The following is a 68,535-nucleotide window of genomic DNA, read 5'->3' as shown; positions in this document are numbered from 1 at the left end:
TTCGGTGCCATCTCCAGTGATTGTGAGGGGATTTGTACCTTCCCCGATGGAGCGCTGAATGGTAACTCTAGTAGATTGCTCGTGTCATTGAGTTACCTCACTTGTGGGTAGGTTCTTGCGGTGTCCAATTGTGTGGATGAGGTTCATGCAAAACCTCTTAGCCGCTGAACCACCAAGTGTTGGTCGACACAATGGGGACGTAGCGTGTTGGCAAGCACGTGAACCTCAGGAGAAAATTGGTTGTCTCTTGCCCTTTTGTATTCTCTCGGTGATTGATAAAGTATTCATCTTGTGATTGGTTCACTTCTCTATGCGGCGGTATAATCACCTCACTTACTCATTTATATTCCCGCAAACTAGCTATATCAAGCTCTTTAGTGTAGCTAGAATTGAGAGCTTGCTTTTTTGGATTAAGTTCATCTAGTGGAGCTCTTTAGTGTAGCATTTGTGAGAGCTCTTAGTAAGCAGTGGCCTAGTGGATTGTGTGCCTAGTGATCATAACAACTAGAATTAATGGATAGGTGGCTTGCAACCCTTGTAGAGCTAGAGCAAGTTTGCATTTCGCTATTTGTTGTACTAGTCAAATTGCTCTAGTTGATTTGTAGATTTTAAATAGGCTATTCACCCCCTCTAGCCTTATTAGGACCTTTCAGAGAGGTCCTTCTACGGTGTCCTGGCTCGTGCAACCGCCACCCATCGTCTCGCATTGAACCCTAGGTGAGCGTCGACCTAATAGATAGGTTAGCGTGGGTCCCGTGTGGTCGGCGTAAGCGCCAGTGCCACCGCTCGCCGCACCAGCACGCGTGGAAATGGTCGAGGACCTTGTCGTTGTAAAGGGGAGAAAATTTCGAGGGTTTCGTTGCAAAGTCATTGTCTATAGAAATAGCAATATGGACTATGGGTTATTTTGCTCATAGTCCAGGGCTGTTTTTGCAAGAATGCTAGTGCGCGCGGGCTTCCTTGTCGCGAGTCGCCTCGCGCTATAGGGTGGCCTCGCGTGGGCCATGCATGTGGGCCGCTGTGTGCTCACGCGCGTGCGCGCTGTGTCGCGTGTGGGCCGCGTTGGGCCAAAATCAGTTTAGATTTTTCGTGGAGAATAGAAATAGCTTTTTATTTGAATTATGAGCTGAACTTTGGTAATTAATATAAAATCATGTTGGTATCCAAAAATTGTGAAACAAATTTTGTTAAGTTCCTAAAATTGTGTTCTATCTAGTAGTGTATTTAGTTCTTATATGTGCTTGTTGATACTAGGAGCTATTAAATCATTGAGAGTGCTTAATATTATTAGGTTAAATATTATAGGATTTTTTTGTGGCAAAAGGTGATAGCTGCAGCTTTGAAAATTTTACAGTAACTTCGTGATATTATTATGTGCTCACTGTAATTTTGTAGCTTTAGAATAGACTTAACATAAGGTAATTAAATGCTCTTTATTTCAAATATACATTAAATCATTAGTGGAAATAAAGATATATCCTCATTTGTAAAGCTAGGTGTTTGTTAGTTGAACCCAACACTTTACTTGATGAAGATGATAGTTAGCTTAGTATCTTAGTCATTAGAGCTAGCTTAGTAGTTTACCATGTGTATTCTTATTTTAGGAGTGTTGTTGCTAAAATACTAAGTGTTGCATCATCATCGCATGCATGTAGAGAACGAGTTGGCAGAGATCATGACCATCGGAGACCACGAGTTCGAGGAGGTGATCGAGGAGTACGAGGAGGAGATCCTCATGTAGGAGAAGGTCCCAGAGCCACCACTAACTGACTGAGCTGACACCCCGCCTACCCAAGGAAAGTCCCGGTGCATAACCCTTATTTTGAATAATCACTGGATATGTATATGTGATGTGCATTTATGTTATAGGATTTATATTGAAACTACATGCATAAATAACCTACCTATGAGTCCTACTAGCATAGGTCGAGTAGCTGCTATGCTTAGGCTATCGGTAGCATGAGTAACCTATCGTTACTCACAATAGGTGATTACTATTATCACTCTCATGACAATGGTGAAAAGAAATAGAGACCGAGCAGGGATATGGTATGGGTATTGGTGGGTGTAAGAGGTTGTGTCACACGACCAACGAGACATAGCTTGGTTACACTATTTTCCCTGTCCATGTCAGTTAAGGACCGGCCATTGCATTAGATTCTAGTCAGGTCACAGACTTATTATCCTGAGCACATACTTGCTGATGGGAGCAGGAAGGCTCGTTGCTCTCTTGTCATGGGTTCTGGCTCTTTTTAGATCGACTGATTGGAGACAGGGATGGTGGAGGTCTAAGCACCACACTAAGTCCGAGACTCAGGTGTGGGGGCTTGGAGTCCAAGTTTGGATGGGGACCTAAACCCCTTGATAGGAGAGTGGTGGGTTGGTCCTATTTGTGCCTGGGTACAAGCGGGGCGTGTGTTTTGAGGTACCCAGCTAGGCTACATTGGTTCATGAATCGCCGTGCAATACGGTATGACTTGTCTACGATCTAGCACCATAGTAAGAACTAGAAGATGAAAGGGAATGAATGGATCTGATTGCTCAACTCTTGCTTGAAAGTAGAACATGTGCTTACATAGAATGGTTAGCTAACAAACTAATCATGACTACTAATAAAATATATACATAAGGATTCACTACTAGTAATGTTTTTTGCAAAAAGGAAGCCTAGCAAACCATAAGGCCTATCATATCCTTTAGAGTCGAGAAGTTATTCCCACGAGTTGGGTAAGTCTTGCGAGTACATTGTGTACTTAAGGTTTATTTACCCCTGTTGCAGGTGCAGCTTGAGGAGTAGCTGTTGTGTGGAGGATTCTTCTGGTGGGCACAGATAGATCCTTGTATCTTATCGCTAGATGTTTATTTTAATTCCGCTGTTTAAATTCCGCACTCTGAACTTGGTGTTGTAATAATGTATTTTTGAGAACTCTTGTTGTATGAAATGGACTAAATATTGTAAACTCATTCTCATTATTGGATCCTAGAGAAAAAACATGGATTATTCTAGTTCTCCCTTGGGGTGTGCTCGACGGAACCATCCGATGTAGCCAGTTGTCGGGGTGCTTAGTGTCTGGTAGAAGAGGAGCGCCTCTGGAAGCATGCTATTTTGGGCCCATTGGTGGTATCAGAGCCAATAATAAGTTTATGAGTTTCATAACTCTTTTCAAAACCTAAAATTTAACCAACAAAAGTTTTGTGAAAAGTAGGATGTGATAAAATTATATAAATAAGTATAAGCCCTAGCAATATGGTCTATCTAGGTTAGCGGCACTGGTTTTATCTAATCAATTTTCTATAGGTACACTAACTTACACTGCGTAAGAATCATTTAGCAAGCAAAAAGTGAGTGTGCGATGTGCTAAAAAAATTTGCGAATGACGCTATATTCTAGCTTGAGTGAACGTTTAGGTCGATGCATGCACCATGAAAAGAGAATCTTGCTTAAACTAAATCCCCACACATATAATTTTGGTTAGTGAATTAATCTAATAACTAAAAAGAATGCTTCATCTAAAAGCCTTATCATTTCTCTAATCTCTTGTTCCTAATCTAGAGGGTTGTTCCTAATGGTTGGTTCTTATTTGCTTATAGATGAACCTAAGGTTTGGTCGGGGGAGTACCAGCGCTGGGGCAGACCAGGGTGAAAACGGTCGCGGTGAGGATAATGGCCACACCTAAAGATGACAACGGGGACCCGATCTCTGATTCCCTGTGGGGAATTCTTCCATTAGGGGATGGGGATGGAGGAAAATTAATCCCCACGGGGATGAATTTGGTAGGAAAGTTGTCCCCGTCGGGGATAGCTAGGATGGGGATGGTTTGCTGATCCCCAACCCTAATCCCCACCGCCCTGCCCCACGAAGAAGGCACCAAATGGTCAGGTCATCACTCGCCAGGCCCATGTAAAACGCCCAATAAGTCATGGAGTATATAATGCACCATTCCAACCCTAATTCATTCTTCAATCCCTATCTGGCCAACCCTGTCCTCCAGCCATTGCACCGCCCCCTGTCTCGCTCAACATCTGGCACTCTCGCTCTCGCACGCTAGTGGTCACGGAGGCCACACCTAGCTGCTCGCCCATCAATACCATGCCTCAATCCTTCCTCCTCCTCCCCTCCTTTTTATCCCCAGCTTCCCTCGTTCATGTCGCCTTGTGGCCACCACCACCACCATCCCTCACTGCCCTCAGATTCCACCGCGTCGACGCCAAGCTTTCCCCGCCACTCCTCGTGGCATCCCACAGTCGTCTCGATGGCTTCTGCGGTTATGGTGACTCCGGCGGCAGCGATGGAGGAAGTGGAGGTGATGGCGGGAGAGGAATGGATTCTCCTAACCCCGGCGACAGGTGGGGGCGGCGGCGGCTCTAGGCCCTCCACCTGGAGTTCCTCCTCCTGTTCCTGCTCCTCCAGTCCTGCGCTGCATCCACACTCGCTGAGGCCCTCGGCAACTCTGGAGATGACACGGGGGGGGGGGTGTGGGAGGTGAGGGGCGGCACACGCACTTGCCTCATGCCGAACCTAGCCTAGACCTCCTATTTTGGCAGCAAAGGAGCTATGAGTTGTAAAACGAAAAGATCTCATTTCATATTGATTCAAGATGCATCTGTGGTGAACATTTCTTCTTCTAGATTGTTGATTTGAGGAATTCTTTTCCAAGCTTATATCGCAGGGATGAGGACCCCGTCAGGGATGCATTCCCCACTCGATTTCAGCGATGGGGACAGAATGTCCCCCGTGAGCTTTTGCGTTGATGGGGACGGGAGGACGATCCTCGACTGGGAATTCCCTGTTGCCATCGTGAGCCACACCAATAGGGACAGCCACGAGGCCCCACTTCTAGCTCGTCCTCCTCTGCCACCACCACCTCCGATGACCCATGCGGAGATGATGGCGAAGATGCTGGCTGCTCAGCGTGAGGCTATTGGTGGCTTCGCCCGTGGGGGCCATGGTGGCAATGGCGGGAATGGGGGTGGTGCCCGCGGTCCTAAGGGGCTGATGAGGACATCACTTCTTCAGAGGTACCTGCTGATCCTCCAACCGTCATGCAAGGTCCAATGACCTGGGCTCGAAAGCGACTCAATTTAGAGGTGAGCTCGTTCTTAAGCGATACTTTTCATACTTTTGAGAATAGACTACTACCTAATGATGTTATCTTGCTTAGGAACATTAGAGAGGGTCATGAAGGACTTATAGGAAGTGGTGGAGGTGATGATGACCAGCAAGGACGTCCAACACAAGCCGGAGGCCTAGTCCAACAAGAATTCGAGTTTGCCTCGGCCTCTAGGACCAGTCTGCCTTAAACTGGTCACCCAGGACGCATCCGGACTCCATTTTCGATGATCCACATATGGATGGAAAACAAATTTGATAAGGAAGCCAATCCAAGTGGTTTCACGTCGTTCGGAATCAACAAGAATCATCAAAATAAGTCAGCGTCCAGAATCTGCCAGGGTGCTGCGACACCGTCTTTTGGTCCGTTGGACCATGTATCGAGTTTGGGCCCATTAGGGGCGTGTCTAGGGGTCTTGCATGACCCTAGAGTCTTCATAAACAGCCGCCGCCCCTCCATTAGAGTTTGTGTTTTGCTTAGATTAATCTATTGAGAACAGTTTCGCCGTTCATCGGTTTGTGAGACCCCAACTTCGTGAGTTTAATCATTCATCTGCAATTTGGTTGCGTTCTTTCTTGTTCTTGCTTGTGTTCTTCGTTGTGCAGGCAGGGATTAGCCTTCTTAGCGAGGTCAACTTGGTCCATGACTTGGTTGATAACCAGAGGAGCTATGGTGCTAAGATTGCAGGGTTTGATCTTTCAATCTGAAGCCGGATCGGTGTGTCACTCTCTGCCATAACGATAGTTACCATCACCTGATGGAAGATCGGGATCCCCGTCTCCATTAAGTGGTAATCAGAGCTAAGGTATACCGTCAGGTTCACTTTTATTCCCTAGTTTGAATGTTTCGCATTCGTCCCATAGTCCAGTGCCATACTCGTTTTTCCTGTCCTAGAACCTTCCGTGCCATAGCCTTTGCATATTTCAGTTTCAGAGTCCATCGTGTTGAGTTTGTGTCCTGGTCAAGGTCTTGTTGCTGGTTAGGTCATGTTAGAGTCCAGTTCGTGTGTTTTCCCCATTGTTTCCATCAAATCTTGGCTGTTGTGACTAATTTTGCACACATTGTTCCCGTTTTGTCCTCTAATTCGAAGCCAATTCTAAAAACTGGTCCAGTTTTCGCATACAAACTCTATTTTTGACATTCCATATATGCAAATCGATCAGAAAAAAATTTCGGATCTGTCCATCCCCTGCTTTATCGGGGTTTAGAATTTTAAGATTGGTCAAAAAGTGGTCACAAGATCCTCGTTTCTTGGTCACAAGGTTTTTGTCGATTTTGATCCAATTTTTTGAAAATTCCACAGGCCACGTCTTACACTTGTTTGAGCTCATATTTTCTATAGTTACTTCTTTTGTGCTCCTAAGTAAAGTAAAAATATAAAAAAAAATAAAAAAGTTGAAATTTCCCAAAAAACAACGACGGCCCAAAAAATAGAAAAAAAGAGAGGGGCAAAAGAGGAACAATATCTAGAGGAGCACATAGAGAAGACCAAAGTGAGTTGTGTTAGCGTGTGCTGTCTGGTTCCTTGTTTGTGTTGCTGTTTCCATCCACCATACTTGTTTTTCTCATATCTATCACCTTGCTATCCACCATACTTTTGTCACACACCTAGTACTTGCAACACTTTAGACCAACAACGAAAACAAGTACTTTGGACTATAATTCAACATTACTTTCTGTTACTGACTTGTGTGCCAGATATACATATTACTCTTTGTTTGCCTTTCAAGCTCCACAAACTCTTCAAATTAGTATAGACAAAGGGCCTTGCAATCTCGGTACCACTGCCTCACAGGTATCACGAACTAGCCGTCGGTTGTACCGCCCACTGCTTGTGTTGGTTAGAACTTTGTAAGAGCTTGGTAAGATGCTTCCACTTGCTATGAAAAGTGACACCACTGCAACCATGTAGTCATTTGGTAGGGATAACTTTCACCTATTTGTTCCTATTTTTGTGTTTTCAATGGCAGGAGGTGAATAGACTGGAGATAACAATCCTAAGGGTTTCAACGAGTGTGTCAGTCAAGAGCAACTACAAGCTGTTGTAGAGGATGCCCAAAAAAGGATGAATCAGGCCGTCAGGAAGGCCGTCACTAATGCACTCATTGAGCTCAACATTGGCAATAGCATGGAGAGATTGGACAAGTGAATTTCCATGCTAACCGACAAGGTTACTGAGTTGGAAACCTTTGTGGCGGGCAACAATGACGTCTCCGACAGCAACACCGATGGTCAAGACATGGTGTATGATGCCAACGGGAACATAGGTCAAGCAACTGTCCGACAAGAGAGATTACAACAATGTCTTCGCCGCAACACAACAGGTATGGGTGGTGTCCACCACCACCACCGTCAAGGTAATAATCACCGTGTGCTCGATGATCCTTTTGCTAAAATTAAGTTCACAATACCATCTTTTTCGGGTCATTATGATGCTGAGGGATATCTTGATTGGGAGATAACGGTAGAACAAAAGTTTAGTGCCCACCTTGTACCTGAGCAGCATAGAGTTAGACAAGCTACTAGTGAGTTTAAGGATTTTGCCATTATTTGGTGGAATGGGCTAGCTGCATAGGATGCTTTACCTGGTACATGGGAAGAACTTAAGGTAGCTATGCGTGATCGTTTTGTTCCTCCTTCTTATCATAGAGATTTGCGTAAGAAATTGATGCGTTTAGAACAAGGAGATAAATCTGTACATGATTACTATGGTGAGCTCTAAAAGGGATTGATGCGCTGTAGTGTTGTGGAGGGAAACAAAGATGCCATTTGTCATTTTTATTCGAGTTTGAGGTGTGGGATTCAGGACATTGTTGATTATAAAGAATTTAACACTGTTAACCAGTTGTTTCAGTTTGCTGTGCTTGCAGAAAAGGAATTGCAGGGGCGTGAACAGCAGGGCAAGAGCAAGGTCAGCACCAGCACATACATGCCACGCTTGGCACCATCTTCGGGGCTGACCAAGCCAACCACTTTTCGGACGCCTCCACCAGCGAGCAAGCGACCAGCAACCTCTAGAGTTTTCGCTACACCTAAGGCACCTCCCGTAAGACCTTCAGATTCAGGTAAAAATTCTTTGCAGGTGCCTACCAAGAGTTCCTCATCCATTGCATCGACAGGACACACTTTGGGTATTCAGTGCCACCACTGCCATGGCATTGGCCATGTGTGGAAGGATTGTCCAATTCAGCGGGCATATATTGCTATAGAAGATGGTTAATCAGCACCTCTGACATTGAGGATGAAGAAGACCAAGATGCAGATGAGGAGGACGGCGAAGTCCTTGGTGACGAGGCCACGACGTCCTATAGGAGCATCATTGTACAGTGGGTGCTCAGCTCACAAGTCTAGCAACCTGAGAAGCTACAACGCCATAACTTGTTCTAGATTTTCTTCGTCATCAGCGACCATTGAGCACGTGTCATTATTGATGGAGGTAGCTACAACAATTTGGTGAGTTCTGATTTGGTCAAGAAGCTTGGCTTGACCACATGCCCACACTCACGTCCATACCATATTCAGTGGCTAAATGATTCTGGTAAAGCAAAGGTAACACAAACTTGCAGAGTTTCATTTTCCATTGGTTCTTATGCTGATTCTGTTTATTGTGATGTGGTACCTATGCAAGCTTGTTCACTCTTATTGGGTCATCCTTGGGAACATGATAATGATGCTACACGGCATGGTAGAAGTAATAAATACACTTTTGTGCATAAAGGAAAGAAAATTACTTTGGTACCTTTGACCCCTGCTCAAATTGTACAAGCTGATAGAGAACGCGCTGCTAGTTTCAATGATGTTTAATCTGAAAATTAGCAAGTTGCTAACTCTATTTTCCCACCTAAAAAGGATAAGTCTATATCTATTTCTAAGGTTGAGGGGATTAAATTGAAGGGTGGTGTTATGCTTGCAACAAAATGTGACTTTGCTGAAATTTCTGATGATGATATTTGCTATGCTTTGGTATGCAAACGAGCTATGTTTTCGCTTGATGATATTGTTAGCTCGGTACCTCCTGCTGTCACTAACCTTTTGCAGGAGTATGAGGACATTTTTCCAGCTGAGATACCCCTGGGGCTGCCACCTATGAGAGGGATAGAGCATCAAATCGATTTGATTCCGGGAGCAACCTTGCCCAACCGTGCTGCTTATCGAACCAATCCTGCGGAGACTAAGGAAATTCAGCGACAAGTCCAAGACCTTTTGGACCGCGGGTATGTACGTGAAAGTCTTAGTCCTTGTGCCGTTCTTGTACTTTTGGTTCCTAAGAAAGATGGAAGTTGGCGTATGTGTGTTGATTGTAGAGCCATCAATAATATTACTATTCGGTATCATCATCCTATTCCTAGGCTAGACGACATGTTTGATGAGTTGTGTGGTTCTATAATTTTCACTAAGATTGACTTGCGAAGTGGCTACCACCAAATTAGAATGAAACTTGGAGATGAATGGAAAACTGCATTTAAAACCAAATTTGGGTTGTATGAGTGGTTAGTAATGCCTTTTGGTTTGACAAATGCACCTAGCACTTTCATGCGCTTAATGAATGAGGTTTTAAGAGCTTTTATTGGACATTTTGTGGTAGTTTACTTTAATGATATATTGATTTACAATAAGTCTTTTGATGAACATGTGGATCACTTACGTGCTGTTCTTAATGCTTTACGTGATGCATGTTTATTTGGTAACCTTGAGAAGTGCATCTTTTGCATGGATTGAGTTTCTTTTCTTGGCTATGTTGTAACTCCACAGGAAATTGAGGTAGATGAGATGAAAATTGAAGCCATAAAGAGCTGGTCGGTTCCCTAAACCGTCACACAGGTGAGGAGTTTTCTTGGTCTTGCAGGATTCTACCGCCGCTTCGTCAAAGATTTCAGCACCATTGCTGCCTCATTGCATGAGTTGACGAAGAAAGGAGTGGTGTTTCATTGGGGAGAGGCACAAGAGGAGTCCTTTGACACTTTGAAGGACAAGCTTACACATGCACCATTGCTGCAACTTCCAAATTTTGGTAAGACTTTTGAGCTAGAATATGATGCTAGTGGAGTTAGCATTGGTGGTATTTTGATGCAAGATGGTAAACCAGTTGCTTACTTTAGTGAAAAATTGCATGGTCCTGTTCTTAATTATTCCACGTATGATAAAGAATTATATGCACTTGTTCGTTCTTTGGAGACGTGGCATCATTATTTGTGGCCTAAAGAATTTGTTATTCATTCTGATCATGAATGGCTTAAGTATCTTCGCTCTCAAAATAATCTAAATCGTAGGCACGCTAAATGGGTTGAATTTAATGAATCTTTTCCTTATATTATCAAACACAAGAAAGGGAAGGATAATGTGATTGCTGATGCTTTGTCTAGAAGATATACATTGCTGTCCCAACATGATTGCCGGATTTTTGGTCTTCAATCCATTAACGAACAATATGCGCTTGATCATGATTTTAAGGATGTGTTGCTTAATTGTAGAGAGGGATGCACATGGAATAAGTTTATGATCAGCGATGGGTTTCTGTTTAGAGCTAACCGCCTATGCATTCTAGTTGGTTCCGTTCGTCTTTTGTTGTTGCAGGAGGCACATGGAGGCAGATTGATGGGACATTTTGGTGCCAAGAAGATGGAGGAGGTGCTGTCCACACACTTCTTTTGGCCAAGGATGAGGCGAGATGTAGAGCAGTATGTGGCTCGGTGTGCCACATGTCAAAAAGCTAAGTCGCGGTTGAACCCACATGGTTTGTATATGCCTCTTTCTGTTCCTTCTACTCCTTGGGCAGATATATCTATGGATTTTGTGTTGGGATTGCCAAGGACTAAGAGGGGGAGGGATAGTATTTTTGTGGTGGTTGATCATTTTTCTAAGATGGCACATTTTATTCCTTGTCATAAGAGCGATGATGTTGTTCATATTGCTGACCTTTTCTTTCAAGAAATCGTTCGCTTGCATGGTATGCCTTCTACTATTGTTTCAGATCACGATGCAAAATTCTTGAGTCATTTTTGGCGCACGTTGTGGAATAAATTGGGGACCAAGGTGCTGTTTTCTACAACATGTCATCCCCAAACTGATGGGCAAACTGAGGTTGTGAATCGAACATTGTCCACCATGTTGAGAGCCATTTTGAAGCGCAATTTGAAGATGTGGGAAGAGTGTTTGCCGCATGTGGAGTTTGCATACAACAGAGCGGAACATTCCACCACCAAGGTAAGTCCTTTTCAGGTAGTGTATGGTTTTAACCCCCATGCTCCTATTGATCTTTTGCCTTTGCCTACCACTGAGAGAATACATAGTGATGCTAGAGAGCGTGCTGATTTTATTCGTAAGTTGCATGAAACAACTAAAGCAAATATTGAAAGCATGAATGAAAAGTATAGAATTGCTGGTAGTAAAGGAAGAAAAGAGATTAAACTTGAACCGGGTGATTTGGTTTGGTTATATTTAAGAAAAGATAGATTTCTTGAGCTACGTAAGTCTAAATTAATGCCAAGAGCAGCTGGTCCTTATAAGATCATTGAGAAAATAAATGATAATGCCTATAAACTTGAATTGCCACCTGAGTTCAGGGTTAGTCCCACCTTTAACATTGCAGATTTGAAACCTTATTTAGGAGAAGAAGATGAGCTTGAGTCGAGGATGACTCCAATTCAAGAGGGGGAGGATGATAAGGACATCACTTCTTCAGAGGTACCCGCTGATCCTCCAACCGTCATGCAAGGTCCAATGACCCGGGCTCGAAAGCAACAACTCAATTTAGAGGTGAGCTCGTTTTAAGCGATACTTTTCATACTTTTGAGAATAGACTACTACCTAATAATGTTATCTTGCTTAGGAATATTGGAGAGGGTCATGAAGGACTTAGAGGAAGTGGTGGAGATGATGATGACCAGCAAGGACGTCCAACACAAGCCAGAGGCCCAGTCCAACAAGAATTCGAGTCTGCCTCGGCCTCCAGGACCAGTCTGCCTTAAACTGGTCACCCAGGACGCATCCGGACTCCGTTTTCGATGATCCACATATGGATGGAAAGCTAATTTGATAAGGAAGCCAATTCAAGTGGTTTCACATCAAAATCTGTTCGGAATCAATGGGAATCATCGAAACAAGTCAGCATCTAGAATCTGCCAGGGTGCTGCGACACCGTCTTTTGGTCCGTTGGACCATGTATCAAGTTTTGGCCCATTATGGGCGCATCTAGGGGTCTTGCATGACCCTAGAGTCTTCATAAACAGTCGCCGCCCCTCCATTAGAGTTCAGGTTTTGCTTAGATTAATCTGTTGAGAACAGTTTCGCCGTTCATCGGTTTGTGAGACCCCAACTTCGTGAGTTTAATCATTCATCTACAATTTGGTTGCGTTCTTTCTTGTTCTTGCTTCTATTCTTCGTTGTGCAGGCAGGGATTAGCCTTCTTGGCGAGGTCAACTTGTTTCGTGACTTGGTTGATAACTAGAGGAGCTGTGGTGCTAAGATTGCAGGGTTCGATCTTTCGATCTGAAGCCAGATCGGTGTGTCACTCTCCGCCACAACGATAGTTACCATCACCTGACAGAACATCGGGATCCCTGTCTCTATTAGGGGCCCTATTCTTACCATGATTTCTTGAAGACACACCTACCCATGTTCACGCCGACTGCTGAGCCTCTAGATGCGGAGCATTGGCTTCGTATTCTGGAGTAGAAGTTTCAGCTGCTCACTGTGACTGAGGAACAGAAGGTGCGCTTTGCAGCACAACAATTGTTGGGTTCTGCCAGTTCATGGTGGGACACGTTCAATGCAATACAGTCGGTGGACCACCGTGTGACTTGGCAGGAGTTTACCGCTGCTTTCAGAGAGTACTACATTCCTGCTGGTGTGCTGAACAGGAAGTTGATGGAGTTCCTAGACCTGAAGTAAGGGAGCATGTCTGTGATGGATTATGTGAATAAGTTCAACCATCTGGCACAATATGCTGGGATCCACGTCAATACTGATGAGAAAAAGAGGGACCATTTCTATCGCGGCCACTCTTGTAGTCTGCAGAAGGAGCTGTACACCGGGAACAATCAGACTTTTGGTGCTATGATGAATGCTGCTATTGCCATGGAAGGACTTCAGCGTGACTCCCAGGAAAAGCTAATAACCTTGAGAACAACTTTCCTTCACAATACAACTAGAGTTTAAAAAACCACCAAAAAGCATTTTTAAGTTATTAACATACAAGTTGATTATTTGATTATTAAGAAAGAAATTAACTTCCCAATGAACAAGGGGGCTTTTCATGTTCCAAGGTTCACAAACATTGCTTAAGGCCCCAAAGCATATTTATAGGAATAAACATTAAGCATTTTTCATGTTCCAAAGCATTTATTAAACCTATAAAAGGAATAAACATACTTAAATTAATTAAGCAAGTTAAATAACTCAAAACAATGCCAAACTATTTTTGGTAACAGATATAAGCATAGATAACACTCACAAAAAGTTTCATATTTTTTGGAGTTATAGTTTGAGCTACAGAAAATAAACAACAGATATTCATTAATAACCATTTATGCATTTTTAAGCATACAAAAAGTGCCTTTTCTGACTAACACATATTTTTATCACATAGAGCTCATCATAACAAAACCATCAAAATAAGTTTAACATTTTTAGCATTTTTCTACCAAATTATATGTATTTTACAATAAACTGCACATAGTTAACATTTTCTAAAAAATATTAAAACAAAAACAGCGTGGAAACTCTTCTCACTCACCCTTCAACTACCCACTGCCATAGATAGGCAAGACCGGGCTCAACTTGACCCACACTGGCCTTGACTGCCAGTCGGCCGACGGGTATGCCACGGAACTCGACTGGTAGCGAGATTGCGGTGACGAGGAGGTCATCAATGTGCTCCCATGGTCTAGCTCATCGATCTAGGGGTCAAAACGGTAGATTAGGGTTCAACTCGTGCTTAGGTCGCAGCCATGGTGGCTCAGCGGTGCCCTTACCAGTGAATCATTTCTATACTCAATCTTAGATAGGTAAAATGAAATTTTCCTACAAATATACCTTTGCCTTGTGCATTCCATTTCATTTCCATGTTGGTGATGCCACACAAGCATCCAACCTCCATCTTCATCAAATGATGAACAATGATCATCCGTAGATGTATCCAACCACGCTACCTTTGATCATTGCCCATAGCATGAAGTTCCTCCATCACTCTTCATCAAGCCACTTGATAATCAACACCAGTCAACACTTGGCTTGATCTCTTTTGAATGATATGATCCACTTCATGTCATCACAGTGGCCTTATTGGTTCATCGGTCGCAACTTCGCTTGTTCTTCACCGTTGCCTTAGTCCATCGGCGCCAAGCTCTCTACTCGCCGCCTCGACTAGTCCGTTGCCCCTAAGCCTCTAGCTTTCCTTCACGCTTGCAACCCTGGTCCATCGTAGACAAGCCATGTCTCTTGATCTTCTCCACATAACCACATGACATCATGTCATGTCACACATGCAATAATTTCCTCCAAAGCACTAGCAATATTACCAAGCCACTTCTACATGGCTTCATTTATAGCTCACACTAGTGTACATGTCGACTAATCACCTATGTATTTCACATCAAACAAATATTAATCCACCTAGCTTGTCACCCAATTACCAAAACCAAACTCGGGTCATTCACCAGCCCCCACGTGCAACTCAGGTGCTCTGAGAGCCACGTTAGATGCTGGTCGCAATGCCACGTCGGAGAAAACGGCCACCTGATTCGATATGGACTTGTAATGTATCACTTAACAAGTTTAGGGACCAGAAATGCATTTTATGGACCTAAGTGATACCCCTTAACTAGTTTACGGGTCTTTCATGCATGTCTACACCCCAAAATGGTCTTGCACGGCACTGGTGCTGGTAGTGGTGGAGCCCGAAAATATACATAGGGGCGGTCAAAGAGATTTGGTATATTAGAACTGAGCATCACTGAGCATAGCTCATCTGTTTACGTTGTTTTTATGGTGGAATTTGACCGCTCGGGTTAGTCATCGATGTAACTGCTCCTATATTTTTTATGGATTTATTCCAGTATTTGACAATTTAACAATGTTATTTGTCTCATGGTTGGTGACCGTGATTTTTGATCAGCGAGATGCATGCGGTGACTCATGGATCTCGAAACCTACCGGCTTAGTATTTCAGATGTACTCATAGTGGGGTAGGATTTGTTTTTGTTCATAAGGGTGTGTGCATGTACATGAACATCCATATTTATATTGCGATTCAAAGTAGAAAGAGAGTCGACATATAATAATAGTGTCATTCAATAAGCTTGATAACGATAAAGTACCGAGGACCACCAAATTATCATTACTAGTTAAGCATGTGTCCAGTAAAATATAAGTATGCATTTAGTAAAACCTAAAATTTCACTAAATATGTCGTAATATGATAGGCAAACAAGTTTTGATGAATTAAAATATTTGATTTTTATAATTTTTTGTGTTATTTTGTTGTCCGGAAGACACATATTTGTTGACAGATTTTTACACCAAAAATCTGTCAAATTTTAGACAAATGAAAAGCTGACACATCAGCAGGAAAAAACTGACAGATGCTACAACAAAAAATCTGTCAGATTTTATTACACAAGACATATCCAACAAAAGATCCACAACCCATTAACAAAATACAGAAGATACTGTCTGCCCTGAATGTGCTTGTAAATCTGTCTGCAACGGCCCTGAACAGTTCAAGGTCCACAACCCTGACAGCCTGGAGGACACAAATGTATAATTTAAGTTCAAAGTATTTCACCTATTGTACCAGAGTTTATGCATGACCAGTTCCTTACATTTGTGAGCACGAAATAAGGTGTCAGAGGCTCAGAGCTTTCTTCATTCCTTTCTGCATGAAAACAGTCCTCTGGAATCTCTCCAAGCAGCAGCCTGACTATGATAGCCCATTTGTTGCACTGAATCCGAAAACCACGGGCTGTTGTTGGCGCCTTACGAGCAGCTTGCAGGAGACTTTCTTTAGCATCAGTGTACTCCAACTGAATTGTCCTAATTTTGCCCAAGTAGAACAAGTATGGGCAGAACTGCAACAAAAGGAATTTGTAGCATTTGTTTAGAAAGCTTTCCTACAAAACCAATTTTCTGAAGAAAGATATAATACTTCAATTACCAACAGGCTACAACTAAAAGTTTCTTAACAGAAATAGTTACATACATGGTTTGCAAGTGCTAAATCTAAAACAGAGTAAATCCAAAAAGCTGCGTCACAACAAATGGAATAAACAAGTGAATTACTTGTTGATTGGAATGTGCTTCAAAACGAGGTGCCTTTGATCTAAGCTTTTCTGCCTGATCATACAAGTTGTAGTGAAGGTAATTGCGAAGGAGGAGATTGAGCAGTGTTTCCTGAAATCAAAGAACCAAATACATAATCAGAATGCAGAATTCTAAAAATAGATCAGTGGCGACAAGAAAATCAGCATTACCTGGCCAAAGCTCATCTCGGTGCAAAGTTGCCATTCAGTGTAGAGCAAGCAGATTCCTGAAAAGAAAAACAAAAACAAATATAGAAGAGATTGAGAGTAAACAGAAAAAAGTGAAAACAAAAGAAGCTAGGGTTGGTTCTGGGAGTGAATATTGAGCAAGAATGGAACATTTGACTTACCCACGGATTTCAGCAAGGCTGAGGTCCTAAGCCCTGGTAAAGGAGGGGGTTGTGATAGGCATGGCGAGCCAACGTTAAATCTAGCCATTCTAACGAAGATGAAACCCGAAAGAAAATCGTTGGGGGTGTAACCCTCTTAGCGACGCGCCATATCGGAACCTGGGTGTGGTGTTAAATGGGCAAGGGCCAGGTCAGCACCCCCTCGGTGATGCGCCGTGTCGTGATTTGGACATGGTGTCAAGTGAGCAAGGATCGGGTCGTCGCTTCCTTAGTGGCGCGCTACATCGGCCCCCGGGTGTAGTAAAAAATGAGCAAGGGTCTTCACATCTGAGTCGACAGGTGCGAAGGGTAAGGAAGCTAGTCGAACCAACTAGGATCTGTTTAGGTAGTTGGAATGTAGGGTCGCTTACTAGGTAAGTTAAGAGAATTAGTTGATACCGCAACTAGGAGGCGTGTAAATATATTATGCGTTCAAGAGACTAAATGGAAGGGTCAGAAGGCGAAGGAGGTGGATAATACAGGTTTCAAGCTTTGGTACACAGGGGACAGTCGCGAATAGAAATGGAGTAGGAGTTTTGATTGATAAGAGCATCAAGAATGATGTGGTGGGAGTGAGAAGACAGGGAGATAGGATTATCTTAGTCAAGCTTGTCGTTGGTGATATGGTCTTGAACAGTAATTAGTGCGTATGCCCCCCAAGTAGGCCTAGACGAGATTGCTAAGACATAGTTCTAGAAAGACTTAGATGGCCTGATTAGAGCTGTACCTAGTAGTGAGAAGCTTTTTATAGGAGATCTTAATGGGCATGTAGGTACTATAAGCGCAGGTTTCGAGGCAGTTCATGGAGGTTTTGGGATCTGGTAGTAGGAATCAGGAGGGGGAGGAAGTTCTGGACTTCGTGGTAGCTTTTGATCTGATGATAGCCAACACTTTCTTTAGAAAGAGAGAATCTCATCTAGTGACCTTCAGTAGCAGGACAACACTTTAGCCATGAAAGCATCTAGGCCCCTAGTTGGGTTTCGGTGATTAATGACAATATAGTGATTACTGTGACTAACATGTGTTTTGCAGAGGCAATTAAGTTAGGTCACGATAATGGAGATCGATTGGGCTATCATGGTGGTCATGCCCCTACGATGGAAATCGTTTTGGTTTTCAAATGATGGACGACAAGGTTAAGGATGGACTAGTTCTAAGTGTTGTTTGGAGTTGAAGAGACACTTAGAGTAGTTTAGGACTTTGTTTTTCCTTTGGCCATACTATTAAGGGGGGTACGGACGGGTAGCTTGACCTAGGTGAGTCTAGTGGGTTAGGTGTGGTGCACACTTGCTAAAACTAGCACTAGGTAGCTCCTAAAAAGCCCTTAGATCCATTGGAGCAAACTTCATTCACATATGATTGATAGTTGGAAGTGAATGGAGGGTCAAATACTGACCGAACGCTGGTTCTGGTGTGATCCGGACGCTAGCGTAGAGTCCGGTCAGTTCATTTGATCAAGGTGAAATCGTCTGGCGTGACCGGACGCTGAGAGGTGAGTGACCGAACGCTGGGTGCCAGTGTTCGGTCGACTCTAGTAAGGTTCCAGAGAGGGAAAATCATGACCGGACGCTGTCCAGCGTCCGGTCACAACTTAAACACTGGAAGTCGGGGAGAACTGGCCAGAGCATCTGGTCAACTTGATCGGAGCGTCCGGTCACCCCGCAGAGGCACATAATGGTTCGTTTTGAACACGGGTGTATAAATACTTCCTCCATTCATGTGAGGGGATACTTTTACTCATTCCAACAGCTGAGAAACACCTTTGAGAGTGCCAAGAAGAGCAAGGTCCTAGTGAGGTGATTGAGATTTGAGAATCCCAAAAAGAGCCCTCATTAGTGAAAGCAAGAGTAGCAAAATGGGCATCCACCCTTCTCATTAGGCTTGTTGTGGTCAAGTGAGAGTTCGTGCTTGTTACTCTTGGTGATCGCCATCACCTAGATGGCCTAGTGGTGATTGGGAGTTTGGTGATCATCCGACGGAGCTTGTGGATGACCCAACTCGAGTTGTGAGCGGTTGTGGGTGATTCACCACGATGGAGTGTCAAAGAATCAACCCATAGAGAGCACTTGATCCTTGCGCGGATCAATGGGGAGCTACACCCTTGCGCGGGGGCTCCAACGAGGACTAGTGGGGAGTGGCGACTCTCCGATACCTCGGTAAAATATTGTCGCGTTCCTCCTTCTCTCTTTACTTTGAGCATTTACTTTGAGCAATTCAATTCTTGTCATTTACATTCATAGAATTGCCATGCTAGAGTAGGATTGGAACATAGGTTGCTAAACTTTTGTGCGGTAGATCAATAGAAATACTTTCTAGGCACTAGGGGTTAATTGGGCTAACCGTAGAGTTTAATTATTGCAAAGAATTTTAGAATTAGCCCAATTCACCCCCCCCCCTCTCAGGCATCTTAATCCTTTCAATTGGTATTAGAGCCTCGTGCTCATGTTTTTAGACTTAACCGTCTAGAGAAAGATGTCTCACGGGGATGGTCCTCCTCCTATCTTTGAGGAGGATGATTTTCCTTATTGGAAAATCTGCATGGAGGCGTATTTAGAAGCTCTAGATGTTGGAATACTTAGAGCCAGCCTCACAAGGCTTCCTAAAAACCTCAGGATGCTATACACCTATAAGGCTGATGATGTGAATTATGAGAAATAGAATACAAAGGCTTCGAAACACCATCTTTAGAGGCATTTGCAAAGATGTGTTTAACCAGATGACGAACCACAAAGATGCCCATGCACCTATGGTTAGATATTTGTGTGCTCCATGAGGGAACAAAGAGCGAGCAGTGAGGAACACTATCATCTTGTCATGAAAAAGCTAAATTCATTTGAGATGCTTCCCAAAGAGAGTGCTAATGAAAATAGTACTCACGTTTGAATATTCTTGTAGAGGAAGTCAATGGGCTTGGACTTACTCAAATGCAACCATCCGACGTTGTAAGAAAGATTTTGAGTGTCCTCTCCATTAACAAATATGGGCATATTATGACCGTGCTTTATCAAGGTGATCTTTCCACCGCTACACCAACACAAATCTTGGGAAAGATCAATGCTCATGAGATGTACATGCACATCACACCTCAAGATGGCTCATCCTCTACAAAGAAGAAAGAAAAAGACTTAGCATTCAAAGCTAGCCAAGAGAAGGGCAAAGCAAGGCTTGAGTATGAGAGCTCAAGTGATGATAAAGTTGATGATGCTAGTCTTGCTCTCATGGTGAGAAGAACCGCCAAGATGCTAAAGAAGCTCAACAAGAGTGGCATCAAGTTTGATGGGAAGAAAAATAAGTTCTTCACTAGCTCTAGAAGGAAGCCAATCTCGGAGATGGATTGCTACAATTAGTGGAGAACTTGGTCATCTAGCACACCAATGCACAAAGCCCAAGAAAGACAAGTATAAGAACAAGTACATGGGCAAGAAAGATGACTCAAGTAATGAAGAAGAAGATGAGAAGAAGAAAAACAAGCCATACAAGAATAAAGATGGCAAGAAGGACTTCCACAAGAAGAAGAAGAATGGGAAGGCCTACATCGTCGATGATTGGCTCACGGACATTGATTCATCAAGTTGCTCATGCGATGATGATAGTGATAATGAGAAGGTGGCCGCCACTGTGATTGACTCTTCATCATCTTCTCCAACACCACCGCTATCATCCTCTATACACCTATGCCTTATGGCCTAGGGTGAACGAAAGGTATCAAATGATGATGATAGTAGTAGTGATGATCATGCTAACAATGATGATTGTGATAGTGATAGTGATGATGATGAATTTGAATCACCTTCATATGATGAACTTGTCAAATTGTTAAACAAATATACTAGGATCATTAGAAAGACTAGAGCTAAGAATGACAAGCTAGAAGCTAAGAATGATTCCTTTTTAGCTAAATGTGATAGTAGCCGAAAAGGCTAGTGTTGAGCTTAGAGAAGCAAATGATGCTATAACATCCAAACTCAAGGAGCTCAAATCTTCTAAGAAAGAGCTTAAAGAAAAATATGATAAACTTGAGAGGATACATAATGAGCTCATCACTAGCCATAACATGCTAAAAGAAGAATATACTACTCTTAAGATTAATCATGATAATCTTATCATTGCTCAAGAATATTTATCCAATGAGCCACATGATGCTACTAACAATGTTGTTAAGATTGATATAGATACATCATGTGATGATTTGATCATTGAGAGCATTGAGCAAAGTTCTAGTAGCAAGGGCAAGCAAGTGGTTGAGACCGATAATTATGATGAGTATGTCAAGCTCAAGAATGACAATGAAAAGCTAAAGAAAGATCTTGAAGAGCTCAAAACCACCAACACTATAGTGCTAGAAAGTCTTGATCATGATGGTGACTTGATTCTTGAGAATGAGAAGCTCAAAGAAGAGAACAAGAAACTCAAGGAAGAGAAAAACAATGATGCACTCAAGGAAGAGAACAAGAAGCTCAAGTTGGAGAAAGAGCATCTTAAGATTGGATTGAAGAAATTGACAAGAGGCAAGCATCTTCAAAGTGAGCTACTAATGAACACCAGTCATGAAGATGGATAGAAGTGGTATTGGGTACTTGTAAAACCAAGAGAAGAAGGCTCAAGCTCAACAACAACACAAGTCAAAGCCAAAGCCAAAGAGATGTTTTGAGTGTGGACAAGAAGGCCACTTTGCCCATGAGTGTCAAACTCCACCACCACAACCCTTGCCCAAGCATGCTAGACTTTTTGCTTTCAATGCTCATTACATGCTTAGAAAGGATTCTAGTAGAAAGATGAAAGTCATGTTCTTAGGACCTCCTAACAAGAATAGGCCTAAGAAAATTTGGGTAGCAAAGTCACTTATTGAGAAGGTGAAGGGCCCTCAACAAGTTTGGGTTCCTAAAGCTTGATCTCTTATGTGTAGGTGAACTACAAGACCGGTGGAAGTCATTGGATTATTGATAGTGGTTGCACACAACATATGACCGGTGATGCCTCGTATGTTCACCTCACTAGATGAAGAAGTAGATGGACAATAAAGAATCACATTTGGAGATAATTCAAAGGGCAAGGTTAAAGGATTGGGCAAAGTGGCAATATCAAATGATCATTCTATCTCAAATGTGCTATATGTTGATTCATTGAGCTTCAACTTGCTATCCGTTGGACAATTATGTGATCTTGGCTTCAAATGCTTGTTTACCTGAGAAGGAAGTTGTTGTATCTAAGAAGGATGATGATCAAGTGATGTTCAAAGGATTTTGATACAACAACCTATATCTAGTGGACTTCACCTCCGAAGATACTAATTTGAAGACTTGCATATTCACCAAAACAACACTTGGGTGGCTATGGCATAGAAGACTTGCTCATGTTGGGATGAGCTCACTCAAGAAGCTAATGAAGAATGATTTGGTGAGAGGGTTGAAGGATGTGAAGTTTGAGAAGGACTAAGCTTTGTAGTGCATGTCAAGCTAGCAAGCAAGTTACAAATACTCATCCAACAAAAGCTTTCATGTCAACCACAAGAGTGCTAGAACTCCTTCACATGGACTTATTTGGACCAACAACATATAAGAGTTTGGGAGGAAATCTTTATTGTCTTGTGATTGTTGATGACTATTCAAGATATACATGGGTATTCTTTCTTCATGACAAATCGAAAGTTACATCATGCTTCAAGAAGTTTGCCAAGAGAGCACAAAATGAGTTTGAAGTGAAGCTCAAGAAGATAAGAAGCGACAATGAGAAAGAATTTGACAACACAAACATAGAAGCCTATTGTGATGAAGTTGGGATCAAGCATGAGGTCTCCGCAACATATACTCCTCAACAAAATGGTGTAGTTGAGAGAAAGAACCCGGCATTGATCACACTAGCAAGAATAATGCTTGATGAGTACAATACTCCTGAAGCTCTATGGGCAGAAACTATCAACACCGCATGCTATGCATCCAACCGCATATTCCTTCAAAAGTTTCTTAGCAAGACACCTTATGAGTTGCTCAATGGGAAGAAGCCGGACGTCTCCTTCTTTAGGGTGTTTGGTTGCAAATGCTACATATACAAGAAGCGGCAACACCTAGGGATGTTTCAAAGACGTTGTGATATTGGTTTTCTTGTTGGTTACTCATCAAAGTCCAAAGCATATAGAGTATTTAATCATGCCACTAGCTTGGTTGAAGAAACATATGATGTGGAATTTGATGAATCTAATGGCTCCCAAGGAGCACATGAGAATCTTGATGATGTAGGTGATGAACCATTGAGGGAGGCCATGAAGAATATTCTAGTTGGAGACATCAAGCCTAATGATGATGAAGATAATGTACAAGTGATCAATCCACCTTCTTCATCAAGTGTGCCACAAGATGGTGAAAAAGATGGAAGAGTAGAAAATGAAGACACTCATGTCTCCCATGAGCAAATGGTGGTATAAGCACAAGATGTTGATGCTCCACAACCTCCCCCTCAAGTGGTTGATAGAAGAAATTCACCTCTACTACAAGCTCATCCACAAGATCTTATCATAGGGAGTCCATCAAAGGGAGTAATGACTCAATCTCAAAAGCTTGCTTCATTTATTGAACTTCACTCTTTTGTCTCTTGCTTTGAGCCTACTAAGGTAGAAGAAGCTCTTCAAGATCTGGATTGGATAAATGCCATGCATAAAGAGTTGAACAACTTCACCCGCAATGAAGTTTGGACTCTTGAAGAGCGACCACAAGGCGCAAGAGTCATTAGAACAAAGTGGGTATTCCACAATAAACAAGATGATCAAGGCGTTGTTGTGAGGAACAAGGCAGGACTAGTTGCAAATGGGTTCTCTCAAGTTGAAGGTTTGAATTTTGGAGAGACCTTTGCACCAGTTGCAAGACTAGAAGCCATTTGTATCCTCCTTGCATATGCATCACATCATGAAATGAAAGTGCATTTTTCAATGGCTTTATTAATGAACTAGTCTATGTTGATCAACCTCTCGGGTTTGAAGACCCTAGATATCCTAATCATGTTTATAGGTTGTCTAAGGCATTATATAGGCTTAAGCAAGCCCCAAGAGCTTGGTATGAGTGCCTTTGGGACTTCCTCATTGAGAAGGGCTTCACCATTGAAAAGGTCGACACCACACTATTCATCAAGAAGCTTGATGGACATATCTTCATTTGCTAAGTGTATGTTGATCATATCATCTTTGGATCATCAAATGAAGATTCTTGCAAAGAGTTTGGTGAATTAATGTCGAAGGAGTTCGAGATGTCAATGATTGGAGAGCTTACATTCTTTCTTGGTTTTCAAGTCAAGCAAATGAGAGAAGGGATTTTCATCTCTCAAGAGAAATATACAAATGATCTTCTCAAGAGATTCAAGATGGGTGAATGTAAGCCAATCAAGACACCAATGCCAAGTAATGGACATCTCGACCTAGATGACGGACGTAACACAGTTGATCAAACTCTCTACCGCTCTATGATTGGTAGCTTGTTATATTTAACCGCATCTAGGCCCAACATCATGTTTAGTGTGTGTATGTGTGCTTGATTTCAAGCTAATTCTAAGGAAACTCATTTGATTGTCGTTAAAAGAATCCTTAGGTATCTTAAGCACACACCAAGCATTGGCCTATGGTATCCCAAAGGAGCTATATTTGAATTAGTTGGCTATTCCGATTTGGATTATGCCGGTTGCAAAGTTGATAGAAAAAGCACATCCGGAGGGTGCCATTTGCTTGGTAGATCACTTATGTCTTGGTCCTCCAAGAAACAAAATAGTGTGGCTTTGTCCACTGCCGAAGCAGAATACATTACCGTGGGTGCTTGTTGTGCACAAGTACTTTACATGAAATAAACTTTGCTAGACTATGGTGTAGTTCTAGAAAAAGTACATCTTTTGTGCGATAATGAAAGTGCGGTAAAACTTGCAAATAAATTGGTTCAACACTCTCGCACTAAGCACATAGATATCCGCCATCACTTTCTTAGAGATCATGTTGCAAAGAATGATATTTCATTAGAAGGTGTAAGGACTGAGGATCAATTGGCGGATATCTTTACTAAACCGCTAGATGAGGTGACTTTTTGTCGATTGCGAAATGAGCTCAATGTTCTTGATTTTAGCAACTTCTCTAGAAAATGAGCTTGTGTTGTCCCTTGCATTGCATTGTAATATACAATATGCTTACTTTATGGTAATGCACTTAGGGCTTGTCTAACATGGTTAAGATAACCGCCGTAAAGCGTGTGAAGAAGCTTAACCTTGGATCAAACTTGACAAGCAACTAGATTTACTTTCAAGTATTGCATTGCATATGCATGAATGTTGCTTTGTCATTTATCTTCAATTGCCCTCTTATTGGCTATTTTCTTAAAAAGAATTATAGCCTAAGGCAAAATATTTTTAAAAAATTGAGGGTTTGAGAGAGGTCACTCACATCAGTCTCAATTGGTGTTTATTTGGATCTTATTGAAGTTGGGACTTGATTGGGAATAGGCAGCACGAAGGACGTTGAAGATTTGCTAGAAAAGGAATGACCAGACACCACACCGGACTCTAGAGTCCAGCGTTCGGTTAGTTCACAGGAGTTGAACTTGCTACGATGGAGTGACCGGACTCTGCTGTTCAGTGTCTGGTCAGATGGTTGTTCAGCGTCCGATTAAGTGAAGGCGATCAAGGCAGTGAGGACCGAACTCTAGCTGCATCCGGTTGTTGCCATCGGAGTGTCCAGTCAGTAGAAATCATGCGGGTTCAGGACTCTTTCTTCTTTCCTAATCCAATCCATCGGGGGACCCCATATAACGCCATCGCCGGTTGACCTAATCTACATCCACCGTGAATCCGCCGCCCCTACGCTGACTTCATCGCTCCCAAGCTGAGCCACCATGCTGCATTGCACCTCCCCGCTGCTTCCACACCGCCGCTCATCTCTAGCACCGCCAAACCACGCCTTCCCATGCCCGCGCATCATCGCATGCCCTGCACGTCACCACGCCCGCACCATGCTCCAGCGTCGCTGTGCCTAAGCCTCTATGCTAGCAAGAAGCACCGTTGGTGCCCTAGCCACTGCTCACTGTGCCGCTTCATCGCAGTGCACCACCGATCCACGCCGCATTGCCTTGCCGGAACCCTAGCTTCATAGTGCTTTTCCGATGGTTCCCCGATTGTCGTTCCTCTTCTTTTCGGATCGCTGGTTCATCAGGTAGCAAGCCCTCGATTCTAATTTCGTACCTATTGCTTGCTTCTTAGGGTTTCGCATCTCTAGATATATTGTAATTACTTATATATCTAATCTATTCAAACGTGCAGCAAGTCGGTGTTTCTGAGGTCACTTTGGCAGTTAACAGTTAACTCGAGGCCAAGCTCGCGAGTATAGATCGAGGCCAAGCCTTGGAAGTGATAGTTGGTAGTTGATTCTTGTCAGGGCAGTTGTTCTTTTCAGCTTCATCAGATGACTCATGTCAAGAATGTTGGAGGAGGTCCCAATGATGAGGATCCGAGGCCCCCGCCTCGCCAGCCTTAGATGCAAAAGGCAAGGCGATGAAGAAGCTAGCGATGAAGAAGCACAAGTACCCTGATGTAGATACAGCGAGAGTAGCCACAGTTATAGAGGCCGCAAAGCGCGTAGAGAGAGGAGGTGCTAGGAGTGGTGTTGTTATTGTAGATTAGCTTTCACCAACACAGAGGGCTGCACTTGAGTAGGTTGAGCGTCGTCATGGTGGTCCAGCTGGGACTGTCATGGTTAGAGGACGTCATGTCGCTATTAATGAGAGTCAGTCTCACGGGGTGCCGCAAGCAGCAGGCACAGCTAGGAGAGCAGACTCAGGAGGGAGAGTAGGCCAAAGAGACAGAGCAGGCACCTTAGCCATAGTTATGCCGCTCTGGTCGTACCCAAGCTCTAGTCACACCAAGGCCAAAGACACAGCGGAGGGGTTCTCGTCTACCTCCTAGACCATAGGGTCCGCCTCTAATGACTCATCTAGATTTGAGGGCCGCCATGGCTAAGCAGGTGTAGCAGCTCAAATTTGTGAACTTTGAGTAGTGGTTCCTGCTGAGAAGAGATGACCGAGCTTCAGAGGGTTTCTACACACCACTGCAGAAAGATTTTTATAATGCATATCTTAATAGTGGGGCAGTATTAAGATCTTAGAGGGTGTGCAATATTGGCTCCATTGTAGCAGCAGCAGGAGAGCATATTCACCCTTACCTATCTTACTTGTCAGGGTTGACAGACTTACTCGGACGGATAGGCTTATATGTTTCATCTTGGGTCCATGAGTTCTATGCTACACTCTGGATTGACCAGCCGCACAGATTTATATACTTTGCATTCAGGGGCAGAGATTACAGGCTGATGAGCTCTAGGGTCAGAGAGATACTTAGGCTTCAGGAGCAGCCTATCTGGCTACATGAGGTTTGCTATGGATAGACAGTGCCTCCCAGATGCCCTCATGGCGGTTTGATACCTCCTATAGATTTGGTTCGCCATTGCTTCACAAAGCCTTTTAGAGAGGGGTTGAGCAGGACACCCAGTGATCTCACTCCTACTGCTAGAGTGCTTGATGCTATTATGAGGAGGACCCTGCTTCCAAGGATGGGATATCGTGAGTGCCTGACTAGCATACAGCTATGGCTACTGAACGCTCTGATGCAGTAGACTATGTTTAACATTTAGGATCTCCTTCTATCAGAGATGGAGGATACTATTGTAGAGGGGTTCAGTGGTCACTGGTAGTTGCCCTATGCTCACTGGATTACATTCTTGATTCACAGGGCAGTGACAGTGAGGCCTCTAGAGATGCTAGCAGAGTATAGTGATGCTACTATAGAGTTCCCTATATACAACATGACTTAGATGCTCCGCCACAGTATAGTGTGGACACCTGGCCAGCCACGCCATCGCCTAGAGGTGCCAGAGACTACAGCTCAGTAGGATGAGACCATTAGGGGCATAGCAGCTACAGAGGAGGAGCAGTTAGATGCTTAGCAGGAGGGGATGGTCATGAGTGACCCCAGTGACAGCTCAGATGATGACTACCGGGATATTCTTTAGATGCCTCCTCGATGACATGATCATGAGGCCGGTAGCTCTAGTTCAGCTCCACCTACACCATAGACAGATCCCACTCTACTTGCTATACTTAAGCGAACAAGGTAGGATCAGGCTCGCCAGGCTCTGGAGACCGCTACTACATTTACACAATTTTAGACTAGGCAGGATGAGTTTCAGCGACAGCAGCAGCAGCAGGCTCTACAACAGCAGCAGCAGCAGGCCATGCATCATCAGTAGCTTCTCATGCAGCAGTAGCTACTTAGGTTTATGCAGCATGTTGTGACAGCTATTGGGGCTCCACCGCCACAGCCTTCACCCCAGCTTGGTCAACCTACCACCACTTCGATGACTCCAGCTTTCTAGCCCAGTGGGCTTCAGAGTCAGGGACCACTAGCGCTATAGTTTCCTTCACCTACAGAGTAGGTGTCCTAGTGGTTTGCTTTGCCAGTGCTAGCCCCGCAGTTCACACCTCTTCATACGGGCTTTACTCCACCTCAGAGTTCGTCAGTGCTCATTTGTTTTGCTTCCGCATTTTACTTCGATGTAAATGAGCTTTATTACTTGTACTCATGCTTAGTTCATATCTATTGAGTACATCATGTTGGCTTGGGTCATATAAGCTTGCCTAACTCTTTTGTTCTTATTGTCAAAAGCTTATATGATCCAAGCATGTTAAAAACCTCATCTCTTTCACATACTCGAGGTGGTATTGTCATCAATCACCAAAAAGGGGGAGATTGAAATCATCTAGGCCCCTAGTTGGGTTTCGGTGATTAATGACAATACGTGATTACTGTGACTAACGTATCTTTTACAGAGGCAATTAAGTTAGGTCACGGTAATGGAGATCGATTGGGCTATCATGGTGGTCATGCCCCTATGATGGAAATTGTTTCGGTTTTCAAAGGATGGATGACAAGGTTAAGGATAGACTAGTTCTAAGTGTTGTTTGGAGTTGAAGAGACACTTAGAGTAGTTTAGGACTTTGTTTTTCCTTTGGCCATACTATTAAGGGGGGTACGGATAGGTAGCTTGACCTAGGTAAGTCTAGTGGATTAGATGTGGTGCACACTTGCTAAAACTAGCACTAGGTAGCTCCTAAAAAGCCCTTAGATTCATTGGAGCAAACTTCATTCACGTATGATTGAGAGTTGGAAGTTAATGGAGGGTCAAATACTGATCGGACGCTGGTTCCAGTGTGACCGGACGCTGGCGTAGAGTCTGGTTAGTTCATTTGATCAAGGTGAAATTGTCTGGCGTGACCGAACGCAGAGAGGTGAGTGATCGGACGCTGGGTGCTAGCGTCCGGTCGACTCTAGTAAGGTTCTAGAGAGGGAAAATCATGACCGAACACGTTCGATCACAACTTAAACACTGAAAGTCGGGGAGAACTGACCGGAGTGTCCGGTCACCCCGTAGAGGCACATAACAGTTTATTTTGAACACGGGTGTATAAATACTTCCTCCATTTGTGTGAAGGGGTACTTTTGCTTATTTCAACAGCTGAGAAACTCCTTTGAGAGTGCCAAGAAGAGCAAGGTCCTAGTGAGGTGATTTAGATTTGAGAATCCCAAAGAGAGCCCTCATTAGTGAAAGCAAGAGTAGCAAAGTGTGCATCCACCCTTCTCATTAGGCTTGTTGTGGTCAAGTGAGAGTCCGTGCTTGTTACTCTTGGTGATCGCCATCACCTAGACGGCTTGGTGGTGATTGGGAGTTTGGTGATCATCCAGCGGAGCTTGTGGATGATCCAACTCGAGTTGCTGAGTGGTTGTGGGTGATTCACCCGTGACGGAGTGTCAAAGAATCAACCCATAGAGAGCACTTGATCCTTGCGCGGATCAAGGGGGAGCTACACCTCTTGCGTGGGTGCTCCAACGAGGACTAGTGGGGAGTGGTGACTCTCCGATTACCTCGGCAAAACATCGCCGCATTTCTCCTTCTTTCTTTACTTTGAGCATTTACTTTGAGGAATTCAATTCTTGTCATTTACATTCATAGAATTGCCATGCTAGAGTAGGATTGGAACATAGGTTGCTAAACTTTTGTGCGGTAGATTAATAGAAACACTTTCTAGGCACAAGGGGTTAATTGGGCTAACCATAGAGTTTAATTATTGCAAAGAATTTTAGAATTATCCTAATTCACTCCCCCTCTTAGGCTTTGTTGTTGTTGTTGTTGGTAAGCTCATACACATAAGAGTAATAAAAGTACAACAAGATGCCAAGACATCAACATTTCTCCAGTTTAGGTTCTTCAGGTGAGCAATGCTCACACTTGCACATGCTTTAGCCTTAATTCGAAAGCAGAATTTCAAATTATTATGTTTCACAAATCAAACATAAGGGAAATCAGCAGTTCTAGATGTACCTCATCGTATTTCTTCTAATCAATAAGAAAAATCAGTACAAGCAAGTAGCAATATATTTCAATCTTAGGGAGACCATGTTTGATTGAAATCTGAGTCGCCAGAGCCGTAGCTAACATCCATCTCAGTATCATCTTCCTGAAAAGAAAATTAAAGGTGAATATTAGGAGTTATGAATGTGATAAATTTTTAAAAATAAACTCACTCGTTCTTTTATCGTACAAAACAGAGTGATAGCATTGTAGGTTCTAACAATAAACTAAAGAACAAGCAGCAGACATAGCAAAATCTATTTTAACAGGGCATGAGCTTCTTCAGTTCTTCACATACAGAAGAATCACATACCAATTAAGAGTCTACCAAACACATAAACACATAGAGAGAGATACACAGACAAAAAGAAAAATCAGCCCCAAAAACACATGCACCCACACACACAGGCGCACTCACATTCTCACCAAAGCTAGCACCCACCCAACTCAAATATAAACACACACCCATTAAACAATAACAACCACAACCACATAAAAAAAACACAGAGACACACACACAAACAGAGGGAGAGAGAGAGAAAGATGGGCACACACACAAAGACACACAAAGAGATAAGAGGGAGAGACACACATAGACACACACACACAAAAATCCACACTACTGAACAAAGCAGCACACTAGGAATAAATCAATCTGACAAAGAAACACACACACACAAAGACACATAGGACCCTCAAAAAGGCAAAAAAAAACCTGAAACAGACAAATAGTAAGGCAAAAGGAAGCTAAAAGAAAATGGACCAAACTAAAGCTAACCTTGAAACCACAAAGCCAAACATTCATTAGCTCATCAAGTCATCAAAAATACACATCCTCCCTACTCTTTTGGTCCATAAAATAGCAAAAAAAGCAAACAACACCACACTGAAAAGATACATGAAAAGTGGCCCAAACTGAAAATCTAAGCCTCAAACAAAGATATGCACCTATTAGCAGTCAAGAACGTGAGTTGATGGAAGAAAATTTTAGAGACAACCACTGCAACAAATCAGAGAGGTTTTAGGCAGAAATGAGATGGAACTGTACTGATAGAAAAGTGCAAACCAAATTGCAGACAGTTCAAACAACTTGCTGCTCTTTCAGGAACCTGTGACTGAGAAATTAACTTGGTCCTGAATAAATCACAAAAAGGGCTGAGCTCAAGCTTACAAAAAAATGAGACTGTGCTGAAACCCTAAATCACATTGAGGCAACACTGTTGCTATTTCGAAAAATCAACTTTTAGAACTACTACAGAGTATACACAGACAACAAACTGATCTGCGCCAATTCTCATCGAGACATCCAGAAAGGCTAAAAATTGAGGCACAATATCACATCATCATGGGAAACCAAATGCAAAAAGAAGCACCTAAAAAGATCAGCACCACCTTGCGGAAATCAGAAACACAAAGAATCCTAGAAAAAGGGGGGAAATTGGGAGAAATCAAAACCAGAGGTGCTCCTGAGAGGAATGAATCAATTGATGACCAACAAGTATTCTCACATGTCCTAGCACTAATTTCCCCCAAAAATCCGACCACAAAACGCAACAAAAAAATGCAGGACAAAAATGTCAAATCTAGCCCGAAATTCCAAAAAAACACAAAAATAGTCTAGAGATAACTGAACTGACTCAGATTCAAAGCAACGACAACAGGAGGTAGCAAGAAAAACTAGCGAAACATGAGCACAAAAATCCCTAAAACAACAACCAATCTCATACATCCTATAAATTTAGAAAAATCCTCTACTCTTACACATTCAGAGCTAATGACATTCAATTATCAGAAAAAAATTCCTCAAAACAACCTAGACAAATATAGAAAAAAGCAACACTCTAATAACAAAAGATACCTAGGAATAAAGAAACATGACAGAATACTCGAAAAAATTCTAACAAATCTCGTACAAATAAAAAAAGACACATTGAGCCAAAGATAACAAAGATCAGCATCCTTAAATCCAGCATTATACATTCCAAAAACAACCACACAAAATCAAATGCAAAATAATAAACACAATCATTAACTCGTGTGCGCACACACACTCACACTCTCTTTCCAATAGTAGCAACAAACACGCGCACACACACACACTCACACTCAGAATCACACTCACACACATAGAGAGAGAACAAACACACACCCAGACACAAAGACACACCTAGACACACACATAAAAAAAAGACAGCAACAGCTCAAAAAAACAGAAAAAAGGCAGACAAAACCCACGACAATACAAACACACAGAGAAAAAGACACACACCAAAGCTTTGAAAAAAATCAGCTAGCAAACACGGCAACGCTAGCAAAAAACCTCTGAACAAAAAAACTAAAAAAAATCAACTCAACAAAAAAGTCAAATATAAAAAAACCCCAAAGAGCAGCTAAAAATATAAAAGACAGCTCAACTAAAATATACTAGACAAAACTCTAAAAATTACAGTTAAAGGTAAAAGAAAAAGACAAAACCCACATCAATACAAACAGGCAGAGAAAAAACACACACACACCAAAGCTTTGAAAAAAAATCAGCTAGCAAATATGGCAAAGCTAGAAAAAAAACCTCTGAAAAAAACTAAAAAAAATCAACAACAACAACAACAAAGCCTTTAAGTCCCAAACAAGTTGGGGTAGGCTAGAGTTGAAACCCAGCAGAAGCAATCAAGGTTCAGACACATGAATAGCTGTTTTCCATGCACTCCTATCTAAGACTAAGTCTTTAGGTATATTACATCCTTTCAAGTATCCTTTTATTGCCTCTACCCAAGTTAACTTCGGTCTTACTCTACCTCTCTTTATGTTACTATCCTGGCTTAGGATTTTCACTACGCACTGGTGCCTCTAGAGGTCTCCATTGAACATGTCCAAACCATCTCAACCGGTGTTGGATAAGCTTTTCTTCAATTGGTGCTACCCCTAATCTATCACGTATATCATCGTTCCGAACTCGATCCCTTCTTGTATGACCGTAAATCCAACGTAACATACGTATTTCCGCGACACTTATCTGTTGAACATGTCGTCTTTTCGTAGGCCAACATTCTACACCATACAACATAGCAAGTCTAATCGCCGTCCTATAAAACTTGCCTTTTAGCTTCTGTGGTACCCTTTTGTCACATAGGACACCAGATGCTTGGCGCCACTTCATTCACCCTGCTTTGATTCTATGGCTAACATCTTCATCAATATAACCGTCTCTCTGTAGCATTAATCCTAAATATCGAAAGGTATCCTTCCTAGGCACTACTTGACCTTCTAAACTAATATCTTCCTCCTTCCGAGTAGTAGTGCCGAAGTCACATCTCATATACTCAGTTTTAGTTCTACTGAGTCTAAAACCTTTGGACTCCAAAGTCTCCCGCCATAACTCTAGTTTTTGATTCATTCTTGTCCGGCTTTCATCAACTAGCACTACATTGTTCGCGAAAAGCATACACGAAGGAATGTCCCCTTGTACGTCCCTTGTGACCAAATCAACTCAACAAAAAAATCAAATATAAAAAAACCCAAAGAGCAGCTAAAAATATAAAAGACAACTCAACTACAATATAGACAAAACTCTAAAAATTACAGCTAAAGGCAAAAGAAAAAGACAAAACCCACAGCAATACAAACAGACAGAGAAAAAGACACACACCAAAGCTCTGAAAAAAATCAGCTAGCAAACATGGCAAAGCTAGAAAAAAAACTCTGAACAAAAAACTAAAAAAAATCAACTCAACAAAAAAGTCAAATATAAAAAAACCCAAAGAGCAGCTAAAAATATAAAAGATAGCTCAACTAAAATATACTAGACAAAACTCTGAAAATTACAGCTAAAGGCAAAAGAAAAAAAAAAGAAAAAGAAATCAACAAATCTAAAACTTAACAAATCAACTCTAAGCAATAGTGGAGATCTCAAAAAAAGGAGCTGCTGTCAAAAACAGTGCACACAAAGAGAAAGACAGAGAGACACACATAGAGGCAGAGATATAGACACAACTCAAAAATATATAGCTTATTGATGAATCTAGAATTATTTCCTCTAAAATTAGAAGTAAAACTGACAAAAGGATGCAGTTCTGATGTTGCTAGGATCAGGGACAGTTAGCTATCTTCAATGATGCACAACTTTTAGGAACCCATATTTATACTGAAGATGTAGTGCAGATTATAAACAAAAATATAGAGTTGCAATCATGTTCTGAGAATGCATATACAGGTTGAAGGAGATATATCCACTGCCCCCACCAATTGGGTAGATAAAAAGCTAAGTACCCATACATCATAATGGCAGATAAGTTAAGTAGCTCCACACAAGTAGATCAAAAAAGAAAACAAAAAGCATAGATAAAAGCTCACATTATGTAGTTTTCTAAAAAAACAGGCAACATGCAACCCCGCCCCATCTCCTTCGTCATGTGTACAAAGACATCCCCACATCACCCCTCCTCCACCTCACCTGACATCATCCCCGTTTGCCACGGCCACGAAGAAAGCGGCGGCAATCAACGAAAATCCAACACACAAAAAGACAAAATCTCCGACGAAACAACGCCTGTCCAGGTGAGGCAAAAGCAAGCCGACTCCATCCTCCATGGACTCAAACCAAAAATACAACAAATCCTAACCTACAAAATCTTCACAAATAGGTTCATAGGGTAGGTGTCGAGAAGTGATATGCATACAGACTGCGGTCACCATTTAGAATCAAATATGTAGATTAGTTAGCACAGAGATCAACTGATAGCAGCTTGATACTAATCAAACTACAACCACTCAGCATCAACTAAAAGTAACTTAAAAATAGCTAAAGGATTACACATACAAACACTGCATCAAAAGTAGGAGAGCAGATAGTATGCTAGTAACCTTGTAAATTTATAAAATGCACAAGGTTTTAAAGACATCAAACTAATTAGTCCTGCAGCAAAATTCCCCATTAGAGGGGAATTTTGCTGCAGGACATCGCTAAAAAGCCTAATATGCTGATGGACACCGCCAAGAGCGAAATTTGGCCAGTACCATTACAAAATCGCGTCCATTTGCTGAAACACACCGCACCGAATATTTTATTTATTTATCAGATTTGCGGAGAGAGAAGGTGGGGAAAATGACTCTTTTGCCCTCGTCTTCAACCTTGGGCTAGTCACTGATTTTTTTTGCCGTAACACACAGTCTCATGTTCAGCGACAACGCCTCCATCTCGCCGGTGAGTTCATCGCGTTCCTAGAATTCCGTCTCCACCAGAAGGTTCATCTCAATCCTCTCTACGTCGTGAATCTGTTCATTTGTCAAATCCACCTGTTCGCCTCCGTTCGATGGCTAGGACCTGCCCACGACGACTTTGGCGTGGCTTGGGCGGCGCTCTGCTCACTCATGGCTTTGTCGTCACTGGACTCCGGCACCAGCACCTCGACCGGTTCCGCCGCTAGGCCCAGCCCGCTGCCTTCGGCATCCTTCTCCGCTTCCTTCCCCCGTAGCAGTTTCCTTCTCCGTGAATCACGTTTCATTCCCCATCTCCAAACGCTGCCGCTGCACCGTCTGTTTCCAAAATTCCGGCGAGGACTCCATGGACGGCATTGACGTCCTCTCTGCTCAGACTTGAGCCACTGCAACACCCCGGCGCAAGTCGCCAGCTTCACCGGTAAAGACGAGCTCGCGGCCTGCCTGTCGGGCGCGGACGTCGTGGTCCTCCCCGCCGGCGTGCCCCGGAAGCCCGGCATGACGCGGGACGACCTGTTCAGCGTCAACGCGGGCATCGTGCGCCACCTCGTGGCGGCGGTGGCGGACCACGCGCCGGGCGCGCTGGTCCACGTTATAAGCAACCCGGTGAACTCGATGGTGCCGATCGCCGCCGAGGTGCTGAAGCAGAAGGGCGCGTACGACCCGCGGAGGCTGTTCGGCGTCACGACCTTGGACGTGGTCCGCGCCAACGCATTCGTGGCGGCGAGGAGGGGCCTCCCGGTCACGGACGTGGACGTGCCGGTCGTGGGCGGCCACCATCCTGCCACTGCTGTCCAAGGCTCGGCCCAAGGTGGCCGCAGCGGCGTTCACGGACGAGGAGGTGGAGGAGCTCACCGCCAGGATCCAGGACGCCGGCACCGAGGTGGTAGAGGCCAAGGCCGGCGCAGGGTCCGCCACGCTGTCCATGGCGTACGCCGCCGCACGGTTCCTCGAGGCGTCACTGCGCGGCCTCGACGGCCACGACGACGTGTACGAGTGCGCGTACGTGCAGTCGCAGGTGGTGCCGGAGCTCCCGTTCTTCGCGTGCAGGGTGAAGCTCGGGAGGGACGGCGTGGAGGAGGTGCTGGGCTCCGAGCTCAGGGTGCTCACTGACTACGAGGCGCGCGAGCTGGAGGCTCTCAAGCCCAAGCTCAAGTCCAGCATCGACAAGGGCATCGCGTACGTGCAGCAGAACCAGGAGGCAGCATTGAACTGAGCCTGTGAGCCACAACCTCTGGTCGGGCTGGGGAATTGGCCGCTGTTTCGTCGGTGCTTGTCTGTGCCAATTTTGTACGTAGCACAGGGCACGCCCTTCATTCATGGCTTCTCCATGGCTTCCATGGCCATGGAGTGAGGAGGAAGGACCTATTCACGACTCATGTGACGATCAGCGCTGACGACGATGAGAAGGCAGCAGTGTGTTTTGGCAAAAATTAGTGAACAGCTGGAGGTTGAAGACGAGGGCAGAAGAGTCATTTTCCTCACCTTCTCTCTCCGCAAATCTGATAAATGAATAAAATATTTGGTGCGGTGTGTTTCAGCAAATGGACGTGATTTTGTAATGGTACTGGGCAAATTTCGCTCTTGGCGGTGTCCATCAGCATATTAGGCTTTTTAGCGATGTCCTGCAGCAAAATTCCCCATTAGATTATTATAACAGATAACATCGGCTATCTAGAGAATTGGAGAGAATTAAAACACTGAATACTATATATTGATCAAACATTACACACATATATGATAGTAAGAAAGGTCCAGACCTGTAAGGCTGTAACAGCTAGCAAGCTTATGCAAATTTTGCTAGTATATGATATCAACGTAAACGAACAAGATAAAATCACTCTGCAATCTCTTTTTCAGGACACAACTGCAACATGCATTTTCTAACAACCACAATTATGATATGACCTATTCATCACCTAGAAGCCTTGCACAAATTCTACAGATCCAATCCTCCACACATCAAATTTAGAGTAGATGCACCAAAATCGGCTACAACTCCGATCAGGGTATGCTCACTGCTACAAGCCAGAACGTCTACTGAACCAAAATTACCCAAACAACGACCGCACAGAACAAGGTTGGCTTCTATCCCCTTAGCCTTCGCCACCTCCCGCCCCCACAACACCCCCTCACACACACACACACCCGGCACCCCCCTAATCTCCCTTCCCTTCCAGGGCCCGGGCCGAAAAGTGGCACGGACAGGTACACAAACGGCATATAGCTCCTCAAATTAGCGGCAAAAGTACAGGAACAAGGAACTTACGAAGAACAGCGACTGCTCTTCCAATCAGCAACAGCACAGCGGAAGCGCGCCGCGAGGGGTCGTGCCCCAACACACCCCGCCGCAAGGACATGAGAAACTGGCTGGTCGATGGCCGCGGCACAGGGCGAGCAGCACGCGAGGGCAACACCCCCACCCCAGCAGCTCCGCCCCAACTTAGCATAAGGCTCCCAAAGGGGAGGAAGGAAGCCGCGCCGGAGTGGAGAGGAAGCCACTGTCGGATTGGTGGAGGGAGCGCCTGCCAGGGGTGGAGGAGGACGCACCGCCGTGGATGCTGGAGGGCGCGCCGCCGGGGGTGGTGAAGCGCGTGGTGAGGGACGGCTCTAGGGAGGACGGAGCGCGTCAGCGGCGCGGCGCAGGCGAAGCGGCCTGCACGAGGCGCAAAGGGGAAAACTGATGAAACGGGTGGGAGATCGGCCCTGTTCGCTTTGCTGAAAAAACAAGCCAAAACACTGTTCCGGATGATTCGTTGTGAGAGAGAAACACTGTTCCGGCTGAAAAAACAGGCTGAAAAAACAAGCTGAAAAGTACGAATTATAAGATAAGCGAACATGACCGAAGAGATAAGGGTGGGCGTAGATTTCAAAAATAACGGGCTTCGGGTTTCAAATGTTTGACCCGTCAGCGTGGCGGGCCCGTCAATGAACCACGCAGCTGCATGAATCTCCAAACACATCAAACGGCCTAGAATCTGATAGATAAATGACAACAAAATCTATCAACAGATAAATAGCAAAATTCTATATATGTCAAACAACCTGTTCGTTCGCTGGTTTCAGCCAGAACTTATCAGTCAGTCAACAGTGTTTTCTTCTCATAACAAACCAACACTAGCTGAGCTTATCAACCTAGAAACCAACCAGCGAACAGGCTGAAAAACTTTTATCATTTTTTCCTAATATAAATATAGATTATTAAATGAGGTTTATATTAAATAAAAAATTTATTGTGATGTTAGGGGGCATGGCCCCTTCCGTCCTCCCTTTGGCTCCGGCCCTGGGTACTGGACTGCTGGTGCAGAGATACCTGATCCATCGATTCTATGATTCCACCCTGTCTAGTGTTTGTGCTCGTCTTCGGAAAAGACCATGTTCCCGTAGCGGACCTGCGGAAGGACCCAAACGACAAGTCCAAGGCAGAGCAGACACGCGGCAGACTGATTAGCCTTCTTTTTTTCGTTTTTAAGACGGCAGACTGACTGTACATTGATGTGCGTCCATTTGCTCTCCCTAGTCTCCCTATAAAACTGATGAAATATCTCGCTCGCCGTTCGGCCTTGAAGAGCAAGCAGCAATGGCGCAGGAGATCGAGCACACCCACCTCCCCATCCGAGGGCTCAACCTCCACGTCGCGCAAGTAGGCAAAGGTGAGCTCTGCCATCATCGTTGCTTGAGTTGCAGGATCCCATTCCCAGCGGAGAAAGCAGAGTATCGATGATGGGCCACGGTCTGTGGCTGTGCTGTTGGTTTGTGTGTTGCATTGCAGGTGACCTGGGCACGGTGGTGTTCCTGCACGGCTTCCCGGAGATATGGTACACGTGGCGCCACCAGATGCTGGCCGTGGCCGCGGCGGGGTACCGTGCCATCGCGCCGGACTGCCGTGGGTACGGGCTGTCCGACCTGCCGCCGGAGCACGAGGAGGTCTCCTTTGACGACCTCGTCGCCGACGTGCTCGGCATCCTCGACGCCCTCGGCGTCCCAAAGGTAAGCAACAGCTCACCACCAAACGGAAAATATATGCATGCCGTGACCCACTGATAGTGAGCGTTGCCATGCCACATTTGCAGGCGTTCCTGGTGGGCAAAGATTTCGGCGGCTTTCCGGCGTACGAGTTCGCGCTGCAGCACCCGGACCGCACCCGCGGCGTGGTGTGCCTGGGCATCCCCTTCAACCCGGTACCCATAGCCATCGACGCCTTGCCCGAAGGCTTCTACGTCCTGCGCTGGCGCGTGCGTACCACTCCACTGACTGCATGCATCACCTCTCAGCTCTCCGGTCGACACTCTGCAGCTGGTGTTCCTTCTTCTGCAGGAGCCGGGCAGGGCGGAGGCCGACTTCGGCCGGTTCGACGTGAGGCGCGTGGTGCGCACCGTCTACGTGCTCTTCTCACGCGCCGAGATCCCGATTGCCAAGGAAGGACAGGAGATCATGGACCTGGCCGACCTGTCCACGCCCCTGCCGGAGTGGTTCACCGAGGACGACCTGGACGCCTACGCCAAGCTCTACGAGAAGTCCGGCTTCCGATACCCACTCCAGATGCCGTACAGGTAGCCACCGCTCGCACTGCTCTCGTCTCTCGTCTCGCCAGCCAAACAGACCCTAAAGACTCTGATGATGTTCGTTGCTTTTGCTTCCATGGAATTAAAATTGATTGGGCATGCAGAGCTCTACACAAGATCCCGAACCGGCTGGACGCCAAGTTCCAGGTGCCGGTGTTCATGGTGATGGGGGAGAAGGACTACTGCTTCAAGTTCCCGGGGTTCGAGACCGCCATGCGCGGCGGCATCATGGACAACTTCATGCCGGACCTGAAGATCACCTACATCCCGGAGGGGAGCCACTTCGTGCAGGAGCAGTTCCCAGAGCAGGTCAACGACCTGCTCCTCGGCTTCCTCAAGGACCATCCCTCCGCTGCATAAGGATTAAGGAGAGGGTGAGACCGTGAGATGCTATGTTTCTTGAGCAATTGGTTTATCTATAGCCGTTGCCTGGTTGCCTGGATTCATGACTGTGATGTACGTTTTTCTCGGCAATAAAAATGATAGCTGTAGGTAGAGGTGCTTTGGATTTAGATAATGGAGTAAAGTCTAATTAGACTCTAGTTGCTTTGAATGGGGTCTACAGAATCCAAAATTTATTGGACGCTAACAGCCTGTTCGTTTGGCTGGTCTGGTTCGTTGCTGGTTCGTGAAGAAGTACTGCTGGTTGGATTTATAGTGAGAAAAAAATACTATTCTGGCTGAAAATTTACGATCGTTTATGATCGTTTCACCCTAGCCAAACAGGCTGTAAGATCATGCTTGTGCGTTGCAACTAGAAAAATTATATCATGATAATCTAAGTTTGAACGTGCTATACTTTAGCTAAAAAGCGATAGTCTGAGCGTGCTGCTTGCAATTCCGTTTGTATAATCAATCATCAATAATTTACAACGATCTTGAAACAGACCAAGCGATTCCTGACCTTGAGACCCTGGTCAGCGTCACGGACAAAGAACCCACGATCGTATTTTCCGTTTGTGACTGTAGACTGGTGGATGTAGCACGATGAGAATGATGTATACTTGAAGAGTAAGTGTTGTGATGGGAAATGAGGGAAAAGCAAGTGATGGTATGGGAGAAGGAAGGTAGTGGTGTATGTGATCTCCTTAGCTCGGCATGATGGAAATTTAATTACCTAATTAGCACATTGCTGATTTCTAGTGTGCGGAGGGATAATTAGAAAGTGACTACCGATTTCCAATTTGCAATTGGGTGGAAGGGTAATTAGCACGTGAATTGTGCAGAAGGAGAATATGTGTAGCTGGTTTAAAATGGGTCTCAGGCGGTTAAACCGCGGCCGGATAGACCGGTCCATTGTGAATATATAAATGGAGATGTAGATATTAGACAGGCAATTATGATATTTGCATAATTGCATAACAATTCATTAAACATTTTGAATTTTCTTAGGCAACTCCGAGGTCGAACAATATCAGCTCATATTCATTTATGATTAAGATTAATGTTCCTCAACACCCCCCCCCCCCCCCCCCACACCCCCACACACCACACACACCAAATGGCCGGTCAAAGAGAGTATATATATAGCCTGTAATTCAAAACTAGCCGTTGGAGGCAGATTCCTGCTTCTACGTGTTAGTTGATCTCCACCAACGGCCTATTGGACCCTTGGAATCTACGCCCTGATCAGGGACGTCCAACCCTAATATGGTTGGTGGGCCCCTGTCGCACAGCACTATAAAGAGAGGTGGGGATCAGGGCTCTAACAACGAGGTTGACCGGAGCCGTCGTGACCCACACCAACAGAAAACCTAACCCGATCTAAAGAGGGTGCTGCCAAGTGACGGGAAGACCCACTGACTTCGCCGCCACCAACCTCACCGTCGCCTCTGCATCGCCACTGGACCTCGCCACCACTATGCTGGACTCCACTGCGCCGGGCTGCCACGACACCGACATCCAAGCCACTGCGGCACCATGGACCGAATGATGACCTAGGACGAGGTACATCAACAGTTTCCCCATCTAAGTAAGATACTTACCCCTGATCTACGTTTACAGAGGTACCCCGGTCCCACAACACTATGCACTCACCAGACTGGTCCGGTGGTGGCACGTCCACGTCGACTAGCCGTTAGGCAAACTAGTCGTTGTAGAACGTTGGAGGTTGAATGATCCGGTGGGTCACAACACTCAGCCGGTGTGTTGATCTTCACTTCAACCTCGCTGCAACCCTCTCTAGTAGAATGCTCCGGTGAGTTGTTTCCTTCACGGGCCGCACCTTGACGTCCGGTGCATTTCTTCTCCTTGCACTGGACCAATCCAGTGCTCCTGTTGCAGCTGCCCAGGAACAAGTGCGAACACATAGTCCGGTGATCTTTCCTGGCTATAACACGGGACTGATCCCGTGCTCCATTTTACTCCGGGCTTCTTCTATCTTATGTCTTGATTCCTAGCATCACTTGTAGGTCTTCAACATGTCTTGCTTCAGGTGTTCATAATCTGGATCACCACTTTGCCTAAGTTGAAGTCCACCTTGCATCCATTTGAACTATACCTTGTATACTAGAAAGCTACATTATTCCGAGTGATCATGTTATTCATCAAACATCAAAATCCAACTTAGTTGCCCAAAAAGTCCATTTTCCTTACAAGTTCGATACCGTCTTTCTAGAGACACTTCAACAGAGAAGGTTTTTAAAACTTTCTGGAAACCAATTCTAATCGTCTCTAAAAACAGTTTCTATAGTAGTATCTCATGAACAATCTTGTAGCACTAATAATACCGAGAACCAAAAGCTAAGGATTAAGGTCAAAATAAATGTAATTTTTAATCCCATCTCAAGCCATAATATAGTTAGTACAATCTAACACGTTCTTCTAGCTAGAGCCAGATCGAGGTCTCAAGTTTAATCATCCACACCCACGAATTATGCTAATAAGCTTAGAACTAGAAAGTGGTATAAATCGCACATTCGATGACATTGTTCTTCTTAAATAAAAGCTTAGCATTGCTTGCACTTTGTTCTAGTTTCACCGAATAAATTCATTTTTGTTTTCAAGTTCAATTTTTTAGCGATTTAGTTAGTTAATTCAGTTTTGACTCTCTAACTCTTAAGTAACTTTTTAGGCTTATCATATATATATAGATATGCCATGCTAACAACTTACTAATAATAAACCATCTTCAGTAGCGGTGGCCTTGAGTGTCTCCCTGAGATGAATTTGTTTTTCTCAAATATCAAGTCTGAGGTTGTATTCTTGATGGATGTTTATTTTCAGGTGGGAAGTAATATCTAGAGGTACCTTGCAACAAGCGGTTAGATCAAAGTGCTCATAGAGACGATTGTTTTAGACATCCTAGCTAGAGATGAAAACTTTTGTAAGGACTTCCTAGTGATGAACCATTTTGTAAAGAGTGCAAGAAAACCATATGAAATATGGGCTGTCCAACCAAACATATTTAGTCTAGCATATTTTTTGATGTCAACTTTAGCCTATCATACTGGCCAACCTTATTTCATTTTGGCTTGTTTGCCATGAATTATGTGTTAAAGATGGCATAAGACAGATATTAATGGCTTTAATATAAATTGTGATTTTTGTTCCAGTTATGTGTTTCATAAACGTGTATTATCTGAAGTCTGACATGGTTAATGTTGATTGTATGGTTAATGTATAATGAAATGATATTATATGGTTAATTTTTTGTATGCCTAGGGTTGGACAGTGGTCGTTGTAAATATATAACATCAGTCAGTGTGTCGTTATAAGTTTATAATAGGCGTAAGACAGTTGGTCGTTATATCTATTACATAGCGTCAGACGGTCGGTCATTAAAAGTCGGTTGGTCGTTAAAGATTTATAATGACGCCAGTATCAATGACACATATAAGGTTTGTTAAAAAGATATAACGACCGACCGTATGTCGCTGAAACGGCTTTGACCTATCGGGCGACGCTAAAGATAGGTTGTGGTATAGGGTGGATGAATCCTCATCTATAGTTCAGTTTCTCTCGTGGCTACAGAACCGTGGCAGATGAGGAATTTCAGATACTGGGAGATGACCCTTTGTGCAGCAGTGACGACGATCAATTTCAGATTTTTCATGTTGCGGCACCTAACTGAAAACGAAAGCTAATTTTCAATCACTTGCATAGGAGATAATCATCTTTAGTTCACTCTGAACTGCACGTTTGTTGGCTGTCCCAGACCATGTTGGGAAACCACGTGAAGTCATCACATAAAACCTGGAGGAAAGCCAAGCTACGAATGTGCTGGAAGAACTACAAGTTCACCGTCATACCCTGTCCAATCCATACTTGATAACCATACCTGGAACCCATTTAAATCTCTCTGTCTCCAAAGAAGCGAGAAGTACATGACCCCTGCTTCTCAAATAAATCATGCACAGCTACCATCGACGACCATCGAGCGCATCACACATGTCAGGCCGCGACCAGATGACAATAAGCAAAAGATGGTGAAGTAGATGGACACTACTACAGAAATTTTAACCGATGCGGGCAAAATAGATTAACCGAAGCGGGCATTGCAACCGCCTTGGTCAAAAGGTCACGGTAAATAGATCTTTACCGAGGCGGTTAAAATGCCCGCCTCGGTTAATCAAATTAAAAAAATAAAAAAATGAAAAAAGCCCGCAGCCCAAACCGGCCCTGGGCCTGGATCTGGGCTGCGCACCGCCGTCGCCGCAGGGGAGCTCTATCCGCCGCTGGGCTCTAGATGTGCCGAATCCACACGAGCAGAGGGAGGGAGGGAGTCCACCGCCGAGATCTAGATGCGTCGGATCCACACGAGCAGAGGGAGGGAGGGAGCCCATCACTGAGATCTAGATGCGCCGGATCCGCACGGGCAGAGGGGGGAGGGAGCCCACCAGATCCGCCCGAGGCCGGCCACCGTCGGGGTTGCCAGCTCTGTCGGGTCGCCAGATCCACTGAGGGAGAGGGAGGGAGGAGGGAGCCCGCCGGATCTGCACGGGGGAGGAGCTACTCCTGCCTGATCTACTGTCGGAGTTGATGACGATGCGCGCGGCCGCCGGCGTGGAGGTGGTGGCGCTGGATCCGCTACCGAGGAAGGTGCAGGAGCTGTTGTTGCACGGATCCATGTGCCCACGACCCGCGCGAGCCCGCCCTACGCCATCGTGGTCTCCATGCGCGCGAGCCAGCCTTGGCCTCCATGCGCGCCTCTTGCGCCCCTGGCAGCCTGAGGGAGAGGGAGAGGGATGGAGCACGCCCTAGCTGTGGCCATGGCTGCTCGGTTGTGCTCGGGATGAGGGAGAGCTAGAGGGATGGAGTGGCGCCTGAGGGGGAGGGAGAGAGAGCGAGAGAGATGGAGCGTCGCCCGAGGAAGACGGAGATAGAGGGTTGGAGGGCACAGCGCCTGAGGGAGATGGAGAGAGTTAGGATTTCAGTTATGCTTAGCGTATATATACTGTGAAGCCGTTTCCGGGCCTAGATGGGCCTAGTGGGCTGGCCATGATTAACCGATGCGGGAATTATAGTTGCCCGTCACCGAAAATACATTTACGGAGGCGGTTGGCTTAAGACGACCGCCTTGGTTAATATCGATTAACCGAGACAGTTATTTTAAGACGACCGCCTTGGTTAATGTATTAACCGAGGTGGTTTCGTTAGGACAACCGCCTCGGTTAATAGGCATTAACCGAGATGGTTTCGTTACTGTGCCCGCTTCGGTTAAGCATTAACCGAGACGGTCGCTGGCCCAGCTGCCCTACCTCGAATATACGAGGCGGGCAACCAGGCCAACCGCCTCGGAGCCCCAAAGTGAAACGCTGCGCAAAAGATTTTATGTAGGAGTAGGAGTTGAGTTATGGTGGTACGATCCTGCTATTTATTGTACAAGATTTCTATGGTACCTGTATTCAGACGACAGCATGCTCCACCTGAAAAATACATAAAGTTCTATCATGTATCTTGATTGCCTCCAGATAGCTAAAAAGTTGTGCTTCTATAGTTATTCTATAGTTTATTAGTCCTGTGCATCACCATATCCACAGGATACACTTGTTCTCATCCTACTAATTATAGAGGACAGGATCAACCTCAGAATGCTAAACCTAGAGTAACACTACCTTGTCATATGGAAATGCAAACTTCTCAAATAGGCGATAATGCGATATTCAAATATGCGATCTTTAGAGGATATATGGTATAACTGATGCAGATCGCCAAATCCTTACTTATTTATTGTTCCTAGCTAAAAACTTACGCATAGCTGAAATTATTTTTGCCTTGCTATAGTAGCACAATGAAGGTAACTAACTGGATTTAATACACTACGAATATAAACTATAAAAAATATGAAAAAAAGAAGGTGCTAGATGACAAGACACTCGTAAAGGCAGGAGTTACTAGTTGGCTATAATTACGTCACTCATGATATGGAGGACAAAACAAGAGAAGAGATATCGTGACGGAAATGCAGCGTGGCATGAACTTTGTGTCTTGACTTTTCCTACTATAGATAGATGCTCTATTGCGTGCACAGGTTGTTTTAACTCTTTCCACTCGTTAATTGCTAGAGATTATCTTGTAGATACGGCACATGTACTCTGGGCGCAGTAGATCTAACCACCATGTAAACTTGAGAAGTAATATTTAAGTTTAAAAAAAACTAAAGAAATTCATGTGGAATGAGAACAGCCATTTGAATTTTTTTCTTTGGTAAAAATGTACTTGCACAAACTTGATTCCCTTGTGTGAGCCTCACGCAAGGCGTGATACCGGAGGTGAAGGCAACATGATCTCTATGGCGATCGGACGCTTAATCAAACTTCCAGTCGACAAAACTTTTATAGAGCACGTAATTTGCCTGTGTAAAAAGAATTCAAACTTGTCAGTAATTTGCTAGAAAACTTTTATAGAGCAGTAAGAGCACGTAGAAACGGCAAAAAGAAAAAAAAAATCCTGGCACGTGGGGTGCATGCCCCTCCTTGACGTTTCCATCCCACACTGCAGTCGGACAGCCCTACGATCTCCCAATTCAGCCCTGCCGCGGAACGCAATTCCCACGTCGGCCGCCGCGGCGGCGCCCCCTTCTCCTCCTCCTCCACAAATAGGGGAGGCGAGCGCCAGCATTCACTACACTTCTACTTCTCTGGCTCTCGTTCCTTGCCTGCATCCAGTGCGAAGTCGCGGACAGAGCAAGCCGCCGTCGCAGAGCTCCCGTTTCTGGACGGGCACGAGGTCCGCGACGGCGACCGAGATGGACCTAGCCATCGGTGGCGTCGGCGTCGATGAGTCCTCCGCGCTCGGGAGGAACGTGTTCGGCGTCAAAAGGGTGGTCTTCCAGGTCGCCGAGATGCCCGTCCCTGATCGGCGGCAACTCAGGAAGCGGCTGCGGTCGGAGCTCGACGCCGTGCGCGATCTCCTCAGAAAGGCGGCGCTATATTCCTGCGTTTCTGGCGCAGCCGGCAAGGACGACCGGCTCTTTGCCCCCGGTGCGGCGGTGGAGGATGATGATGGGTGCAGAGCGGCGAAGAGCAGAAAGGTATCTCCTTTCGCGGAGGCGGAGCGCGCAAGGGAGTCGAAGCGAGATGATAGGGAGCAGCTGGCCGGCCGCCTGGCCTCGATGGCGGCGGTGCTGCCGGATCACGTCGTCGCGTTCCTGCAGAACCGACGCGTTGGGGATGCCGATTCCCGCGGCGACGACGGCGACATCGAGATGGACGACGTGCAGTCCATGAAAGATGGTGCTCTGTTCCAGCTGAAGATGTTGCTGGACAAGTTCGCGCCGGAGAGCACGCACAAGTTGCTGGTGGACAAGTTCGCGCCAGAGGTGAGCACGCCGAAGAGTCGCGGAGGGCGCGCACCACTGGCTGCCTCCGGCATCAGCTGCCTGTCGCAGGCGCAGTACCAAGAAGGCAGAATGCCCCCGGTGCAAGAGGAAGAGGAGGAGGGCGTCAACATCTCTGGCGGCGTCTCTCGCATAGCGATCCGGGACATCGCCGAGGAGTACGGCGAGCTCGTGAACGACATCGGTGTTCAGCTCCTGTCGCCGCTCCAGCGCAAGTACGTCGATCTCTCCGAGGAAGACAGGTACGTTGACATATGTGGCGACGCCTCTCCTGTCGTGTTCCCGGCCAAGACCTGCGATAGCAGCAGCCCAAGCTTAAGCACCAGCAGTGACTCCGATGCAACATCCACTGATTCCGACTCAAGCAGCAGCTCGCCGGAGGCTCTTCCCAAGGAGCATTCATGTTGCAGAGCCGGAGAACCAGTGCCGGCGCCTGAGGCTGATCCTATCCAAGGCAAACACAATACGCAGCCACCAGACCCGGCGCCTGAGGCGATTCATAGCGCAGAGCCGGAGAACCAGTGCGCCCCGGCGATGGTGTTCGCGGTCACCAAAAGCCCACCTGCGCTGACGGTTCTTCCCAGGGAATGTGACACCCTTGCTCAGCCACCAGAGCAGGCACCGGAAACTGTCCAGATTGCAGAGCCAGAGGAGCTTAAGGAAAAGTGTGCGGCGCCCGGGGCTACGGTGCACCCCATCACCGGCAGCGCACCTCCGCCTGCGGTTCTTCCAAACGAGAATGGCACCTCTTCTCAGCATGCACCGGTGCCGGCGCCAGTGGCGGCGCAGATTGCAGAGCCGCAGGCACAGCCACAGCCACAGCCACAGCCACAGCCACAGCCACAGCCACAGACGAGCGACCTGATCGCCATGGCGCGACAGGAGGGGAAGAGGCGTGCGATGGCCAAGGCCCGCCAGGAGCTTCTCGAGATGGAGAAGGCGGCGCTGCCCGACGAGCGCATCCATCCGCTGGACATGGAGCTGCTGGGCATCGCGGCGTTCGAGCACGTCGTGAGCACCGTGCGGGACGCGCGCACGGCGCAGCCCCAGGTGAACGATGAAGTTGACCTCCGTTTCTCTCCCGGTCGCCCCAGCATATTGCAGCAGCTGGGAGTCTTCCTGAAGGCCGATGGCGGCGGCGAGGAGGAGGACCAGGAGGAGCAGCTGCCACCGCTGGCCGTCGCTTCTGATGGTGAAGACATGGACATGGAGATAGAGGACGGGCAGATTCTCTAGGAACGTAGGGACCATGCATGCGTCAATGCAGCGTTGCATCGTTGGTTTAGTACAACCCCTGATTTCCTCACCTTAGAATAATCAGCTCTTAGTATTTCCATTCTCAAGCTAGTGTTTTTGCATGGTTAACAAGCAGGATAATGTATGTTTTGTCTGTTTATTTGTTTGTTGGTGATAGCTTTTTTCCATAATCTTTTCATTTTGATTTCAATCGTCTTGAATTTTGGTTCACAAACTCAAAAAAGATTCATACTTAGCCATTTCCAACACTACAGGAAACAGGGCCTTTGCCGAGTGCAAACTACTTTGCCGAGTGTTAAAAATTGAGCACTCGGCAAAGACCTTATTTGCCGAGTGCCGCACTAGGCAAAGAATTGCACTCGGCAAAGAATTCTTCGTCGAGTGCCGGGTACTCGACAAAAAAGGGCACTCGGCAAAGAACTTCTTTGCCGAGTGCCAGGCTCTCGGCAAAAGCGCGACACTCGGCATAGGCTGCCCCGTGTAACGGTGTTCGGCCACGTCCTTCTTTGTCGAGTGCCTGCTGTTAGGCACTCGGCAAAGATTTTTTTTAGAAAATACTTTGCCGAGTGCCCCTGACACGACGCTCGGCAAATATTCAATATTTTTTTTGAAATGTGTTTGCCGAGTGCCTAACAGCTTCGGCACTCGGCAAAGGGAGGAATTAAAAAAATTATATATTTTTTAAAATATCTTTGCCGAGTGCCCCTGTGAAGGCACTCGCCAAATAGGAATTTTCTAAAAAAATTTAAAAAACCTCTTTGCCGAACGCCTTATTCTTGGCACTCGGCAAAGACCCCTTTGCCGAGTGTCATGCCCCGGCGCTCGGTAAAGTTTTTTTTATTTTTCGCCTCCAAATTTTTTGTGCAGCCCTTTTAAAGTACCAAGAACTCCTCATTAGAATTTGAGAATTTTTTTGGCTTTTTGATATATTTAGTTACTTTATTTCATTTACTTGAATCTTTTCGAAAAATATAAATTTGAACTGCACGTAGTACGAATAATAGAATTTAATAATTCAAAAAATGATAGTCATGTTACTGAGTGTAGTGTGAGGCCGTATCCAGGAACGGACCCGAAATTTCGGACATCTTGTTCACGAAACATGACCGCGAACTTGCGTGCGAAGTGTTTTTAAATTCTATAAAAAGCAAACGAAGTCCAAAAATCATGAAACTTGTTGAGATGTCGTGATATCGTATGTGGAGGCTATGATAAAAATTTGAAAAGATTTCGTGCACGTTGTCACATACGATGCTGACAAACCATGACATCACAAGTTTTATGATTTTTTGACTTCGTTTGCTTTTTATAGAATTTAAAAAACACTTCGCACGCAAGTTTGCAGTCATGTTTCGTGAACAAGATGTGATGTCCTGATTTGACCGCATCGTACATGATAACGTGCACGAAATCTTTTCAAGATTTTATCATAGCCTCCACATACGATATTACGACATCTCAACAAGTTTCATGATTTTTGGACTTCATTTGCTTTTTATAGAATTTAAAAACACTTCGTACGTAAGTTCGCGGTCAAGTTTCGTGAATAAGATGTCCGAAATTTCAGGTCTGTTCCTGTATATGGCCTCACACTACACTCAGTAACATGACTATTATTTTTTGAATCATTAAATTCCATTATTCGTACCACGTGCAGTTCAAATTTATATTTTTCAAAAAAATTCAAGTAAACGAAATAAAGTAACTAAATATATCAAAAAGCCACAAAAAATCCTCAAATTCTAACGAGGAGTTCCTGGTACTTTAAAAGGGCTGCACAAAAAATCTGGAGGCCAAAAACAAAAAAAAACTTTGCCGAGCGCTGGGGCATGGCACTCAAGAATAAGGCGCTCAGCAAAGAGGTTTTTTTAATTTTTTTTAGAAATTTCCTCTTTGCAGAGTGCCTTCACAGGGGCACTCGACAAAGGTATTCCAAAAAAAAACTATGCCGACGGCTGGATCGGGGCACTCGATAAAGTTGCCTCCTTTGCCGAGTGCCTCCCTGATCCGGCGCTCGGCAAAGGGGCGGGTGGGGACACTTAGGCGAATTCGGCTGGGCAGTCCAAGCCAGATAGACAGGCCCTGCGTCGCTCCCAGCCAACGCCGCCCCACGCCGCCGCTCTCGGCCGTCCCCGTGCCACTGCCCGCCAACGCCGGCCCGTGCCCGACCCCGTTCCCGACTCCGGCGACCTCGACCCTGACCCCGACCCCGACCCCGACCCCGACGCCCGTCAGGTATGCCCTCTCTCTTGTTGTTGTCGTGGTAGTGATAGTTGTAGTAGTATTAGCTGTAGTAGTAGTGCTAGTGGTAGTAGTAGTATTAGAAGTAGTGGTAGTAGTAGTAGAACTAGTGGTAGTAGTAGTAGAAGTAATGGTAGTAGTAGTAGAACTAGTGGTAGTAGTAGTAGCAATAGTGGTAGTAGTAGTAGAAGAACTAGTGGTAGTAGTAGTAGCAATAGTGGAAGTAGTAGTAGAAGTAGTGGTACTACATAGATATATTCTTCTGCATGGATTGATATCCAAACTACATGGCTTCTCTTGAGACATATGTGCTTGTCAGCCATCATGCCGTTGTTTTTTTAGGTTTTGGAAACCTCACCATGCAGGGGAGATTCTGCCAATTTTTTTAAATGACAGTATTTTGTTCCATTTTTGTAGAGAAGAGCCCGTCGGAGCCGAGTCGGAGTTCCCGTCGCCATGCCGGTCTGCCTGCACCGTGTCGCCTCGCCACTGCACCGACCCGCCATGGCCCCGCTAGCTTGACTCCGCCGCCACCCGAGGTATAACCCCTCTTTCGGTATCATGGTCGTAGATCGCGTAACCCAGTTAGGCGTCTTCCGTTCGAAAGAGATACGGTTGGAGATATGCAGATCTTTGCATATCTATGACCGTATCTGTTTTGGATTGTCCATATTTTTTAGACAGCCCGCGGATGCGTAGATGGGTTAGTTTCCATGGTCTACTTCGGTCTGAGACAGAGTTTCGGCATCGCCTCCCTATTGTTCTCTGGATATGCACTCTTCTTTGGCAGGACGTGTATCTAGAGAACAGCGGGGAGGTGCTGCCAAAATTCTATCTCGGATAGGAGTAAAGCATGGAAACTAATCTCATCTATGCATCCGCGGGTGGGATTAGGACCTATCCTCACCTATTAGACAGTAGGAACACCATGTAGATGCAATTGATGGTTACATTACTCGCTGATACATATGTTAGAGGATGGATGACCATCAGTGGATGTACACGGGCTGGAGAAGTCAGAGTGATTACACCATGGAATGGATGAACAAGACCGATGCTTTCTTGAATAGTGCATTTGGCAAGGTTGCTAAAGGACATTGCCTAGTTTTGTGTCCCTACAGCAAATGTGGAAACAGGAGAAGGGTAAACAAGGTGGAAATGGGTAAACATCTTGTGAAGAATGGATTTACATTGGACTACACCCGGTGGGTCCACCATGGTGAAGCCCATCGTATGAGAGAGGAGGTGGTGAGACAACGGGTGGAGGCTTTTGATGCTGATGCCGGGGTAGCAGACATGTTAGATGACTTTTACCAAGGACAGTTTGATGAGGGACGTGAGAAGGAGGAGATGGAGGCAACCACACAGGCGTTCTACGACATGATGGGCTCGGCACAAAAACCCCTTCATGATCGGTCAATGGTGTCTCAACTGGATGCCATTGGACGCTTAATGGGGTTGAAGTTCGAGTTAAACTTGAGTCGAGAAGGCTTCTATAAGATGTTGGCCGTGATTGGCACCTTGCTTCCGAAGGGACACATTCTGCCAAAGAGCATGTACGAGTCACAGAAACTCCTTCGTGCACTTAAGATGCTGTATGAGCAGATACATGCTTGTCCGAAGGGGTGCGTCCTATTTAGGAAAGAACATGAGCATGCAAAGTTCTGTCCAAAGTGTAAATCCTCTAGGCACCTGGAGGTAGACTCTGATGATGGCCAGAAGAGGCAACTTACGATCCCCATGAAAATCCTACGGTACCTTCTATTTCTACCGAGGATCCAACGGCTATACATGACCGAGGAATCCACAAAACAGATGACATGGCACAAAAATGGCAAACGGTACAATCCTGACAAAATGGTACATCCATCCGATGGTGAAGCTTGGATCCGCTTTAATGACAAACATCGTGACAAAGCAGATGAGGCTCGTAATGTATGTGTCGCGTTGGCAACAGATGGGTTCAATCCTTATAGAATGATGGTTGCCCCATACACATGTTGGCCCATCTTTGTTATCCCCCTTAATCTCCCCCTAGTGTCTCCTTTCAACGACATAACATATTCTTGTCGTTGATAATTCCTAGACATCCAGGGAGTAATATGGGTGTGTTCATGGAGCCCATGTTTGATGAATTGGTCCGTGCTTGGGACGAAGGGGTATGGACATACGATCGAGCTACAAAGACAACCTTCAAAATGCACGTTTGGTACCATTACTCCCTGCATGACTTCCTAACGTATGGGATATTCTACGCCTGGTGTGTTCACAGGAAGTTCCCATGCCCAATATGCAAGGAAGGTGTGAGGTTCATTTGGTTGCAGAAAGGTGGCAAGTATTCGTTGTTTGACAAACATCGTCAATTCCTACCTCTTGACCATCCATTCAGACAAGACATCAAGAACTTTACGAAAGGTGTCAAAGTGACAAACCCTGCATCATGGATGATGACTGATGCCGAGGTTCATGCTTAGATAGATGCTCTCGTGCCTAATGAAGAAGGTGGTTTTGTGGGATATGGTGAGCAACATATGTGGACTCATATCTCGGGCATGACGAGGCTCCCCTATTTTGATGACCTTCTTCTGCCACATAACATTAATGTAATGCACACTGAAAAGAATGTCGCCGAGGCACTTTGGGCAACACTCATGGATACTAAAAAGTCTAAGGACAACCCTAAGGCTAGAGTGGACCTAGCAACATTGTGCGATAGACCAAATCAATAGATGCAACCTCCTAGTCGTGGCAAGACCTGGAGAAGGCCTAAGGCTAATTTTGTCTTGAAAAAGGACCAAAGGAGGGAAGTACTTGAATGGATCTAGATGCTAATGTTCCCTGATAGGTATGTAGCGAATCTAAAGAGGGGAGTGAACTTAGGCACTCTACCAGTCAACGAGATGAAGAGTCATGACTACCACATATGGATTGAGCAGCTTCTTCCGGCGATGGTTCGAGGCTATGTCCCGGAGCATGTATGGCAAGTGCTAGCAGAGTTGAGCTACTTATTCTGCCAGCTTTGTGCCAAGGAGCTCTCTCGGACAATCATTGATGACTTAGAAAAAGCAGCACCCGTGTTGCTCTATAAGTTGGAGAAGATCTTTCCACCCGACTGCTTCTTGCCGATGTAGCATTTGATTGTGCACCTCCTGTATGAGGCACGGATGGGGGGGGGGGCATGCAGGACCGTTGGTGCTATCCAATCGAGATATGTCTAAAGACTCTTCGCAAAAAAATGTAGAAATAAAGCCAAAATTGAGGTTTCCATTGCAGAGGCATACATTCTAGAGGAGGTGCCGAACTTCATAGAGAAATACTACACTGAGAACCTTCCTAGCATTTATAATCCACCCCCTCGTTACAATGCTGGCGAAAATGAATCGAACTTCAGCCTTTTCCAAGGGCAACTCGGAAGTGCAAGTGCATCGACCACTAAGCAATTGAAAAATGAAGAGTGGTGCAGTATCATGCTATATGTGTTGACCAACCTTGTCGAGGTACAACCGTTCATTGGGTAAGTTCTGAACGAACTTGTTTCATTTTGCCGTATGTCCTTATTTCTTCGTCCAACCCCCTTGTTTCTCATTGGTACAGGGAATTTCTTCGTCAATCCTGGCATGGATCAAGGCAACCTACCCCGCAAGAAAATGATACCCTTCTTTCACAGGGTGCGGGAACAGAGAACCCCGATTTCATTTGTTGGTTCAAACAGAAAGCCCAAACTGATGTGCCTATAAGTGACGAGCTAAGACAGGTTGCAAACGGCTATGCCGTTAGGGTCAAGTCATTTACCAGTTATGACGTGAATGGATATTGTTTTCACACAGCAAGCTACGAGCAGAGTCGGCTCAATCGAAAAACCACAAATAGCGGAGTTGTTACGCCCAGTACTGATGGACTCGACTATTATGGAAGAATTGAAGAAATCTACGAACTATCATTCTGTGGTTCCAAACCTCTTACTCCTATCATATTCAAATGCCGCTGGTTTCATCCTAGAGTAACGAGACGAACCCCTAAGCTTGGGCTAGTTGAGATTCGATAGGATTCCATCTATCCAGGAAAAGATGTCTACATTGTGGCTCAACAGGCCGTCCAGGTTTATTATACGTCATATGCGTGCAAAGACGCCGAGCATCTTAAAGGGTTGGTCTATTGTGCACAAGGTATCGCCACATGGTAAACTACCTATCCCAAACGATGAAGATGACAACTTCAACCCAAACACATATGATGGAGAGTTCTATCAAGAAGAGGTGCTACAAGGGAGGTTTGACATAGACCTAACCGAAGAGATAGGAATGGAAGTAGACAATGAAAGGGATGATGACGAGGACGTTGGAGACGAGGTGCGAAATCTGAAGGACATACAAATGCTTGAGCGAATATGTTTAGGCAATGACAATGAAGACAACATTCCTCCTTCGGATAGTGTTGATGAGTTGGACAATGTTGATAGTGATGACAAGACCTATGATCCAGCTAATCTCAATCATGAAGATTATTTCTAATACATGTAATACTATGTTTTTTGTAATTATGTTTTATTCATTTTTGCATATATTTCTAATACATGTATTACTATTTTTTTTGTAATTATGTTTTTTTCATTTTTGCACCTATTTCTAATTACGTCTTATTTTTCTTTTTTATTGCAGGTGATTGAACAAAGATGGCGGGCGACTGTCATAGGTCCGTGAACTCGATTTACCAAAGACCATGCCGGCTGCAGAAGGAGGCGGAGAGGGTGGGGGAGGGATCAGACAGGAGGAGGAGGAGGAGGACCGCCAGCCGCAGGAGGAGGCCATCTCCTCCCACGCCGCATGAGGAGGAGCTGGAGGAGGAGGTGGTGCCCGTGGACGAGTCGGACGAGGAGCTGGTTCGGTTGACGAACGAGGAGGAGGGGCTACACGAGGACGATGAGTGGGATGCGGTAGGCATAGGTTCTACTTCCTCTGACTCCTCTTCGAGTGTCTACTTGCGAGGTCCCGCGAGCCTCCCATAGGTTCCGCTTCCTCACCAACGCCCAGTGATTCGCCCCGAAGGGCAAAAATAAGTAACTTTATATGTTATCACCACTACTTCATATGATATGATGAAAAAAACTAATAATTTTTCTTAATCACTTGTGTAGGAACTGGGTGGTTGTGTCGGGTGGTAGCGCATGGCTAGTCAATGGCATCCTGGCTCTTCTGTGCAGGCAACACTTCCCCAGCATTGTCACATACGCATCGAAGACGGAGTCAGCCTACTCATTTGACCACTACATCGTCACCCTCAATGCGGAGTACCCCAACAAGGCGGCATGGGTGAAGGCAGAGTTTTGGGTAAGTCTCCCTCGCACAACATTGCTCAATACGTCGTATTCATTAGACTTTTCTTGAAATAATGAATGGATACATTGCTTTTGTATGCATACTTATTACAGATGCGAGGAGGGATTTGAGGCCAGGGTGGAGCAGGTGACTACCAAAGCCTGTAAAAACTTATCATCGACATGCATCACGAGGTGCGCATCTAGGCAATCGTAACCTACTACGGGTCAAAGCTTGGAGAGAGGAAAACCAAGAAAGATGCAAGAGAGATGCAGCTGACCTAGGAGCAGTGCCTTAAGGTAAATGAAGAACATCAATATTGATTCATTTTGAGATTAAGTTGGTTTAATTTGATCTTCTTATATGTCCAATACTTGATGACGTGTAGATGATTCCCTAGTGGTGCCAAGCGTATCCCGAGTGCTGGGCGATGATGGTGGAGAGGTGGTTCACAGAGGAGTACCTCAAGATGCATAGGGATGCCTAGGACCATCGTTTGTAGATGCAAGGTCCAGCACACCATCAAGGCAGCTGCAGCCTCGCCGGATACAAACAAGCATGGGTACGCAAATTCATTTATCTATTGTGATGCTCAGTTCTGCCTGATTTGTAATCATCGTGCTTTCTCACAGTCGGCGTCACATAATGGCCAGGCTTGCTCGGACTTCCAGGCATGGTGTATGGCCCACAAGGGCAAGGCGACATTCGACGTCTCCTTCAACCTAGAGGACCCGCCCGAGGCATACATGAACCCGAGCGTCCACTCCCGCATCAGTGAGTACACTGAGGTGGCGAGGTTGCTCCATTGGTCAGACCACGATCTGAGCACCTAGGACTTCAATGGAGAGGCCATCATGAGGGTGGGGCAAGGAAAGAAGCATGGGCGGTTCTGGCTTGGCAACGACGTCATCGACACGGCCTCTACTCCCTTTCTCTCCCAGATCCGAGCACGGAGCACGAGCGAGAGCCGGGCCATTCGCACACGACCGACCGCTGCACAGCACCGGGTCGATGCACTCGAGGTTATTCTTGTTTTACTCATCGTACATTGATCTTTACACACCTTAATTAGCTTTGCATTACTGAAATATTGGAGTAAAATATTGCAGGCCCGGCTGGAACAAGAAATGAGGCAACATCAGCAGCTAGAGGCCGGGTAGTAGATGATGGTGGCCCCGCTGGAGACCGAGTAGGCCGAGCGGCAGGCCCAGGCACAGAGGCTGATGGATATTACGGAGTTCCTACAAGTGCTTGGTCAACGTGTGGGCTTCTCTCTGCCAGCTGGGCTGTTGGTTCCACCTCCACCTCCGCGTCCTGCAGCTACAGCTACTCCTGTGAGTATGAAAGTTTTTACTTTCGCTTGTGCTTTGCTTGTATGGCCTCTACCTTCCTAGATTAGCTATCCAAATAATCTTGTCTCACATGCAATCTTTTCTCCTTTGTGCAGTCTCCATCTGACGGTGGTTCAAATAATCTACCTCATGCACCTCTAAATGATGGAGCTAGGCCTTCACCACAGTCGCAGTGGCCGAGATAAGTGCACGTTGTATTTTTTTCATTTGTTGTTCACTAGGTGATGCACTTGTGATGCACTTGTGGACTTTGATGGACTTGTGATGGACTTGTGGATTTATTTGGATGGACTTGAGCACTTATTATTATATATGTGATATATATTGTGATGGATGTGATATGTGCGGATGGATGTGTGGATGGATGAGATATATATGTGATGGATGAGATATATATGTGATGAATGAGATATATGTGATATATGTTTATATGAATTTATTTGTCATGATGGAATGTAAAAAAATTAAAAATTGCCGTTTTGGGTCACTTTGTCGAGTGTTGCACTCGACAAAGGACCCCGTTGCCGAGTGCCATGGTAACAACACTGGCAAAGCTGGAAAAATGGGCGCTCAGAAAACTATTTTTCCAGCTTTGCCGAGTGCCCTGACCATGGTACTCGGCAAAGAATTTTTTTTTTAAAAAAAATCAAACTTTGCCGAGTGCCGGCCAGAGGGCACTCGGCAAAGAATTTTTTTAAAAAAAAATCAAACTTTGCCGAGCGCTGACCAGGGGTCACTCGGCAAAGAATTTTTAGAAAAAAAATAAAACATATTTGCCAAGGGCCGGATAGAGGGCACTCGGCAAAGAATTTTTTTTAAAAAGAATAAAAAATCTTTGCCGAGTGCCTGCAGGGTTGGCACTCGGCAAAGCGACCGTCAACGGGGCCGGCGCCGTGATGGTCGCTTTTCTTTGCCGAGTGCCCCCGGGGCTCTCCGCAAAGCCTTTGTCGAGTGCCCGATAAAAGACACTTGGCAAAGAGGGCTTTGCCGATCAATTTTTTGCCGTGTGTTCTTTGCCGAGTGCCGCACTCGGCAAAGGCTTTGCCGAGTGCAATTTGGCCTTTGACGAGTGCCTTAAGCACTCGGCAAAGAACCTAAATCCAGTAGTGCAAACAGTGTGTGTACAAAATAACTAAGGCTAGGTTTGGATTCTAACAACTAGTTGACTAATTTTTAGTACTTAAGGATCTAAACAGATATACTAATTGTTAGTTCACTAGTTATAGACTAGTTGTTAATCCATTAGTCCACATATATGAGCGAATAGGACTAGTTGTTAGTCGTAGTCCATCCAAACAGGCCCAGGCCATTGAACACATGGTTCTTCCACCCTTAAACGGAGATTTGATAGCCCTTATCAACTGAGCAAGATATAGTAGCAACCCTAGTCATCTTCGACCTCTGGATCTCCTTCTCGAGGTGTGTGATTCCACCTTTGGATCTCCTTCCCGAGGTGTGTGATTCCACCGCTACCGCCATCGCAACACAATCTGTAGCATGTCTCCAACTCATATGTGCAATCACACTATTCTTTCTCATCTATGCATCCTCGTATATGGCACCTCAATGAACCTTACTCTCTCCTGCCCCTAAGGGCAAAAAAATCGCCTCCATAAAGTAAGTGATAATGTGATATTCAAATATGCGATCTTTGGAGGATATTTGGTATAACTAATGCAGATCGCCAAATCCTTACTTAATTATTGTTCCTAGCTAAAAACTTACACATAGCTGAAATTATGTTTTCCTTGCTATAGTAGCACAATGAAGGTAGATAACTAGATTTAATACACTACGAATATAAACTATAAATATATGAAAAAGATGGTGCTAGAAGACAAGACACTTTTAAAAGCACGAGTTACTAGTTGGCTATAGTCACGTCACTCATGATATGAAGAACAAATCAAGAGAAGAGATATCGTGATGGAAATGCAGTGTGGCATGAGCTTTGTGTCTTGACTTTTTCTACTATCGATAGATGTTCTATCTTGTGCACCGGTTGTTTGAACTCTTTCCACTTGTTAATTGCTAGAGATTATCGGGACACGCGCATGATGCAGCCCCAGGTGAACGATGGAGTTGGCCTTTGTGTCTCGCCCGGTTGCCCCAGCATATTGCAGCAGCTGAGGGTCTTCCTGAAGGGCGATGGCGGCGGCGAGGAGGAGGATGAGGAGGAGCTGCTGCCACCACTGGCCTTCGCTTTTGATGGTGAAGACATGAACATGGAGATAGAGGGTGTGTAGATTCTCTAGGAACGTAGGCACCATGCATGCGTCAATGCAGCGTTGCATAGTTGGTTTTGAAGCTAGTGGTTTTGAATGGTTAACAAGCATGATAATGTATGTTTTGTTTGTTTATTTGTTTGTTGGTGATAGCCTTTTCCAAAATATTTTCATTTTGGTTTCAGTCATTTTGAATTTTGGTTCACAAGCACGAAAATGATTCATACTTAGCCATTTCCAAAGGGTGTGTACAAAATAATTAAGGCCATGTTTGGATCCTAACAACTAGTTGACTAATTTTTAGTCCTTAAGGATCCAAACAGATAGACTAATTGTTAGTCCACTAGTTATAGACTAGTTGTTTATCCATTAGTCCACATATAGGAGCTAACATGACTAGTTGTTAGTTCTAGTCCATCCAAACAGGTCCTAAGTATTCCTAGGCCATTTAACACATGGTTCTTCCACCCTTAAATGAAGATTTGATGGCCCTTATCGATTGAGCTAGATATAGTAGCAACCCTACTCATCTTCGACCTCTGGATCTCCTTCCCGAGGTGTGTGATTCCACTACTACCGCCGTCACAACACAATTTGTAGCAAGTCTCCAACTTAGACGTGCAATCACACTATTCTTTCTCACCTCTCCATCCTCGTATATGGTGCCTCCAATGCATTAGATCTATGATGCACACGCTAACTGATCAAGTCATGACAGTTGTACTCCTACCTCTTTAACCAAACTTCACCACCTCTTGCAGCTAGTGATCACAACTACCTCTCTTCTTGGGCCCATGCCCACCACCTCCACACCATCTTGTACTATTGTTCAACAACCCTCTATCTAAGTTTGTGAGATTCCATTGAAAACCCCAACCAGCAAATCCCCAATTTCTAAACCTAACCTCACCAGTGGATCTCATTATCGCTAGAGAAGAAGCTATAGCCAAACCAAGCATGAATAACGATTGTGTGGTCCAACAATATGATGTCGTCTTCCCTAAAACACTAGGATATCAATTAGCCATTTGCTTTCAAATTGGAATTGGTGGGCCTTAGGCATGCTTGTTAGCAAGAACATGACCATACCTAACTGATGAGTGAAATTCACACAGGTAAATTTTGTGGCTTGAATATTTTCTAGGAAAATACAACAACATTGAGATGAAATAGTGGAGTTCATCTAGCCCACTCAGCACAAAGTGTTAAAATTGTGAACCTAAATCGTATTAGAACTCTACCAACAGAATCACATATCATAGTAACGGAAGAACTAGGAACCTAAAATCTTATATTCTAGAATCAACGCAATTAGTTAAGATCCTAAACTTGTAAACACACACTATAGAATTGTGATTCTAACAACTATTCTTGGAAGGATCGTAATGTTGATTTGTTCCAGCATTAGGTGAGATTTACTTATGTTTCATTGCAGTTTAAGATTAGAATGCTAACATATCCTTTTTTTAATCGTCCTACAAGTCACGAATACTTCATTTTGGACAATGATGCAATCTCTCCAGCAGGATCAATAGACTTGAAGCATCATTTCCATCTATTATACCATATTAAGCATAGGCAATAGATTATTCGTTACATCACAAGTCATACACGTGTTATTCAAATACCATGACTACATATACAAAAAAGTGATGCAAAATTAATCAATTGACAACATGTCTATTAATGAACACACACATTTTGATCCCTACTTTTGTGTCAGATCCTTGTTTGAGATGTTGAATGTTACATGGATTTGGAGACATAGTTCCTTTCTTGCATTTCTGCTTCTACCCACAGCTACCTCCGCATTCAGTTTCTTCTTCTATCCAAGCCATCTAGCTATGAGTAACCGATATTGCTACCTTTTCTATAGAAATCATGGAAATTCACTACCTACAAAACAAGGGAAAACTAAGATTTTTTATAATAACTAGCTAGCGTGCCCGTGCGTTGCTACGGGACAATAAAACTTTTATACTAAAAACACACGGATCGCACAACAGATTATATTGCATCCCTACTATTTACAATTCCAAAAAATATATATTCTAACGTCTAAATTTCTTTTTGACAAAATTAATCTGCAGTTTGTTGAAAGATTAAAAAGATGCCAGCCAGCATGTACCCTCTAGCTATCAGATTTCATCGTCCCCTACCACGGCGTACTTCTAGTTTCAGGAGTGTGCATGTGCCGACTCGTGGAGTCTATTTTGCATGTCCAGTTCTTAGCTTAAGTTGTGCCTTGCACTCAGGTCCATCTCCACCACTCAACTGTCAATACGCATTTGAAACTAGGAACAAATCCAACTGTCAAAAGGATTCAATAATACTAAAGAAAATGGGAACAAAATATCAGCATGCTATGCAATTTAACTTCTATTTTGCCAACATAAAAGAAACTTATCCATGCTAAAGGATCACAGGTTCGTAGTGTACAATGCTAGAAGAGCATCCTTACCATGTTTTAAGTTTCTATATATTATGCCATTGGCATGTAAACAATTCATTGCACAGTTAATTGCAGTGTGCGATGTGTGTATCTAGTTGGCTAGGCCAAATGCTGTTCAGATAAGTTTCTAGTGACATTCCTGATAGTAGCTCAATAACAATCACCATCAATGGTCCCTTCCCAACTCCAATGAACTACATGAGTGCATAAACAGTTGTGAGAAGGTCCCCAAAAAATAGCAATCTATGTAGCCACACAAACATGTCATTCAGACCAGGAAGTACCATGACAAGATTCTCATGTTTCACTTTACACATTATATTTACTTCTCAACTGAAGCAGGCTTCAAGTGTTGCTTTTTCTTCAGGAGTTTTTCCACGGTTAAGAACCTATCGCTACAATTTGATCACCATACCTATTCAGAGATACAAGGAATACATGACTACTGAATATGACTTAAACATACTAAAAGACAAATGAAAATAAACTAAAACAACAACTAATGCAGATACTTGAAATTCAGTCCAATAAAGTAGCCACATACATGTGAAAAATTAGGTGCGAGTATGCATGCCTCAAAAGTATCGTTACTTTCCCTTGTGGACCTTCCTAGTTTGTTCCCAACCTACATGAACTTAGGATCAACAAGCAGCTCTCTATCTTCAGGATGCCGGAGATCAAAGTAATTAGATTCTACAAAGAATTGGGCATTAGAAGAAACAGAGCAATATTATTATTATAATATAATATGTAAATAAAAAGGCAAACCGTAAGGCAGTTGTACAATAAACGCTATGTTCAGTTCATATTCAGATCAGAGAAAAACTGAACAATATTTACCAAGCATGGTTGCTTCAGACATATATTAGTGGAGAAAACTGGACTTGAACCACAACTTACCTTTGAGAGTCAATGCCAATATATTTCGATGGTTGGCTTTAGGACATTAGTAGTTTAAGTAGTACTGGAGCACTACTGTCAAGAATATCACAAATGTCGGCGAAGTCATCATCGTGCCATCCAAACCAAGCATCCATCCTAGCATATTCACATGTGGTCGTTTAATGATCTACCAGCAAGCAGCAAAATTTATAGAGCACAAGAACTTATTCTACATTCGATTATTTTTTTCATAGTTGCTTTGGCAGCTAGTTGTGCTAAGCATCAAGCATCACTGTATGAATGTCAACCATTGATTCATCCTGTAAAATTGCAACAATTCTGGGCAACCCAAGGAAAAAAACCATCTTAGTTAGCAGATAGTCTCTGATAGCCTGATTCCATCTTTTCGGATTTGCTCATTCTAAAAACAAAACATCTCTAAATAATTTTAACTGGAAATTCTCTGGATCTAGTTTTAATTATTTTGTTTTTCAGATGAAATATGGCAAAACAATATGCAGTATTCATAGTTTTTGAATTAGTTAAAATAAACTCAGATTTAGGGAGGCAATCAAAGAGATGGTATAGAATTGAGTGCCTTACATCCTCTTTAATCTTTAGAACAATCCAAACTAAGAGGTTGTTGAAATGATAGTCCCCTCGCTGCCTAAAGTTAAAAAACAACATTTACACATAAATAGTGATGGTGACAAAAATTGATTCATCCGTTCCAACAATAATAATCTAAAAAAGATTCTAGTTATGTCTCGACATGGTAACTAATTTATCTGAGCAAATCAAATCTTGCCAACCAAACATTTGGCTTTAACACCAAAGAATTTTCAACCAATAGCTCAAACACTTTATTAATTGAAAGTCACTGACATACAACTGAATTTACATGTAAGACCATACTTTGTAAACAAGCGAATGTAGTTGAAACGTCCTACCTACTAGAGGAAAACAAGGATCTGTGCATTAGAATCCTATAGTATATTTGCTAATCCATTTCCAAAAAAAACTCACTGTTAATAGAAACTCTACACTGAATAGCAACAAGCAGGACACAACTGACAGACTCATCTAACAAAATTTGTTGTTCTGACAAAAGCTCACTGAAAAAGAAATCTACATGGCCAAAAGATTTCGAGACGAACCTAAAAACAAATATTGCATTTGCTACACAAACATTGCTTGCTCCTGCTAGGTAAAAAATAAAAACAAATCATTGTTACTAACCCTTAACAACAAAATTGGTTTTACACTGTATTCCATGTTAGTTTTGATTTTTTTTTGACTCATTGTAATGAGAATATGACAGTAATGTCATAGCCCAGTGTTCGAAGTGTTCTGTTGGGGCTCTAGTGCAAGGGACACCTAAGAAAATGACACTCATGGTTTGTTAATGATTTGTTTCTGATGACACTCATGGTGACTCTGCTATGAAATTCAATCCTTCGACGGTGGCAACTATTCAATTACTGGTCTTTATAGAGATTGTAGGCAAAAATTAAAAAGAAGATATCCGAACAAAATGAAGTGCTCGAACGTGGACCCAGAAGCCTTACCAACCAGCAAGAAAATCTAAAAGCTCTAGATGATTTTCAATATACTACATGTAACAATATGTTTCGTTAGCCTTCTGCCTAAGCAAAATGCACCAGCAGTGAACCAGATCTTTCCTTACCTGTAACCACAGAGATAATAATCGGGCCTACACCCGATAAAAAAACCAGTTAAACACATCATTAAATTTTAAAAAGGCCATGAAGAAGATTAAAGGAGAGCTAACATACTCCCCAACCCAAGGAAGGTAGATTCTAGATGACCTGCTCTTGATTTGGTTCTACTTCTCCATCACTAAAGATCAACACTCTCAACAAAGAGACATTTTTCTCAACCTCGCTCTTCTAGAGCCTAATAAGAAGGTGAATACCAATCAGACTGCCTATAGTATTATAATAAATCACTTTGCTTTGAGGAGCATAGAACAAGGATAATAATCAATGGCATGCTGACATCACGATAGAGGTAATATAAACAAACATACTATTGCACTTGACTCCTTGTAAATTCCAATGTTGTTCATGTCAACATAAAAAAGCATGCAGTCTAACAAGAAAATAATATGATGGACTGGTTTCCTTAATATATACCTATTGTTGTTATCTTCAACATAAGAGAGGACATCTAGAAGGCTGGAAGAAATAGAAATATGGACATATGTCATAGAGAAACAGTAGCAAATGTAATTGCTCCTGCTTGCAGAAATTGAATTTCCCCTGCCTAAGTTTTTGTTCATGTCCACTTGTCTAATCTTTGTAATGCGAAATTAAGGGGGATTTCAGCAAACACTCCCATCCAGTACTACATAAGCTTTCCTCCCCTCTAAGATATATGCAACCATCTATGGTTCAAAATTGAAAGGTACCTTAATTCTACTAGATTTTGGCAGATATAGCCAAATTACACCAAGTATTGCATTTAAGTTTGCAATCACGTGCACACTCTAGAAATTCAAAGAGATACATATGCTACATAATAAGAAGCACATTATGTAATTCATCAAAATGATAACTCATGACTCAGAACAACTTCTCACCTGGCTAGTGTGCGCATGGACAAGCGGGTTTCGAACGGACGATGCTGGTCATCATGGAAGTGCGGGTGCTGCAGTTACTGGAACTGTGTGGCAGGCTAAAACAGCGGTGCTGGGGTGAGGGGTTCCAAGGACACCTCCTTTGTGGCACCAGCACCACGAGCGAGAGGAACCGCTCCTTCCTGCAATGGAATAAACAACAAACACCAATTATACATGCTGAGTAGATCATATGTTATTTAATACCAACATAATTGTTAGGTACTTGCATCATGTTTGAGATAGGATGAAGACAACCAGAGATGGTCCCTTGAGCACATGCACAAGATTCTTTATTTGCTATTCTATAAGACAAGCAATATAAAAATGTCATGCATTAGGCATTTCATCAAATGCAAAGAAGACATAGGTCCTTGAGGTCATGGATGAACAAATAATTAAACAATTTATATATTCACAAATCGTAATGTGTAGAAAACATGGTCTGTTTCTATGGACAAATAATTAAACTATAGACACTATTGAGATGCCAGAACTAATTCAGTAGTCAATACATAGTTTAGCTCAAGGTATGGGTACAAATCATTATGTCAATCATGACGAGACAAAATTACCAGCAATTTTGCCATTATAAACTGAGCGAAAGGTGCATAGCAACAGTACCTGCTTGCCTTTGCTAGTAGATTTACCAAACTATCCAATTGCTTTTGTTGGATTTGCAAGGTAGTTCATCCCTAAACCCTCCATCACTACAGAGCAAATCAACAAAACCAAGACCAACAGTAGGGGCAGATCCAGTAAAAGGACACGGTGGACATATGCACACTTGATAACTTTTGTAGAAAATCGAATTTGGTAGACTTGATATTAGATCAGATCTGAGTACACCAAATAGCTTAGTTAGGGTTTGTGTCCTTGGCTTTGCACAGAAGAGAGAGCGGGGAAGGGATGTGCGTACCTGTTGGATGCTCATCACCGGTGAAGGGTCCGACAAAGACATGGCGAAGGGCCCGATGAAAACCTAGGCACCTAGCATTGGGCTGCCACGATGGTCTGCGGTCGCCATGAGAGAGAGTGCGTGCGGGCCCTACGCCCTGGTGGCCAACGGCAGGAGGCCTATATTGCCGTGCCGGAGGCAGGCAACCTGGTGTCCTTGGCCGGTGCCCTCACCTGATGGGTGGCTCCCTCGCCTGGTGGGCGAGTGCCTCATCCATGGGGGGGCATCAAGGAGGAGGAGTCGTGCGTGTGCGAGAGGAGGCGTCGAGGGAGTGGGGGAGTCACACAGGGTGGGAGGCGGCGTCGGGGGCGATGGGGGGCAAAAAAAATTCATAGGGGGGTTCCTTTTATAGGATTACGATGTGCAGTATCGTAAGGGGAGGGGCGGACCGACAGAGCGACGATTGTCGCACGAAACAGTGGTCTTTCTTTCTTTCTTTTTAGTTGTAGGAGATTAATTGTTGTTGGTCTAAGACTAGTGTGTACAATATTCTTTCTTTCCACCAAACCACCCGCATGTCATGTCTATTGTGGTACCAAATCTTATAAATCTACTTGCCCTCCTTAATTTAACCACTAGATGGTGAACTATCTAAATTTTACTACTAAAATTCTAGATGTGAATTGACCCAACATCACTCCATAAGAACAACAAAAGTTACAGTGTCCTACTGAATCATTCCATAGATGTATCCCCAACACTGAATCATTTGAGATTAGGCAGGAAAGCTCTATTAATATTGAAATTGAATTAGATATAGAGGGTGTGAACATGCTATACATAAATGCATATAAGAAATGTGATTAATAAATGAAAAAGCAAAGAGTACAAGGAATGTATCAAGAAGAGCAATAATCAATTCAAGGTTCACACTTAATATAGTGGAAGCAACAATCTTTTCCAACTTAATGTACATACTAAAGTATTCACTTGTGGATATGTAATGATGCAAGATGTTCTTTACCAAATGATGATGATACATCACTCAATCTCTAAATTAATTATAATATATGCTTGAACTCAGTTTGCGTAGTTCGCGATTGCCCCTAGTTGAAGATATATTAATAATTACATCAATCAGAAAAGGTCATAGAAATTATTTTGAGAATGGTCTATCTCTCTATATATGTATGATACTAGATAGAGATAATATTTGTGTAAGGTTATATTTTGCACAAAATCTAATTACGAAATGACATGACACTATTGTAGGGAACCATTACTATTTTTATTCATAGCTGGTTTCACTTCTTTTTAGTGCATACTAAAAGGATCAAGATGCCCAAGAGGGGGGTGAATTAGGCTAATTCTAAAATTCTTTGCAATAAATAAACCCTACAATTAGCCCACTTCACCCCTTGTGCTTAGAATGTGTTTCTAGTGTTCTACCGCACAAAAGTTTTGCAACCTAAGTTCCAATCCTACTCTAGCATGG

General features: G+C 44.2%; 1 protein-coding gene and 2 pseudogenes across 1 annotated transcript; 2 read left to right on the top strand and 1 right to left on the bottom strand.

The window, feature by feature from the left end:
• Positions 1-15,712: 15,712 nt before the first annotated feature.
• Positions 15,713-35,722, bottom strand: LOC136470203 (probable 26S proteasome non-ATPase regulatory subunit 3; annotated as a pseudogene).
• A 79-nt stretch (positions 35,723-35,801) lies between these two features.
• LOC136470202 (malate dehydrogenase, chloroplastic-like) lies at positions 35,802-36,651 on the top strand (annotated as a pseudogene).
• Positions 36,652-38,989: 2,338 nt separating this feature from the next.
• On the top strand, positions 38,990-40,360 carry LOC136474059 (uncharacterized). Its single transcript, XM_066471675.1, has 5 exons — positions 38,990-39,088; positions 39,208-39,425; positions 39,509-39,670; positions 39,753-39,988; positions 40,105-40,360. Exons 1-5 carry the CDS (start codon positions 39,016-39,018, stop codon positions 40,358-40,360), a joined length of 945 nt encoding a protein of 314 aa, XP_066327772.1. The 5' UTR covers positions 38,990-39,015.
• Positions 40,361-68,535: the final 28,175 nt, after the last annotated feature.

This window comes from Miscanthus floridulus, chromosome 8 (assembly GCF_019320115.1).
Source record: "Miscanthus floridulus cultivar M001 chromosome 8, ASM1932011v1, whole genome shotgun sequence".
NCBI lineage: Eukaryota > Viridiplantae > Streptophyta > Magnoliopsida > Poales > Poaceae > Miscanthus > Miscanthus floridulus.
This window is presented reverse-complemented; position numbering and strand designations above follow the sequence as displayed.

What these genes read in the sequence shown, in the direction of transcription:
- LOC136474059 (XM_066471675.1), top strand. Translation starts at nt 39,016, where the DNA reads ATGGCGCAGGAGATCGAGCACACCCACCTCCCCATCCGAGGGCTCAAC. An exon ending in CGTCGCGCAAGTAGGCAAAG is followed by an intron (nt 39,089 to 39,207) that starts GTGAGCTCTGCC and finishes GTTGCATTGCAG; the next exon opens with GTGACCTGGGCACGGTGGTG. An exon ending in CCACTCCAGATGCCGTACAG is followed by an intron (nt 39,989 to 40,104) that starts GTAGCCACCGCT and finishes TTGGGCATGCAG; the next exon opens with AGCTCTACACAAGATCCCGA.